At 33.3% G+C, this 72,089-nt stretch overlaps 4 protein-coding genes across 5 annotated transcripts in view; 1 reads left to right on the forward strand and 3 right to left on the reverse strand.

The window, feature by feature from the left end:
• The window catches only part of LOC101215354, an 8,568-nt gene extending 5,468 nt beyond the window's left edge, over nucleotides 1–3,100 (reverse strand). The window contains exons 1-2 of the mRNA XM_011660814.2: nucleotides 2,947–3,100; nucleotides 2,246–2,373 (exon numbers count right to left, since the gene is read on the reverse strand). Coding sequence (XP_011659116.1) covers nucleotides 2,246–2,318 — 73 coding nt within the window. The 5' untranslated portion in view covers nucleotides 2,319–2,373; nucleotides 2,947–3,100. The remainder of the gene's footprint in view (nucleotides 1–2,245; nucleotides 2,374–2,946) is intronic.
• Nucleotides 3,101–10,749: 7,649 nt separating this feature from the next.
• LOC105436140 (extensin-1) lies at nucleotides 10,750–12,748 on the reverse strand. The gene is given in 2 exon segments (XM_011660816.2): nucleotides 10,750–11,029; nucleotides 11,152–12,748. A coding segment is annotated over 1 exon segment (1,242 nt). The 5' UTR covers nucleotides 12,744–12,748; the 3' UTR covers nucleotides 10,750–11,029; nucleotides 11,152–11,501.
• Nucleotides 12,749–23,272: 10,524 nt separating this feature from the next.
• Nucleotides 23,273–52,717, forward strand: LOC101215110 (exocyst complex component SEC5A). Of its 2 annotated transcripts, none has more exons than XM_011660815.2 (21): nucleotides 23,273–23,907; nucleotides 24,264–24,415; nucleotides 26,982–27,076; nucleotides 27,627–27,821; nucleotides 28,138–28,265; nucleotides 28,351–28,509; nucleotides 29,578–29,682; nucleotides 30,069–30,143; nucleotides 33,448–33,589; nucleotides 33,700–33,884; nucleotides 34,064–34,207; nucleotides 34,792–34,918; nucleotides 34,998–35,208; nucleotides 36,053–36,168; nucleotides 36,265–36,496; nucleotides 36,779–36,875; nucleotides 50,072–50,149; nucleotides 50,301–50,357; nucleotides 50,629–50,778; nucleotides 51,127–51,336; nucleotides 52,222–52,717. In XM_011660815.2, the coding sequence occupies exons 1-21, from the start codon at nucleotides 23,506–23,508 to the stop codon at nucleotides 52,429–52,431; spliced, it is 3,270 nt and encodes a 1,089-aa protein (XP_011659117.1). In that variant the 5' UTR covers nucleotides 23,273–23,505; the 3' UTR covers nucleotides 52,432–52,717. The 2 variants fall into 2 exon arrangements, with proteins under 2 accessions (XP_011659117.1, XP_004139681.1); XM_004139633.3 differs by having other exon boundaries at nucleotides 33,448–33,585; nucleotides 33,696–33,884.
• A 3,472-nt stretch (nucleotides 52,718–56,189) lies between these two features.
• LOC105436260 (extensin-3-like) lies at nucleotides 56,190–57,177 on the reverse strand. Its single transcript, XM_011661452.2, has 2 exons — nucleotides 56,468–57,177; nucleotides 56,190–56,366 (listed from the first exon to the last, which is right to left on the reverse strand). Exon 1 carries the CDS (start codon nucleotides 57,121–57,123, stop codon nucleotides 56,509–56,511), a length of 615 nt encoding a protein of 204 aa, XP_011659754.2. The 5' UTR covers nucleotides 57,124–57,177; the 3' UTR covers nucleotides 56,190–56,366; nucleotides 56,468–56,508.
• Between the last annotated feature and the right edge of the window lie 14,912 nt (nucleotides 57,178–72,089).

Genomic DNA, 72,089 nt, shown 5'->3' on the forward strand with positions numbered 1-72,089 from the left:
GTGAGAGTCAAATTCAGAGCCACCAAAGATCTTAGGCAAGAGGATACCTTGCCTTCTTCTTTATCACTATGAATATGATGAATTTCTTAGGCAGTCTTACTTTGACATCAAACCATGATTTTATTAAAGGTTTCTTAGTGGGAATGACTCTCTCCTAACTAATCATCTTTTGTTTGTGGACTTTATTCACTTCCCTAATGATGATGAAGTTTTTATTGCAGAGTTGTTCCCCTTATAACATGTGATTCTGGTTTTATATTTTTTCAGGAAAAGATTATGAGTGAATTAATGCGCTTGAGCTTAAGGTAACTAAGTTAATTAGAAGCATTAGTTTTTGCTCTATTTTTTCTTCTTTGATACAATTATCTAAGAATTTTCAAGCTATTTTCATTAGTGAAATGTTAAATGAAAACAAAATGATGGTTTTTCAAATTATGTTTATCAAGTCCATCAGCTTAAAATGTTGTTATAATGAGTTCTAAGCTATACTTCATATAGTTTTAAAAACCATAATAACTAGTTCTAAGATAAAAGAGGCTGTTTATGAGAGTTTTATAAGCGAAACTTGGAATTTAAACATTCTTTTTAAACAATCTTTATTTTCACATCCAGAATATAATTTGGGGGGGGGGGGCTTCGGATATATACCAATTTTCAAATAATAGATATGGCCACTAAGTTGGTCATAAGGTGGGCACGATAGACCAAAAAAATCGATTTGACCGACCGATGAAGTCATTTAGAGAACGAGAAGGGTTGGTCAGTGACGGTTATAAATGGTCTCTACAAAAATATAAAACCAAAACCACATGTTATAAATGGTCTCTGGAAAGAGGGTAAGCAACACATCGTGCATTGTCCAATGGAACAAACCCAAGTTTAGATTGTATGACATGGACCTTGGCATTGTAGATAACAGAATTTGAAATTAAACTCTCCTTGCAACATGGTCTTGTTGCTTTAAGCTCAAAAAAGAATCCCTAAGGAGGAAGATCATCAAGGCTAAATATGGTTTGCAACATTTTGATCAAAAGCCATCCAAGAAGTGCAAAGTTTCTTCAAGAATCGCTTGTAGACCTTCTCAACCAAACGTGCCTCTTTTACAGCCACATCCATTGCTTGGTTGGAGAAGGAAAAACTACCGCTTTCTAGAATGCCCACTGGATTGGGGATGGTACCCTCAGTAGAAGTTATCCAAAACTTTATACCAGTGCTGAGACTAAAAAAATCCATCAAAAAGGCTTAGAATCGTGGAAACAGCTCTTGTATTCTAAACATTAGATAGAATCTAAAGATGAGGAGATTACAAGATGGGTTTCTTTCACGCAAACCAATAGCATCTTACTATAAACTCTTTGGTTTCTCATCTCAATCTGAGTGCCCCCACATCATCGGATCTTTATAAACAACTATAGAAGCTTTCTTTCCTGAAAAGAATTATGTTCCTTTCTTATAAAAACTATCCATTCTTGCCTAAACACAATGGAAACAAAAAATGCCCTTGGCTCTACATTTCTCCATTTTCGTGCTACCTTTGCAAAAGAAGCACCAAAGCACAAAACCATGTTTCATTCCACTATCAAATTTCAGCTGCAATTTGGGGTGACCATCTCTCTTCTTGCCCCCTCTTTGGACACTGTTGATTGGATCAAAATGTTGTTCGTTGATCACCCTTTCAAAACTATTAAGAAGCATCTACAGTCTATTTTGATCAGAGCAATTTTATGGAAGATTTGAGATCAGATACAACATAGTTTTTCATGACAAAGAAATAACTGCTGGGGATTTTCTTGAGTTAGCTATCTACCATGTTTATTATTGGTGTAAAAGCTTACAACCTCTTCAAGTCCATAGTTTAAATTTCCTTGTTGCAAGTTGGAGAAATACATTTTAACAAACCTATGTTTTCATGTATATATATACACACACACACTCCTTCTTAGTGGTGCCCTATACAATGTTCAACGTTCAAGCTTAGAAGCATTTGTCAGAATGTTCAAGCTTCATTGTCTCGTGTGCATAGACTACGTTTTATGATAAACCTTTGTTGTTCTCTGACAATTTCTTTTAGTTTACCTATACTTTGATTTACAATTTAATTGTCTATTTATTTAAGATTGTTGGAGAAAATCCTAGAAATCTATTATGAACTTGAGAAGGATTGTTGCAAGTTAAGACCATAGGAAAGAAGTGTAATACATAAGGTAAAGTAATTCTAAATTGCCAGCTAATAAAGTAACAAAACCTGATTTCTCCAACAATGGTTCTGAAGACTTCAGCAGCTTTGCACATGACTTCAATCCATTGGCCAAAGACATTTTCTCTGCTCACAGTTAGTTCCCCCTTTTCGGTAATTTGCTCAACCAACAGTTCCTTTAAAATAAAGAGAATTTAATCAACTCATACTCATACAATAAAAATAATTACTAATTTGAGTATTGAGACGAGGGCAGAAACACCACTATTTTATCAAGATTGCAATCCTATAAAAACTAATAAATAATCGAAAACTATAATATGTCGTAAGCAAATACAAAAAATAACCGACATGGAAACAAAACGGACATAGCAAACATTCCAGGGTTCTACAAATAATACTAGATGAGAAATATAACAAAATGGAACACAGTAATTCTTCAACTTTGTCATCTGCTTCATGTAAACACACATTAAACTTAAAGCAACCATCATATTCTTCATTTCAGACAATTACAAGATGCAAGAAAAAAACATCCCAACCAAATCCACAGATCTGAACGACACAGCAAGGAAACTACAAAAGTCCATCAAAAACGGATCCTGAAGATTAGTTTTCATTTAACTTGAAATCGATCATATCAGTAACAAAAAAAATGATAGAAAGAAAGGAAAAATCGAAGGCCTACCGGAAAATGAAAACAATCATGAAATGAGATAAACAAGAAAGAGAGAAAATAGATGGCTTACAGGGTGATCCCTCTTGCTTTCGCGGTGACGAAGATCGAAGGAAGACGAGCAGAGAAAACCTTCTGTTCTATACACACGTAATTAGGCCAACTTAGCCCAAGAAAAAACATACTATTAAGAAAAAAAAAGATTGATCATTAATTGAATATAAATTATGTTATATTTTATAAATATTAGTATAATAGATATCCATAATATCTTGTGTTCATTGAAGTGTTATTTACTTCTAATTCCAATTCCATTACATTGTTATTCGTTATTTTCCTCTGCATTCAACATTTTTATCAGGTCTCTTGAACAAAGATACATGTACTTCATCTAATAGTAGCATTCTGTGGGTTTTGTAAAACATGAAGGGATGTTTGGAGGAATGAGTGATTTATGATTGAGTTGGTGTTATGATAATCTTAATATTATAATAATGTAGTGTTATCGTATGTGTTTGAGGAAAGAATTATGGTAGATAGTGTTATAATAGTATGTGTTTGGGGAAAGAATTATGATTGGTAGTGTTATGATAGTATGCATTTAGGGAAAAGATTATGATAGTAGTATTATGATCATTTCTTTCTAATTTATAATGTAGATCCAATACATGAGATTCTATTAAATTTAAAAAATGTTAAATTAATATCTAAATAAATTATATTTAATTAATATCTCTCACATATCTGATAGTTTTAATTTAATCAAATTTAATTAAATAAAATTAAACTAAACTATTAATTTATTAATTACTAAATTAAATATCTTAAATTTGTTTATTTCAAATTTGAATCATATTCAAATATAAATTTTTCCATAACATATAGTTTTAATGTGTATTATATACGCATTAAACTTTAACCTATAGTTTTAATATGAATCAAATTCACATTAAATTAATATTTGAACTCATTCAAATATTTCATCTCTCATAAATTAATTTTGAATCATATCCAAAATTAAATTTATATAATAAAGCATATCCAAAATTAAATTTAAAAGTTTAATTAAAATATAAACTTTATACTATAATGCATCACCATACATTATACTAATTTCCAAAATAAATTTGAACATTTCAAATTACAACCAATATAAAAAATCTCATTACCCTTTACGAGTTAGGAAGGGGATCTAATGAACCTACAAATTAGAAACTACAACTATATGAGATTAATTGGCTAGACTCATTAATCACATTAATCAATGTTCATTAACTATGTGTATACTCCATTAAATACTCACAATTGAATTCTTCTCACTGTAGATATAATTTTGTGTCCACGGATATAGACTAGTAATAGTAAGTTAGTCCTTCACGCATGTTCATAACACCACTTTGGTCAAATTATTGTTTTACCTCTAGGTTACTTATAGTCCTTAAATACCAGTATTCCTTTAATGAACAACTTGTTTGTGTCAAACCAATAAACATAAACCCTTATCGTGCTATGTAGAGCGTAGGGTCGTTTGTTAAGTCCTGGATACACCATTTAAGGGAATACTCATATACTTACCCTAAAGTCAGGAATGAGTGAATTTCATCTTGTGTGATTATGTTTTTAGGTTCTCAATCGGTCTTGTCCTCAAAATGATAAGCATATTGAGTCAGCAATTTTGCCATTTTCACCCGTACAAGCAATTTGGCCACTTTCATCCGTACAAATCAAAGGACAATTCCTTCGAACAGGAGTTTCTAATACACTTAGGATTAAGACTAAGTTACCTAGGTCATCCTAATGAAATAGAAACCTTACTAGTTAACGGAGTTACATCTAGTGGTTACTATTTTGTGGTTTGGTCCTATGCAAACTCACTGTATAAGATACCCTCACTCGCACGTCACCTATACGAACACGTTGGATCATTGCGTTTGTATCAAATACAAAGTGGGTCGTATCTATAGTGTTACTAAGATAAGGTACCCAACCTTATCCCTATATTATAGATCCTTTAATCTGATCTCGAACATTGATCCATGTATGTCCCTATATACTGTTCAAGACTCATCAAACAACTTAAGATATTAGTTTGTTGGATTTAGGTTATTAAGACAAGGCTAATAATATGATCAATAACGCTTATTGAAATAATAATAATATAACAACATTTTATTAATAAATAACGTTCAATGAATTATATTTACTATCTACGAGTTTTAGGACATAAATCTCAATAGTTTCATTCCATAAATCTTACTTTTCTTGAAATATCGCAAAATTATCTCACCAAACTGCACAAACTCCCTTTAGATCACTCGGTTCTTGATGTTGTGCACTAGTATGTGCAGGAACATAGCGACCATCTCTTCAACATTGACAATTTCCATAACACTAATTGATAACATGTAGAAATACACGTTATTATAGATTCTTTTATTAGAATAACGAGGCCAAATTAAGAAGAAGTATATCAAAATACGTAGTTTGTATTGAAATTGCATAAATACTTGGAAATATACTTTACATAACTCCTGATGTCTGCTTTTACCCCATTTTCAGTGTCTCAACATAGGATTAATAAGAAGGAAGGAACTAGTGAATCGTAGAAGAGCTTGCGCAAGCGTTATGTGATCAGAACTCCATACAATTTCTCGACGAGAAACCATGTTATCACATGAGGAAGGTTCACTAGAAGATAACAATGGTAGCTAATTGGAGTTGATATGACTTTACAATGCAGCAACCAGAGTTGAAATGCTCGGAAAAATAGAACTTTCCCACCAAAAGATGCCTAAAAAGGACTCCACCTCCACCATAAGGAGAAGGCCTGAAAGGGGCCAACGAGAACGCTTGAAGGAGCCAAAATAATAATTAATATTGTAGAGAGAAGGGAAAAAAGGAACGTGATAAGTGAAACTACCTCAATCACGTTTTGAGAAATCCCCTTATTTTAGGTGAACCCCACAACAATAATAAGAATAACCCCGATTAAACAAATAACTAACAACCTCAAGAAAGCTAAACAAATTTTGGCTTGAAAAAGATTGATCAAAGATTAAGAAGAAAGGAGAATTTGTTCCTAACTTTAAGATTTCAAACTCTCCACGATCTAATTGATCAAGCTAAATTGAAAGTCCTAAACATGCATTCTAACACAAGAATACAAAGAAAAGCATAAAGCTTGAGAGATAACACTCTATCGAAATTTCATTCAAATTCAAGTTCTTCCCAAAATGTGGAAACTACAACCCTATTTATACTAATTAAAAATGTTATATGAAATGACACAACATTTAACTCGTGCCCTTTCAACGACCCTAATAAATGAAAGTACATATCATTTAATAAATAAATATTAAAGATGTAAATGAATCTAAAATGCATTAAATATGTGAATGAATCTAAAATGCATTAAAGATGTGAATGAATCTAGAAATGCATTGAATATGTGAATGAATATGAATTTCTAGATTCATTATGACCATTGGGTGCCCAAATGACTTTTGAAGTTCCCACTCTTCATTAAAAACCGAAAATCTAGCTTGTAAACAAGCATTTAATCATCTTGAAGTCTTTTAGCTCTAGCTTTTGTCATAGATGGTAAGTATCAAGGACATAGCTAGCGCGCACAAGGAAAAGTTTTCTCTTCCTTTGTGAGACAACTTCCATCATTTGTATCCCAAAAGGTGAACAAGTGTGGGTACTAGGCGCAAAGAGGTTGTTGTCCTTAATTGCGAAGTTCTATACTGAAAGAATTAAAGCTCTTAGCAGCGAAAGATTTTACAAAATCATTCCTCAAATTAATTTGGAAAATTCAAAATACCAGTACATTGACAATATTTAGAATCAAAATTCTAAATAAAAAACTTAGCGTGCTTTTAAATATTAAAAGATACAGAGAACTTACTCTTGTTGATGTCTTTGGATTCTACAATCCACCGAGTTGGGACACCATCGGTTAGAAACCTTCCTATCCTCTGGGATGGGATTGGTTTTTTAGAACCAATTGGAGTGGAAAAAGGTTTAGAAAGAAACTATGTTTCATAAAAGTAAAATTATTAGTTGAAGAAAAACTGTTTTATTCTGCGTATTTACAACTATATTTCCTTCATGGAGTAGGAGAATCATGAGATTCTATTAATTTAAAAAATATTAGATTAATAGAAATTTCAAATCAACTAATTGAATAAAAATTAATCAATTAATTAAATCATATTTTATTTAATGAACATCTCTCCAATATCTTATAGTTTTAAATTAATTTTGAATAATATTATGCATTTATCTGATATCTTCTCGTGTTGAATGAAATAACGAGTTATTTTTTGAAAAATCATGAATATTGTTAACTAAAGAACCAACATTTCCTAAAGTGAATGTTGTAAATTTTAATAATGGTGGATGAAAAATTATGAATCTTAACCAACTAGAACAATCTCATTCACTAAAGTGAATGTTGTGAATTTAACAATTTTAATAGAAGTTGTGACCGCATTAAAAGAAGAAATAATTATTTTTTTTGGTTGGTCGTTATAATCATCCAAATTTCAAAAGAACAACGTGAAATGATGGTCATAAAAGAAAAGTTTCACAATGAAAAGAGGAAAATGTGGAAGAAGATTTTGTATATATATGATTAATAATATATTTGACTCATCCAATAACACAAACTTGGATGTGGTAGAGTTTTAAATCTTCTAAAGAAAAAATTAACATAATTAGAAAAATAACAAGTATGTCTTTTGTGATTATATATTAATGTATTGTTATCTCTCATTTTTCCCATGTTCTAAGTTTTGTTTCTCTGATTGTAATTATTTTGTTTAATGAATAAGCATGGATGACTATTGACAGACAATGCAATTATGTCTACAATACTGACAAGTAAAAAATATTTTTCTCAAACTTACAATACTGGAAGTAAAAGTCAATACAATATCAAGTTCTACAACCTAATTGAAAGATTTGGAAAAGCAAATAAGATTTTGGAAATTGTTGAGTTTGGCAAGATGTGGGTTGTCCCACATGTGAAACCACGTTCTAATAAAGAGATTTCTTGTAAATTAAAATTTGAAGTTAGCAAAATTAAACTTGAGTAGGTGTTTTGAGATAGCACAAGGAAAGGGGCAAAGTGAAGGAATCAGACAACGCGTTGTGAAGAAAGGTAACGCGGTACAACAAGATAACACGAGAAAGGAATGTGGCAATGAACACTTAACCAATTATTAGGTGACGATCTAGGCGAGAAGGAGTCCGATTAATCATCTAAACACGTGTTAAGTTTAAGTTAAGCATAGTTTAAGAATGACATTAAACTAACAACATGTGTAATGCACTAAGTAGGAGCTGTCAAGATTAGAAGAAGTATAATGTTGACTAATCTGATTTGAGGAGAGTATAAAGGTTGAAGAAGGATTAATTCAAGTGTTTAGATAAGAGAAAGTTTTATCAAATAAGTAAAAGGTGAAGCTTGGTTGTTGGACCAAGCGACGAGAGGGAAGAATAGCTAGGCGATAAGAAGGAGAAAAATGGAAAAAGAAAGGTTTAGCTGAATGAGTGGCACTTCAAAAGAAAATCAAGCTTTTGAAAAATGTTTTTACCACCAAAGTCACATGTTGTTAGATATGATCGTGTTGTAATCTTATACATATAAAAGAACATGACCAATTTGAAGTATGTCTATGTTTGTGTAGTTGTATTATTGTGGTGCTTGTATGTATACAAAATGATTAGTCTTATTTATGATCAAAAGCTAGATTTTATGTGCACATAAGGGTAGAGGTTGTCATGCGCTAAGTGGTTCGCTTGATAGAAGGATGGTTGAATGCATTGAGTGGTTCGTGTTCAAGTTAATAGCGGGAGCAACAAGTATTGAATAAGAGTTCGTAATGATATTGATGGTGAAGTAGTAATCATCACAGTGGTCCTTGTATTGCGGAAGTTCAAGTACCAGACGTTAGGAATAAGTAGAAGCTAATGTGACTATTGTATTGTTTAACTAGTATTGAAGCGTTAAGACGTTTTTTAAAATAAGAAATCTTTTATTGTAAGCAATTGTATTCCACAAAACATATATCTAAATTCTTGTCACTCACTAAGTCATTAGCTTATGTTTTAAGTTTTTCCTTCCTAGGTTAAGTGAAGAAGTGGCATTAAGCAAGATAAGAGGAGGCCATTGTTGCCTCTCCTAAGTACTTAATGCGTCGTGTAGTAGTAGTTAGCTTAAGTTTTGTAATGCTTTAAATTGTAAGTTGTACGCTTGTGTTGTACCAAGTGGTTAACAAAATAATTATTAATTTTTTATAGCATCTAATGTCCTACTGCATAGCACAAACTTCTATAGTACAATCATGCCTAAGGTTTAAGTTAATTTTAAAGAAGTACCTAGGTGTTCTAGCGGTTCATCTTGCAAATGGATGCTTTTCGTGTGGGGGCGTGCCACCACATCGATTATTTTATAGGAAGGTGGATGGCTCCAAGGCTATAAAAGAAGCCCATGACCTGATCCTTTGTTTACAAATGTCTTGGTTAGAAGCACTTTGAGCTTTAATGTGCTAACTCTAATTAGATTCTTTTTGTATTCTAAACTTTGAGAGGGTATTCTTGTAATTGGGCTTGGGAGAGAGAAAGTTATTCTATGTGATTGTAGCAAATTTTCACATAGAGGATTTCACTTGGTTTTTCTTCAAGTTGGGAGTTTCCTACGCAAATTTTTGTGTTAATTTCCAGTTTTTATTGCTTTCTTAATTTTTATGTTATTGTTCTACTTATTACTACTATAGAATTGGAAGGTTTTGTCGCAACACTAATCATAAACTGAGTCCCACTCAAGCCAATGAGAAAAACCTCATTGTTCAAGTCTCAAATTCACCATTTAAGAGAAATACTCATTTAGTATTTATCCTATGTGGGAATAAGTGAATTTCATCTCATCTGAAAAATATGTCCCAACTCCCTATTTGATTGAGTTCTCAAAATGAGAGGTTTATTGAATCAACTAATAGGGTCATTTTCACTTTGGCAAGTTAAAAAACGAACTCACACAGATAGAAGTTCATAACCCACTCAAGATTAAGATCAAGATACATATACTCCTCCTATAAAATATTATTCTTTTCGATTGACAAAGTTATAAAGAGATATCAAACATTTTGTGATCTAGTCTTATACAAACTCATCATATAAGATACCCCCATTTATATGAATTTAGATTAGATTGTGATAGTTTAATCGCTTGGGGTATAGATTGTTCAAACCCGCTTATACTGTATTCAAGATCTATAATTGTCAAGAATGTATGACCTCTTGGGATATAGGTTGTTCAAACATACTATACATGCTTTTGGGTGTCAATTAATTTCTTTTAATTGTTTTAATATGATAATAATCCATTTGTTAAATGATTATTGAGCTTGAATAATGTTTTAGAAGTAAATACATACACTTTCAATTAATTAAAGTATTAGTACTTAAAAAGATATTAGCGGTGGAAAGTGCTCCTATAAATTAATTGTAACTCATTTGATTAAAATTTGCAATTGTTTTAATCACTTAACCCACTTGGAACGTTATTCCAATAGTTTGCCTTCACTCAGACCATTAAGAAGAATTTTCCTCTAGAAAAAACCTTCAATCAAATTTAGAAGCAATCTAGAAAGGAGAAAAACAACGACTCTCACAATCCCTCAAATTACTCAACAAAATTTATATTATAAATTAAATCACGTTCTATGTCATTTACAGGAACATATAGATTGTCCATGAAATTAGTTGAGATGTGCATAATTGATCTAGACATTTGATAATATTACAGAAAAAAAAAAAAACATCTAGACTATTTTTATTATTGTATTTATATTGTCCGAGTCATATATGAAATAAATTTACAGTTACTTATCCACTAAAAGTTAAAGCAATATATTTCATTCACATGTCTCACAGTACACAAATTTTGAATTTTGAATTTTTCTTTACCAAGAAGCACAGAAGCATTAACTTTATTGATCAATAAGACATGTTGCAACAACTAAAGATATATCATAGATGCTATCAACAAACAAATAAAAGAGCCTTTTTTGTATAACAATGATTGATGATCTTCATCGGGGCTATCCTTCTTGTTGATTTGAAAATTGTATATTCCTTCCTTGTTGTTCCTGTCAAATTAACCAAGTAAACTTGATTAAAATGTAAGTTGAAAGTCATGAATACATTTGAGTAATTTATCAACATTTGAAGCTCATCATAATGTAGTTGATAGTAAAGTATATAACTTAACCTAAAAGTATGAAGGTGGAGGAGGAGATGACTTTTACATATATTTTGTTGGTGCTGGAGAGTAGTATACTGGTGGAGGAAGATAGTAATGGACTAGAGGTGGAGGATATTTATAGATAGAGGGTGGAGGAGAAGGGTACACTAGTGGTAGGGGAGATTTATAAACCGAAGGTGGAGGAGAGGGGTAAACTAGTGGTGGAGGAGATTTATATATGGGAGGAGGAGGAGAGGGGTACACTAGTAGTGGAGGAGATTTGTAGACCAGGGGTGAAAGAGAGGGATAGACAAGTGGTGGAGGAGGAGAGTAGTACGCAGGAGGACGAAGAGAGATAAATAAGCGACAATGGAGATTTATAAATGAGATGGATAAACGTATGGTGGAGGTGAGTAGTAAATAGATAGTGAAGGAGAGTAGTAAACAGATGATGGAGGAAAGGGGTAGATGGGCAGTGGAGGAGAGTTGTAAACAGACAGTAGAGGCAAGGGGTAAATAGGTGGTGGAGGAGATTTATAAGTATAATTGAAGGTGGAGGAGATGAGTAATCTGGGGGAGAAGGAGGAGGAGTACATTGGCGGTGGAGGAGATTAATAAACAGGAGGTGGAGGAGATGAGTAGACTGGTGGAGGAGGAGAGTGGTACACCAGAGGTGGAGGAGAGGAATAAATAGGTAGTGGAGGAGATTTATAAACAGGAGGTGGAGGAGATGAGTAGACTAGTGGAGGGGGAAAGTGGCACATCAGAGGAGGTGGAGGAGGGGAATAAACAGGTGGTGGAGGAGATTTATAAATAGGAGGTGGAGGAGATGAGTAGACTGGTGGAGGAGGAGAGTGATCATGCACCGGAGGTGGAGGAGAGGAATAAATAGGTGGTGGAGGAGATTTATAAACAGGAGGTGGAGGAGATGAGTAGACTGGTGGAGGAGGAGAGTGATCATGCACCGGAGGTGGAGGAGAGGAATAAATAGGTGGTGGAGGAGATTTATAAACAGGAGGTGGAGGAGATGAGTAGACTGGTGGAGGAGGAGAGTGATCATGCACCGGAGGTGGAGGAGAGGAATAAATAGGTGGTGGAGGAGATTTATAAACAGGAGGTGGAGGAGATGAGTAGACTGGTGGAAGAGGAGAGTGGTACACCGGAGGTGGAGGAGAGAAATAAACAGGTGGTGGAGGAGATTTATAAACAGGAGGTGGAGGAGATGAGTAGATTGGTGGAGGAGGAGTGTGATACACAGGAGGTGAAGGAGAGGAATAAACAGGTGGTGGAGGAGATTTATAGACAGGGGGTGGTGGGGAGGGGTAGGTTGGTGGTGGAGGAGATTTATAAACCGAATATGGAGGATATGGATAAACTGGTGGTGGAGAAAATTTATATACAGGTGGAGGAGAAGATGGATATAGTAGTGGTGGAGGAGGAGAGTAAAAGGATAAAAGAGGGGGAGAAGATTTATAAATAGGTGGTAAAGGTGTATAGTAAATCAACAAAGGTGGTGGCTGTGGAGAGAAATAGTAACCATAGTCTCCAGAAATGGATGATGGGAAGGTTAGAAATACAATTAAGATTGCAACAAGAAGTGAGGCCATTGAAGAGCCCATTACAATTAGAGTTTTGGGGTTTTACTTCTAAAACCTATCCTCCTCCCTTATATACATAAAAGTTTCTTGCAAAACAAGTCATCGTAAATATCATCAACAAGACAATGAAGAAAAACAAGAATGTAGATGCAATTATAAGAAGTTGTTGAGTAGTTAAAGTTTAATATAGTTGACCAACTTGTTATGGTAATTATATAATAATGTTTTAATCTGATTACAAAACCACAAAATTTGAATCTAACTAATTTTATTTAATAGAACTATAAGAATTAATTGGATTTGGCCGATTAAGAGCATTTCAATTGATCAACCTTAGTTTAAGTTGGAATATTGAAAAATAATCCTTGGTTGATTTTCTTGACTAGTAATAAGTTCTCCATCAGCGTTGTAAAAATGAAGAAATTAAATACATGCAGCCTTTCATTACTGTTAGAAAAGTAATTAAACTTTGTTTTCTTTTTAATTTAATAAGTTCATCTTATATATTAATTTTACACTGTAATATATGTACTTAAAGAATTACTTTTTTAGAAGTTATTAAAATGAAGGAATCCAACCTCTTATATGCTCATTTTAACCTTTATTAATAATTATGATGTGAGAATATTTTTACAGTTTTTTTAGATTTGTGTACATAATATGAGATATACATTAGGTTTTCTCACAAAGAATTAGAAAAAAGATGGATATCTTGGTGGTTAATAATTAACTTCTAAACTCAAAAAAAAAAAAAAAAGAGAAGCTTCTAAAATGTTGTTGTCAATAAAAAAAATGTTGAACGTGTCGATTAAAATATCGACAAAATGTCACTGTCGACAAATATTTTACTCTTTTTAAATTACTTAGAAGACATGTTATTAATATTATATTTATATCAATGATATTTAACATACAATTTTCCAATTTACCATATTGACGTGGAACTTAAGAAATCGAAAAAATATTAATAAAAACAGAGGTATTATCAAATATAGTAAAATAAACTAAAATATTTACAAACTATAGTAAAATTTTGAATTTTATAAATGATAGGAAGTAACAAACTTTTATACTTTTATCACAGTATATCAATGTCAATTAATAGAAGCATATGGGTGACTATCAATATCTATTTTTTATAATTTTTCATAAAAATATTAGCATACAGTAGCCATTATATTCCTCTTATTTTTCTTGTTCCTCACTCCAAGGATGTCTCTAAGTCATTTCCTTAATATTTGTTTAGCACTATTAATTATATGGCAATATCTTTGACAATTTGTGCACCAATTGACTCATATTGTAGTTTAAAAGCAAGGGCATGACTAGCAATAATATACCAAGTCTATGAGGTTGAAACTGTGATATTTATTAATGTTAAAAATAACTATATTCAAACTAGCATATGGTTTTTTAAATTTTAATATTACTTTTTATTGAGGTTAGCAATATAATTGGACACTTTGTTTATAATTTTTAATAAATTTGGTTTAGAAGAGGTAGTAGTTTGGCTTACTTACATGAAAAAAAAGAGTGGTGGCAGTACGACTCTCTTATTGCAAAAGATCACATATTCCTAGACAAAAGAAAGGAAAATTATAAAAAAATTGACAAAATATTTAGGATGCATATAAAAATCAAGGATAATAAATTTTGTCTTTTGGTTTTGGTGGTTTTACTATAGGAAGTATAAATAGTTTGTTAATCACCCTACTCCAAAATACAAAAATTTAATATTATATACTTTTATTTTAGGAGCATTAAATATTAAATAAAAAATATGGTGATTCAATAGGCAAAGAAGAAAAAGAAAGTTAACATGTAACACATAATATTATATATGTTTATTTTAGGAGCATTTAGAAATACTATAAAATTTTGGCGTACGTTGCACATGTAAATATTATATATGTTGACTTTTTTATATTTAAATATTTCTAATTAAACAAAATAATATGTCACTAAAAGTAACTTTTTTGTAGTAATAATTGAGTATGGAGATACAAACTACGAACTTCATGGGTATATACTAATATACTTTGATGACAAATGAGCTACATTCTTTTTTAGCACTAAGAATAATTTAAAATGAAATTAAACAAAATAGTGCAATTTTAATTTATAAGTAAACATTAATATACAGTGAGTGAAAAATTACCTCTTCAATCATAACAATGGGTCTCAAAACATCTACTTTTTATTCGTTCTTAATAAATTGTAACAATTTTGTAAATAGTTTTAATTTCTTTGTTATTTACGACAATTCCTCCTTATTTCAATTATCATAAATTTTTAAAAATTACATAGCAAGACTTTTTTTTAGTAGTGTTATTTAAAAAGATTTGTCAAAAATAGTGTTGGCAGACAAGTATTGTAAAAAATATGGTAGTGAAGTCATGTACTTGGTACACAACTAGGTTTGTCCTAAGTCGGGTACCCGACTTGATATTGAAGTCATGGACCGGATACACAACTCAATATTGAAGTCATATATATACCTAGTATATGATTCAACTTAGTTGTTTGTCCTGTGTGGCAGTCAACGTTGCCATGTTGTCTGGCATGCACAAAGTCGCAAACCTAGTATACAACTTCAATGTCGAGTTTGGTCACTTAAATGTGGACTTACTTAGAGAGTCTAGTCAACCAAAAACTACACGAATCCATAATAAAATGATTAGAGGGAGTTTAGCCAATAAGTGGGATGCACGATGTAAAATTAGTTGATTTTGTTAATTTAATTTAAGCTTTTACTGGATTGGGTTGATTCATTGTATTTAAACTTTTTAGTGAATTTGCACAATGGATCATAAACCTGTCAATTGCTTGAGATCATGTTGATGAGTGTTGTTTGTGGTTGTGGTTTGTGTTTAGTTAACCAACGACGTCAAGCACTTGGTTGGGATGTTGCGTAAGTTAACTTAGAACTTAAAGGGTACAATTAACTCTATGCGACAAGTCATTGCTCATGATCAATGTATTTTTTTTAATATTCACTATGTACCTCATTATCGCGCAACCACTAAACCTTGTTGGATACAAGTTTTCCTATCGCTTAACCAAGTATAAGCGAAGCGATAGGTTTATCTGGGTGATCCAAAGTCGAACATAGGGAATTGATATCAAAGCTTAGTTCTAGAGTTTACTTATCAATCATGCGGTATAAAAGAATAAATTGAATAGTATAAAGAATGTAAGAATGAACTCTACTTCTATCTACGCCTAAAGATAAATCTGTAAAAGGGGGAGAAGATGAATTACGAGCAATGATACGAACTAACTTGTATGTGAAAAATGGATCGAAGGAAGGTCTACGCATTATTAGGCGATTAAGTAATGCGAGATCCTCGATGCGACATTACTTGCTTCACCAACTCATGGTTAAGGCGAGCTTCTCTCGAAGTCTTTAAACACCACACTTGCTTACCTCTTGGAATCCAAATGACTAAGCATACTAAGGTAAGCGATGTCTAGAAGTTTTTATTTTTAATGCTTGTAGAACTTCACTTTGAAGGACAACAACCTCTCTGTGCCTAGTGTCCACACTTGTTCATCTTTCAGGATACAATGATGGAAGTTATCTCACTAAGGAGGAGTTTGCCTTCAAACTCTTCCTTGTGCGCATTAGCCTTATCCTTGCTACTTGCCCCCTTAGGTAGTTGGTGATTTACGCTAGCCAAGCGATGAACATAGCTCAATTAATGCGACAAGAATCATAAACTCAACTTCTTATCAAAAGTCATCATAAACTTTAACTTCTAGTAACACGTCGGCGAATGGAGAGTCAAGACACGAAGGATTGGAAAGGTATAATCATGCAATATATTAAAGAATGTAGGCCTTTGGTCATTGTATAATATTAACACATATATTACAGAATATAAAAGTGGAAGACAAAGAACATGGAGAATATTACAAGTTAGGGTACAATAAAATGTGGGTTTTGTTGGAATGTATGTCATAAAACTCGTAGTTTGTATTCAAAATTTTGTTCAATAAAATCATCTTATTGATACTATAATTTGAAAGCCAATAAACTAATATTCTGAAGCTATTATGTTCGTAGTTTGTATTCAAAATTTTGTTCAATAAAATCATCTTATTGATACTATAATTTGAAAGCCAATAAACTAATGTTCTGAAGCTATTATGTAGACTTGAACTTTATGTACAGACATAAAAGTGGATCAAGTTTGAGTCATAGCTTAAATGGTCTATAGTATATGGATAAGGTTGGGCACCTTATTCGAGAGATACTATTGATGTGGCCTACTTTGTAGTTAATACAAACAATGTGATCCTAAATCGTTCATGTAGAGACATGGAAGTAGGGACATTCTATATAAAGAGTTAACATAAAACTGGAACCATGAAATAGTCACTTTTAATTTATAACACCGTTAACTTTGTAAAACTGACTATTTCGTTTATAGATATCTAATGTAACTTAATCTTAACCCTGAGCTAACTATAAACTTCTGTTCACACAAAATTATCCTTAGATCTGCATAGATGAAGGGCGCTAGCCCAATAAGCCTCCCATTTCAGGGGTAAGATCGAGTGGATAGCTAGGGACATAGGGTGCAAGACGAAATTCACTCATACCTACTCTAGGGTTAGTAGATAGGTTGTTCCTTAAGGACTGAATCCAGGTCTTGAACAAGGGGTCTCACCCTCTCATTGGCCTGAGAGGGATTCGGTTTAAAGGTTGGACCTTAAACCAATTATTTGATAGTGGATCAGTGGAACTTAAGGAGAAAAATATAATATTGAGGGTAAAATGATACTTTGGCCCAGTCGAGATTATAAACAACCTGTGAAGGATTAACTTACTTATCATGGTTATATCACATGGACACAAATTACTGAGGCGAAGTTTGACCTTTGTTTAAGTCCCGAAAACACTATTTAAGGGAAGAATCATCTACTTACCCTAAAGTAGGGAAATGTTGAATTTCATCTTATGTAATTATGTTCTCATCTCTCCATTCGATCTTGTCCCTAAAATGATAAGTATATTGAGTCGACAATCTGGCTACTCTTACCCGTACAAGTCAAAGAACAATCTCTCGCGAACAGGAGTTCATAATACACTAGAATTAAGACCAAGTTAACTAGATCATCCTAATGAAATAAAAATTTAACTAGTTAACGGAGGTACATCTAGTGGTTACTATTTCGTGGTCTGGTCTTATGCAAACTCATTGCATAGGATACCTTCACTCGCATGTCACCAACACGAACGTGTTGGATCATTGCATTTATATCAAATACAAAGTGAGTTGTATCAAGAGTCTTACCAGGATAAGGTACCCAATCTTATCTCTATACTATGGACCATTTAAGTTAGTCTCGAATATTGATCCTTATATGTCTCTCCATATTGTTCAAGATTCATCAAACAGCTTAGGATGTTAGTTGATTGGATTTGACTTATTAAGACAAAACTAATAATATAATAAATAATATTTATTGAAATTATAATAATAATATTTTATTAATAATGATCAATAGATTATATTTACAATCCACGAGTTTTATGACATAAATCCCAACAACATTTCCCATAAGGAATATGAAATGTGTGGATCTCAAGTCTCAAACAGTCCACTAAAATAGTAATGAGGTGTCAATCAAATTGGATAAATCTTACTTGAGAAACTATAAGAAATCTAGCAACCTCTACATGTAGTGCAATACGCTGATCAAATAGGATAGTACACTAGGATGTCCTCTCTCTCCTTCAACAACTCAAAACCACAGTAGAAGAAATATCTCATACAGATTCTAAGTGATGAGACGATTGTTGATACAACTACATAGGATTAATGATAACTTATAGAAATACAGGTTATTATAGCCTCTTTTATTAGAATAATGAGGTCAAAATAGAGAAGAAGTATGTCAAAACACGTAGTTTATATTGAAATTGCATAAATATTTAGATACGGGTTTTACATAAGCTTTCATGCCTCACTACAAAAAATAAGAGTTTTCTCGACGTAGCAATACGTCGCCGAAAACCCTTACCAACGTCGGGGAAGGTTACAACGACGTCGCGAACAACGTCGACGGGCACATAGGGGAAAACACGTCGGGGGATACTTTTCCCAACGTAACTCACGTCAACGACGAGGAAATTTTCCCCAACGCACGCAGCAACACGTCGCAGATGGCTTTCACGACGCTGTGTCACGTAAGGCTTTAAATATATTTTTTAATTAATTGTTTTATTTATATATGAAAAGAAACCCATTAAATTCTTCCATTATTTAGTCTATTTTCAAGCTATTAATCATTTTTAGAGAATGAAATTGGATAAAAAAAACAGATGGAGATTAGTGATTTAGAGAAGGGAAAGAGAAAAAGTACGACAAGGAATGTGAGAGGGAGATGACCGATTCAGAGAAGGAAAACATGGAGAAAATATAGGGAAGGAGAGATAGTGACTGTGGAATAGTAACAAAGGAGAAAGATGGGGACAACGACACTTCTGACGGCGACAACGGTGACGGCGAAGATGGACTGACGGCAGCATGAATCTCCTCCTCTCCTCCTATAAATTCTAAACTTCTGAAGTATCGTTGCAAAAACTAAATTATTTGTTTGATTAGGATTCTTTGATTGTTTATTTATTTATTTTTTTTGCTGAATTGATTGTATTATTTTGTGTAATGGGTTAAGACAAGACAAAGATAACTAATACAATCAATTGTTTGATATTTCAAAATGTCTTCTTCATTTATTTAATTCCTTAAAAATGAAAAATTAACTAGTGAAAATTATGCGATGTGGAAGTCAAACCTGAATATGATTTTTGTTAATGATGATCTACACTTCGTCTAATAGATGAATGTCCTCCTTCCCGTGCTCAAAATTGCTTGTTCGTTTAGACTTAATAATTTTATATGTATTTAACGTAATTACAATACGTCACTAAGTCAGATCATTATGTGTAATGCGCTTACCATGACTCTCTGTATAGCATGCTTTAGTTCTAGGCGTTGAGTCATGAGTCATGATCATAGCATGTAAGATACTTACTATGCTCCTATTCATCGCGTGATGCTCAAGTTCTCGTTGAGTACAAGTTTTTCTACTACTTGCCCAAGTGCAAGCAAAACAGTAGGTTTACCTGGGTGATCTAGGGTCGAACATAGGAAATTATTTATAGACGTTAGTTCTAGAATCCACTTATCATTTAGGTGAATTGGAAGAATTAAAGAATAACAAATGTAAGAATTGCTAATTACACAACGAGAGTCTGTAAAGTGAGGCTCGTAAGAAGGCGTGATGATGCAAACTAACTTGTCTCTAAGAAATGGATGGATGAATGTCCATGTATTGTTGTGCAACTAGATAAGGTGATAAGCTTATTGCGACGTAACTCATTAAACCATATTTATGATTCAAACATGCTTATTTCGAAGTTATTATATGCCACACATGGTCGCTTTTGGAGATCCATATAACTAAGTACAACTTTGTGAGCTATATCTAGAAGGATTTACTTATAACCTATATAGGCTTTCGCGATTAAGGATTGCTACCTCTCAGTACCATTGTCCACACTTGCTCTCCTTTTGGGATGCAAATGTCAGGAATAACCTTGCGAGGAGATATGGAAATCTTCCTCGCCCGTGGCAGTAGGTTCTAGCTACTTTTCCTTTTAGGTAGTTGGTAACTAACACTGATCCGGCGATGCAATTAGCTCAACTAACACGATATAGCTTATAAACAATACTTCATCCAAAACACCGTAAAAATTATTGTTTGCACTGCCTCCACTCCCTTCTCTGATTACCATGACTCCACTGTTTTGTGTTGTGCGTCGGAAATCAAATCGTACGCCACCAACAATGCATCCACTGTAAGAGCGGACATCTAGTGATGGGACCCATTGCGAGTGAAAATGAATCTTCAGAAATGTTTAAATTTTCACGCATTTTTGCCATAACCTGAAATTTGGTTTAACATAAAAGTACTTATATATGTATAAAATATGTATAAAGTAGAAATGCTCAAAGTCTTTCACTCGAAATACTTGAGCTTTGAACCAATCGACAAATGCTCGTTGGTGTCTTTTAAATAGTTCATAAAAGCTTTCACCTCGACGACGTATCAGAAGTAGATGTTTCCTAAAGTACACAATTGTGAGTTTGTGTGTCGATGAAGTATAAAACCCTAAAATATGTATAGAAATCTGTACCTCTGGTATTCGGCTGTTTCATCTACATTGTTGAGGATGTACCAATGAAAGAGTTGTTTCTCTTCTTGCGATAAACTTTGACGCTCCCAATGGTCGTACTTTCTGAATGAATACTTCATACTCACCAATGACCTTCTCTTCTTTAATGCTATCATCATTTCGATCATCTCTAGTGAATTGGGTCTCAATCCCCTTCAGATAGCGTGAACAGAAAGTACTTGATTCGTTCATATGCAATAGACCCCTCAGGATGTGCTTTATTACGAACATATTATTTTAGTGTGCGGAGACTTCTTTCAATGGGATGCATCTATTTGTAAGAAACCGGACCAAGTAGAGAAGAAGGTTGAAGAATTTGCGACGAGATGACTGCAGACGTTTTGAAAATAGTTAAACATTAGTTATTTGGTCAAAATGTTGTTGTTGAACATGACATTTTAGCCAATTAAATTAAGCCACGTCATCATAGCAAATATTGTGGTAATTATATTTTTATTAGGTTTTGATATTAAGTTTACTCAACCCAACCCAATTCAGGTCCAATAAACAAATGGGCTCAAGCTCAAGTCCAAGAAGCAAATGGGCTCAAGCCCAAGTCCAAGAAGCAAATGAATTCAAGTCCAAGTCCAAGAAGCAATTGAACCCAAGCCCAAACCCAACAAACAAATGTGCTCAAACCCAAGTCTAAGAAGCAAATGGGCCCAAGCTCAAGCCTATGAAATTTTTCTATAAATAGAGACGTTTGCCACTCATTTGGAAGGGGGGGGGGGGGGTCTTTGGTTGAAGGAAGAATTGAAGCTCTGAAGAATTGAAGATTAAAACTTCTACAAGCTCTCTAGACGTGCAAGTTCGTATCAACCTCGAGATCAACATCTTCTGAAAGATTGAAGACTTGGAAGATTGAACTTTCCTTGAATTTCAGAAGATCAAAATTTAAATCGACTTGTAACTACAACATCCTGAAGACTGAAGACCAATAAGTTCTAAAGTTTTTATCTTATATTCGAGAGAAAGCATCAAAAGAGTAAATACTAGAGATTGTATTCACAATATTCATCAATATATCAAAGTTCAATTCCACGAATTACATTTCTTCGAAATCTCGTGTGAACAGTTGTAATTATGTATCAAACGCCTGTTATTAATAAAGTATATGTTTTGATATGTATTTATTATACTTGTCGTTTAGGTTGATCACCGTTGCGTTTTGAGTTTTGTTGATAGTTTATAAGGAGTTGAGAATTAGATTATGCGATAAGAAAATTTCAAACTTGTAACAAACTCGCATCCTATTCCTACTACTTCGGAGTTATCGTTGCAATATAGTTTGGGGTGTGACATCGACTCCCTCTGAGCTTTTAATCTGCTGGTGCTTACAACTCCTATAACAATCACAGAATAGGCCATATTCTCAGTGTTACTAAAACAAGGCACGAAAAACCTTATCTATTTAGTACAAATGTTTTAGGTTATAACATAAATATGAACTACTAACATTTCTACCACATACCATTCAAGTGACATCGTATGACATTGAATATTAGTTTACTAGATTGAGTTAAAGTAATCTAAATGTTAAATACAATACTTTTTATTTTATTAAAAAAATAATTTGTTTTTACAAAGTACAAACTACATTGATGTATGAGATTTAAAACACCAAAACCAGCCATGTATACACACAATTACAACTTACTAAAAAATAAAAATTTAATGATAATACGTGAATTTAACTATTCTAATTTAATAACCTTAAAAAAAAACAATTCTAATATAATAAAATGGTGTTATTTAAATATATACTTTGTTTGAATCAACTCTGCATACTTAAAGTTTTGTGGTAAAGATGAATAGCAAAATGGTGCACATGACAACACCAATATATAAAAAAAGTTAAAAATACAATTTATTGAAATAAAATTAAAAAAAAAACTTATTAGGTTGTCTTTGGTGTACAAGTTCAAAATGAAATGATTGTTTGAATATTACAAATGCTTTTGGAAGTTTGAATTTTCATACACTTTTATTGGAAGGGGTAATTTTGAATTCATCCATTTAGTTAATTTGTTTAGATTTTTTTTTTACTAAATTAAATTTGTATAAATTTTTTAATTGATTTAGTTTAATTCACATTTAATTTCTTAATATATCGAGCTTAAAAGTGTATGGAATTTAGGTTAGAGAGGTCCAAAACAGTTATTTTAACTAAAAGGGGAATGTGTTATTTTGTAAGAGGAAAGGTAAAAAAGAACAAAGAGAAAAGAAAAGAAAAGAAAGGGAAGTTATTACCTTTGTATTGATTAAGCGTATTTGTGAGTATATACGTGTAAATAAGCCACGTGTCTCTCCGGTGAAAAGAAAGACGGCTTCTTCCTTCGTCTTCTTTTTCATTTGGGTTCTTCTTCGATTTCATAATCTCCTCTTGATCTTCTCTTCCATTTCTTTCTCACTTTCTCAGCTGCTGCACATATTCAATTCCCAATTTCCCAATTGATTAAAGACTTTCACCACTGATTTTCAGATCTACTCTCAATTCCCAATCTTCCATCTCCACATAATCAGAATCAGCCAAAAATGTCCAGCGACAGCGAGGACCTGGACGAGGATGAGCTGCTACAGATGGCTCTCAAGGAACAACAACAGCGAGATGTCAATTATCTCACTAATTCTCGCAAGCCCGTTGCTAACTACGTCCAACCCCCCTCTCAGTCCCGGAAATCGGCTTCTGCAGCTTCCGTTTCTAAAACCACTGGCTCTAGTGCCCAGTCTAAGGGTGCTAGGAGGGTTGTCGATGACGACGACGATTCTGAGGTCGAGATGTTGAGCATTTCCAGTGGCGATGAGGATTCTACCAGAGATCATCGAACGTCCGCCGCGACCCGCGGCGGTAGGGCGTCTAGGTCCACTGGCAAGGAAGATGATGCGGGATGGGATGGCGAGGAGCCTCATTGCTGGAAGCACGTTGATGAAGATGAGGTTCTTTTGAATAAACGTTACTTTTATTTCGCTTCTATATTTTTGAGTTGTCCAGCATTCACTTCAAGTTTTAAGCTGTTAGGGGAGTGTTTTAAAGTTCATCTTCCCTCCCTCTTGTTGTCGAAATAATCTGAGAAGTATAATTAGATGGCTTGTGTTTTGGAAATGGTGATTCAATAACCATGTTGTTTTACCCATTTGGATGGCTGCAATCAAGTTTTATCTGTCACGTTTTTGGGTTGAATTTCTTCGTCTTGTGGAACCTGCCCTCCGCAACTTAGGCGGGCAGAATGCTTTCTCATTAGCTATTTATTAATGAATTACCAGTTGACGATGAATACTATTTTCTTTCACAGCTTGCTAGAAGAGTACGTGAAATGCGGGAGACAAGAACAGCACCGGCTCCTCAGAAGTTTGATCGAAAGGTATCTGCAATTGGTAGACCGGGACTCAACCATTTGCAGTCCTTCCCTCGTGGCATGGAGTGTATAGATCCACTTGGATTGGGGTAAGTTTGTTTCTGGCTTGCATTTTGTGATTGCTTCATGATCTTATGATTATTTCTGCATAAACTTTATTTTTGCAATAACGTTTAGAACAAAATGACTTTTGGTGTTTTCTTGGCCACATTAGCAATTATCTACTTATGCGCCTTAAATTAACGCTTCATTGTAATTTATGCCTTGCACCATACTGTAATTGCCCATCTTTTAATTTATAATCTCCCAATAGTGATTTTGCAATTTGCTTTTTTGAACTTCCTGTACGTATCAGAAGCCTAGTTGAAATGTTCGGGTGCGTTCCCTGATCCCTAGGTCTCGTTTGTGTGTACTCTTAGTATATATATCTTGTACTTTGGGTTTGGTTTGATATAATAATGAGTCTGCACCCCTTTAAAAAAAAATTAAAAATATCAGAAGCCAGAATACAAGTTAAAGAGAACCTTTCTGGATTCATTCCGGTATCAATTGAAATCAATGATGAGAAGAGAGGAAATATTTTCTAGCAAAATCAAAGGGGATTTATTTGTTTATGATTTTTCAAACCTGGTTGATGTTGTTAGACTAAACCAAGTTTTGAAGGATGAAGAGGTTGATCGTGATCCGTTAAGCACTAAGGTTGAGTTCCTTATGACAGAAAAGATGCGTCCACAGTTTGTCAGAAATCCATATGTCAAATCAAAAAATTTCAACAAGTTAAAGTTTCAGAATCATCTGGAGAACATGTCATATTTAAAGAAGAGAGAGGAAAAGAAATTTAATCTTGGAGGGAACAAAGCCGAAGAAGTTGAGGAGGAGCATTTACCTTCTCAGTTCAATTTGCTCGGTTCAACAGGGAAGACAGTCCAATTGGAGAATGGCCCATCTTTTATCACTTGAAATTCATCCATTTGCAGGTCACCTCCCTTTGATTCTTCAAAGCCTTTAGCTCCAATTTACATTACCGATTCAATGCCCACTGAAATTCCCCCCAAAAGAGCTCCAAGCTCCAACCCTTCATCTGGTTCATTTCTTCTTCCTCCTTGTCTTCCTCGGCCATATCTGGGACAAGAGCCAAGTCTAAAAGACATCCAAAATCAAGGAATATCCCACACTTCTTTAAACCATTTCCAAAACATTTTTTTAGAAGAAAGAAGGTAAAGGAGGCCTCTAAAAAGAGAATTACAAAGGCAGAGTTGATTTCAGATCAAAATTCTGATCTTTTAGAGGCTGAGTGTGCCCAGATTCAAGCCCCTTTTCTTTCAAACGGATCAGATCCCAAGAGCATTAGCCATCCAAAACTAATTACTCTGTTTCTTCTTTACCTAATTCAAAGGTAAAATTCTTGAGAGGTTCTCCAAGCAAAACTCCGGTGCTTTCCTTTTCTTCGAGAAAGAAGTTTGTATCAGATTTTGATTCTCTATTTAGTATACGCAGTGAAGAAGATGATCAATTGATAAGGTCAGTTGAGGAGGAGGAAAATTTGTATCATATCCTTTGGCTTTGCGAGGTTGCTAGTTCTGTTTGGGTGCGTTTTGTTTAGACGTTTGGCTATTCGTTCGTTCGCAAGAGGGACATTAGTGCTATGATCAAGAAGTTCCTCTACAAGAATGGGAGAAGGGTCACTTTTTATGGTTAGATGGGATATGTGCGATCTTGTGGGTTTTGTGGGGTGAGTGGAATGGTAGGATCTTTAGAGGAATGGAAAAGGACCCTAGCAAGATTTGTCCCCTCGCTCGTTTCTATATTTCCTAGTGGGCTTCGGTTTTGAAGACCTTTCGGAACTATTCTAAAGGTGTTATCTTGCATTGTTGGAGCCCATTCTTGTAGGAGTGTTGCCTTTTTTACAGATTGAGTTTTTTTTGTATGTCCGTGTATTCTTTCATTCTTTCTTAATGAAAGTTGTTGTTTCTAAAAAAAAAAAAAAAAGACCTGACATCTCGAACAACCTGAATTGCCCAACCCAAACTAGAAGGGTTGGGTTGGGTTGGTTTGAAAATTTTCTACCTTTGTCGGTTTGGGTTTGGTTTGGTCTTTGGTTGTGTTTGTTGTTGTGGTTGTATTTTTTAATCCAAACCAACTCGAATTACATATATATTAATAAAAAATGTATGCTATATATTTCATTTAGAATTGATGAATTTGTGAATTTTAATGTTTTTCTTTTTCGAATGTTTTTCTTTGTTTAAAATTTAGTATAGATCATACCATAAATGTTTGGTATTTAACATTTGAGTTCTATGAGATTTTAGTTAATAGAAGTGCACTGTAGATAAATAAAAGCATTTTAAATTAATAAGAAAAAAAACAATAATCCAACAACCTGACCCAACCAGAATTGGGTTGAGTTGGGTTAAAAACCTTGATGCCAACCCAATTGACCCGAATTTTCAGGCTGTTCCAAAAAATCCCCATAATCCAACCCAACCCACATATACCCATAATGCTTTATTTTGGCTCTGTTGCAATTTTTTGTTGATTCTTCTTCTCACGCAGTTTGTATCAACAGAAGGCTTGTTTTTTGTGAAAGGAAAAACAGCTTATAAAAAATCACTCTTGCTAATGTGGTTTTGTGTTGCATACTTGCATTTTCAGAGTAATAGACAATAGATCATTAAGATTGATCACGGAGACATCTGAGAGTTCTCCTTCTAAATCCGAAAAAGAATTCATCGATGCTACCTTACGAGGTATGTCTTCTTTTTTGGTTTTGGTTTACAAATTCATTTCTCATTGTTATTGTTTCTTATAATTCAAAGAAGAGGATTGTTTCCATTTCAAAAAAAAAAAAACATTGTTATTGTTTCTGATGGGATGTGAACAAGTTGGTTATCCATGGTGATGCTCCAATGCTTGGTGTTCCGTTTAAGCTTCTTTTTTGGGCTTGAACTGTAGCCCTTGAAAAGGCCATTCTTCCGAGTTCAGAGTCATCTTAAGTTCTTTCAATTTTGCTCCTTCTGTTCGTTTAATGTGGATTGTATTCAATTTTGGGAGAGTATGTTGTCTATACTGCGATCCTTGGTTGCCCCTAGAATTTATATCTCTCTTTGCTCCAACTGGCTATGAAATGTTCTCTTGCTTTGTTTCTAACCAGTGATACATTATCTTATTGTAAGACAAGACCATAGTTTAGATTAAGATGTGGCTTGGCATCCGCACTTGATATTCTTGGTGATAAGTTAGGTACTTCAGGCTACCACTTGTTGTTGGTCCTGACATATTTTATATGCATGTTGGCAGAAAAGTTGCTGTATTTCTCCGAAAAATTTGATGCCAAGCTGTTCATTTCTCGGATACACCAAGACACAAGTGCAGGAGACTTGGATAAAGGCGCTTTTGCTTTAAAAACTGACCTTAAAGGACGAACACAGCAAAGAAAACAGCTAGTCAAAGACAACTTTGACTGCTTTGTATCATGCAAAACGACAATTGATGGTATGCAACAATCACTTGACATGTTTATCTTCAGTTGAATATGATTATTGGCTACAGTGATAACTGAATTGGAATTAGGAAGCCTAATGTGACATTCTAATTCTCAAACATTAAACCCCCCATGAAACCCTACTGTCCCATCATAGATGCAAAATGAAAAAAATACCCCTCCTTAATATGTTATAAAAAGGATAAAATTGGAAAATATTAAAATTACATCAAAATTATTGAACAAAAATAAAATAATAATTTGATGTGCTTGACGGTTCATATCACATCATAAATGGATCATGATGGTAATGTTTTTAATTCTTAGATATTGAGTCCAAGTTGAGACGAATTGAGGAAGACCCAGAAGGTTCTGGAACTTCACATTTATTTAATTGTATTCAAGGAGTAAGCAAGCAGGCCAATCGAGCTTTTCAGTCTCTGTTTGAGAGACAGGTCAGTATAGTTTCAAATCTGAGTAGGGGTATTGAAGCTTTGAATTATTGATTGGAAGTGGATCATAAAAAGTTTCTTTTGTTAGGCACAAGCTGAAAAGATCAGATCAGTCCAAGGAATGCTGCAAAGGTTCAGAACACTTTTTAACTTGCCAAGTACCATTCGGAGCAGCATCAGCAAGGGTGAATATGACCTGGCAGTTCGGGAGTACAAAAAAGCAAAGTCAATTGCTTTACCATCTCATGTAAACTTCAGTTTTATACCCTCTCATATTTGTTACATTATGTCTTAAACGGAGTAATTTTAATTTTTGGCCTGAAGCCACTCTTTATTTCTATCAACTGTCAAAAGAGGTGTTTTCTAAATCTGCTTTTGCAAGGAACCTTAGTGTTTGGTCCTCCAAAGCATTGAATATAACTTCCTCCATTCATTATGCTCTTGTCCAAGTCATGTCAAATTTGGCAAACATATTATGCCTCTCTGCAATAATGGTTTTCATGTTCAAAGCAGAATGAATATGGTTGATTAGTTTTAAGCTGTCTTTTGGATCTCTACTTCTGCTTTTCTTTAGCCAATTCAAATTGTGCTGTGATGTATATCTCATGTATTTATTTCTTGTGTATTTTCTACATTTATATAAATTGTAAGTTCTTTGTTTGAATGGAAAAATATATTGGTTTGCATCCTGCAATTTATTTTAACTATGACTGGCAAAATTAGTGGACTTGTTTATCCTTGGATTCTGTATCTTAATGTCCTTCTTATGTCTGGTAAATATTTGTACTGCATTTTAATAGAATGTTGCATATTATGTTAATGATAACTTATGGGAAGATTTCCAGTGAAAGGCGATCCAGGATATTGGAGACGTTATCTGTGGCATCCAAGCACATAAAAGTTTGAACTATCAAAGTATCAAATAAACAAAATGATAAACCCATGATGTTGAGATAGTTTTGCATTAGATCACGGCTTCCTGGAAATCAAAGATAAAACTGAAGAATGATATTTCCAACACAGTTTCATTCTCCTGAATTTTTTAGTTTGAGTATTAATTTTTCTGCACTATCCTGATGTCACTCCTGCAAAATTCTCTAGACATTATTGTCAGTCTGACTATGGGAATATACTAGGTTTTGTCCATGTGTCTTGATTGTTTTGCTCGGTCAATCTACTTCTTTGTTTCTAAGTATTATTTCATAAGATCTGATGCATAACGTTGTGTAGTTCCCAAGGTCTAAGACATATAGTTGAATATTGGTAACTTGTTGGATGACAGTTAAATTTTCTCATTGCTACGTGTTGGTTTCAGGTGGGAATTTTGAAAAAAGTTCTTGAAGAGGTTGAAAAAGTGATGCACGAGTTCAAAGGCACACTTTACAAATCAATGGAAGACCCACGAATAGATTTGACAAACGTGAGCTTTCTTTTAACCATTTTCGTTATTTTAACTTGATCCATTACTGGATACAGCGGATAGACACTTTTGAATATCTTCCTGATAGCTTGTGGCTATCACAAGCATCTTTATAGTCTATGCTGGGACTGGGAACAACACTTATTGTTCACAAATGAAAGAGTCAGCTCTTTTTGTAGTAATGGAAATATATTTCAGATAATTTCATATACTTGAAAATAAAAGATGTTTGCATCTCTGTCAGTTCTAGACTTTCCATCATGGCTTTATTTCAGTTAGACTGATTGCACCATATACATGGTTACTGAAGATGGTTTAATTTAATGTATTATTTATTTATTTTATCTTTTGGGGGTGGCTAATTATTCTTTTGATATTTCATATAGCTTGAAAACACTGTGAGATTACTCTTGGAGCTGGAGCCTGAATCAGATCCTGTGTGGCATTATTTAAACATACAGGTAAACATATATCCAATATTTGGTGTGAGATCAATATTATATTGGGCAGTCTTTTAAGGTAGATAGATTTTCTTTCTTTCTATTTTTAACAATTTAATAATATTTTTAAGAAACAAAGGTATGTGAATCACATCCCTTCTATTTTGAGAATATGTGAATGGAATATTGCTCTTTCCTTCCATGCTTAAAAAATGGTAGGCTGGTAAACCCTTTACTAGAGTTTCCTGGGTATGGCTTCATGCAGAAGCTAAAATTGTTCAAAGGGGTTATTGGAATGGAATAAATTAACCTTTGGCTGCTTGAACACATTAAAGAACCATCTTTTGTTTGAACTTGCTGGTTTGGTGGACAATCCACCAAAGAGGAGATATTATGGTGACGAAATGCAAAAGCAGGTGGGTAAAATATGGGGGTATAGACTCTAGCGATTTTCATCGTCTATGAATGCCAAGAAGTGTAGGGGCATAGCTTTGTTACAGAGGGTGAGTATCTGAATTTACCTTGCCTATTTCTTCCCAGCAGGCAAGCTCATTGGAATCCCCAGAGACAAATGGTGATTAAGGATCTTGGCACTAACAAATCTCCAGGTCCTGATGGTTTTACTGCCGAAGTTTTGGAAAAGTATTGGAACATCATAAAAAAGATTGATGCTTTTATGGTTAGTGACTATAGACCAATCAGCTCCATGCCCTGTTTATTCATGATTGTCGCTAGTCTTATTAGAACATCTCAGAAAGACACTTCCCTCCATCATTACCACTCCACTTTTGTGGAGGATTGGCAAATTCTTGACGAAAGAAACAAGATGTGGTGATTAAGCTTGGCAATGAGTAGGTGTTCGACAAAGTTGATTGGGAATTCCTCGATCTCGTACAAAGCATAGAATAGTGTTTAGTAAATAGCACAAGCAAATGCTACAATGTAAGTAAGCCGAGCAATCAATAGAGTTCAGTTGTACTTGAATTGTCTAAACTCATAGCAAGTCCGAAGGACTGACCATGTCGAAGACATATGTTTAGCGCTTTTGATCATCAGTACCTCTTGTGATAACGCTCCGTAAATCGACTAGAAGGGCATTTGTATGCCAGCTGACCACATCCCCCTCAATTATGGAAAATCATCAAAGGGTCCATGCAATCCCTACTCACATGGTCAAGTTGTTGGCAGTTCCTACACAAGGTCTCAGTAACCACTTGCACCAGCACCATCACGTTCACTGCCACCACCATTGCCAATGCCTTGGCCTCCGTAGTCTTTGAGGGGCCGTTTGGGAGAAGGAAAGGAATAAGGGGGAAAGGAATATGAAAAAGGGAGGATTATGAGAAGGAAAGGATTATGATCATCTTTGTTTGGGGGAAGGAATAAGTGGGAAGGATTGTGATAATCCTTATTTGGGGGAAGGAATAAGTGGGAAGGACTATGAGGGGATTATCATAATCCTTGTTTGAGGGAATGATTATGTGGGAAGGATTACAAGAAATTTATTTATTTATTTTTTTAATTCCGGCAAATGTATTATTTTTTAAAAAATTTGTATTGTAAATCCAATGCACAAATAGTTGTATTTTTAATTCACCGAATTTTGGAATTTCTATTGGGAAATATGTTCCATTTGTTATTGTAAATCCGATGTTTTTTAACGTTATTCACAGGCAGCTAACACAGGTCAGAGAGAGACAGTGCAAGACAAGGACAGAGAAAGAACAACTCATTTGATTTTATTTTGTACACACACAAAAGGGAAAAAAATAGACCGTCCACGGCCGCATTTCACACACAAAGAAGGAAGTAAAATTACATTTGTAAAGCTAAACAAAAAGTTTTGAAAAAAAACAAGAACACCACGATCGACAATGAGAAAAAATTAATGAGTACAAGACAGAAAAACATGTAAATAATAATTAACACTAGTCAACCAAAGCCCGGCCGGGGGGGGGGGGGGGGGGGGGGAAGAGATCGGAGGCCACATTTTTTTTTGCAAATGTGGGCAGTCAACGAAACCCACACCCACGGGGGACACCGGAGACTGAAGGAGAAGAGGGGAAAATATCGTATGGTTTAACAAAAATGGTGGAAGACAAATCAATGTAGATGTATGTACCGTAAAGAAGATGATGGTGAATGGTGGAGACAAACCTGGTGAGTGGAGAATATGGAAAAAAAATTGTGAGATTTGGGGAAGGAGATTGAGAGAAAAAGAGGAGGTGAGGCGGCCGGTGTTTGATGTGGAGGTTTGAAGGGAGGTTGAGAGGAAGTAATGAGATGAGCAGCCGGATGGAGAAGAAGAAAGAGATAGCACACAGATTGAGAGGGAAGGGAGGGATTGGTAGGAAGAAAAGAGGGATTGAGAGGAAGAAAGAGAAGAAATAAGAAGGATTAAGGGGGAATAAAGTTATTCCTCCCCCCATCCTTGCCCCAAACATGGAAAGGATAAGTCGTTTCCTTTCCTTTCTCTCTCCCAAACAGCCCTTGAGGATTTGAGGCTTTAGACACAGTACATTATTCAAGTTTCAAATAGGCTCATTTGGACAATTGCAACCAAAATGGCCTGTATTTTTGCCATGTCTTCTCAGCAGTACAGTCAGATCAGATGCTGTATGAACTTAGTTATAGCAATTATTGCGAAGCCTCAAGTTCCCAGGTGACAGTGGAGGAGCCAGGCCTGCTTGATGTCTTGTCTTACCTCAGGCGTGGTAGATGTCTTTTGCAGCCTCCTCTTTGATCATTTCAACATCTAAGACATCATGGACGGACAATGTTCCCAAATTGATTATGGGCGGTGGTCGAGAGATAGTCTATAGCTTTATTCTCCTTACCTGGGTTATATTAATCTCCAAATCATAACCGAGTAACTTTGAGATCCAGTGTCGATAAGTTGATGATAACTCTCGATTTTGATAGATGTTTTAAAGCTTCCTGATCCCTCTACACAATAAATTCTTACCCCACAAATAGGGTGCCAATGTTGCATGGCTTGGACTACAACCATCAATTCCCCTTTGTATATGGATTTAACCCAAGTTATGATGTACAAAATGTGACCAAAGAAGACCGCTTATTTGTATTACTTTGCTTTTTCTATCTGTTTCTTATCATAATAAAGGGAATAAAATGCTCCCCATTATTTTATTTGTTCAATGTAATGTTTCTTCTCTTAAAAAATAAAGGAAATAAAATACAATTTTCTGGTTTGTATATTTTCCTTCTTTTCATGCGTAAGTGAATGGATTACTTTGGAAGTTAAGGTTTTAGAACTAGTAAAGAACGATCAGCTCATTGAGCTATTTTTTGTTTTCTTTTACAGAATCACAAGATACGAGGTTTGCTTGAGAAGTGCACCTTAGATCACGAGTCGAGAATGGAAGCACTGAATAATAAAATGCGTGAAAGAGCTCTTGCTGATGCAAGATGGCGGCAGATTCAACATGATCTTGATCAATCTGTAGGTGAAATCTATGATTCTTACGATGATTTGAGCAAATTTGTTAATATGACCTTGTCCTTAGTTTATATTTTTGTTTTGTTTTTTATTTTTATTTTTATTGTTGTCAGTCAGATGTTGATCATTCTTCTTCTGTGGATGGACATCTTCCAGTGGGTGTGGAACCTGTGGAAGTACACAGTGAAGAAGTTGATGCTCTTAGAGCTAGATATATTAAGAGAATGACTGCTGTACTTATCCATCACATACCAGTGTTTTGGAAAACTGCTCATTCTGTTTTCAGTGGGAAATTTGCCAAGGTATTTTGACATGCTTTTTCCGTCAAAATGCCAGATCTGTTCACGATCTATACCAAGTTGTCTTGAATACACAAATCTGTTATTTTTAAATTACTTCTCTAATTCTTAGTGCTTGTCAGGATAAGATTAAGTTTTGCTTAATTTCTATTTATCTTGATGCTCAACTTTGATAATTTCAGTCTTCTCAAGTTTCTGCTGAATCAAACACTAACACCTCGGCTAGCAAAGCTGAGGACAAGGTTGGTGAAGGGAAGTACTCAAATCATTCTCTCGAGGAAGTTACGGGAATGATACGCAATACACTATCCGCATACGAAGTGAAGGTGAGAATGCAGTTGACGGTTATGCTTATATCTTGATAATTACTGCAATAGTGGTATTGGATTATTGGACGGTTTTGCCTCGGGTATAATTTTACTGATGTGCTATAAGTGTTTTGGTTATCACTATTGGCTCTGTTTTGAAGGACATTCTCCTATCACCCGTGAAGAGATGACTCTTCAAGACAGGGAGAGTGTCTCCCCAAGCAACCAAGGAGGGGCTATCATTCATGTAGTTGGCTTCTGTTACTGGAAAAATTTTAGTTACCTTTTATTTTATTTTTACATTACTAGCAGGGGATATATATATATTTTTTAATTTTACTTTTTATCTCTTTGACCTTGGGAGAATGAGTAACATCCTTTTTGTATCTTCTAATTAATACAATCGTTATTATGCCTCCTTTATACATAAATATATTCTCTACTGTGAGCTGGGTTTTAAGAATTCCACTTTTTGTTTTGGTTACTAAGATATATGAACTTAATTAGTCACTGTTGCATAATTAAGTCTACATTCATCACAATTGGTTCCTTCATGGTGTACATGCCCTTGGTAAATTTATGCAAAATACTTAACTTGTCAGGTTCATAGCACCTTTCGTGAGCTTGAAGAATCAAATATCCTTCAGCCGTATATGAGTGATGCCATAAGTGAAATATCTAACGCGTGTCAAGCTTTCGAAGTGAAGGAATCAGCTCCTCCAAGTGCTGGTATCTAGACATCATTTACAACTAAATTTTTTCTGCCAGCTGCATTATTCACATTTTTTTTTCTTTTTTGTGAACACAGTAATTGCACTACGTACACTCCAGTCAGAGGTGACAAAGATTTATATTTTAAGGCTTTGTTCCTGGATGCGAGCCTCCATTGTAAATATTTCAAAAGATGAAACATGGGTCCCTGTGTCGATTATTGAGAGGAATAAATCTCCATATACAATCTCTTTCTTGCCTCTAGCATTTCGATCTATCATGTCTTCAGCAATGGATCAAATAAATTTGTAAGTCTCCAGTGCTTTCTGTTATACACATTTTCAATATTTCTGTTCCCTGTACCACAAAGAAGATAATGAATAAAGCACAGGTCTTATTACAGGATTTCATCTATTGTGCTCTTTGACAACTGTTCTATATACATTAATTCCTTACAATGCCATAAAAAATTAGTTTCGGCTTGTGATATGAGATGTGTCATATAGGGGGTTTCATTTACATTTAAAATAACAGGAATTTCTAATTGCACTTCTTTGATGCGCTAAGGGTTTAAAACGTTTGTGACTACCATGCATAAACATTGAAGTCAAGTAGTCATGATGAAGAGAATTTGAAAGAAATAGAGAAGGGGAGATATGAAATGCCACCCATAACCTGATTTGATATTGATGTAGTTTCACTTTGGCGTAATAATGAAATGAAATACATTAGTGCTCTAATTAGTTATACCAGCTTTTGATAGATTCAGATATATGTGGTTTCATTTTTGTTCAAATAATCAAAATTCTCTAATTGAGTTGCTTCGATGTTCTTTATGTACATGCTATCATGCATTATGAAACACAAGTTATGTAGTCATTTGTGTGGATAAACTTAATGAGAAACGAGAACGGAAGATATTTTCCTGGTTCATAACTGACAAATTGGCATTTGGGCATAAAGTGCCATGACCTTTTCTCTTTACTAGAATGAAGTTTCAGTTATTTATTTGAGAAATTTAGACGTGCTCAACCGTTCTAGTAAAATGTCACTGCAAGATCTACTATTCTTTGGAGATCTAGACAAAAACGTCCTTTTGAAAGAACATTATTTATTTACTTTTAACTGATTCTCAGTTGCATTAAATTTCAGTATGGTTCAGTCTTTAACAAGTGAAGCTTCAAAATCGGAGGATATATTTCTGCTACTTCAAGAAATTGAGGAATCTGTTAGACTTGCATTTTTGAACTGTTTCCTTGATTTTGCAGGTAATATATGCTTCTAACTGTTTTTGCTATACTTGCATTGAAAGTTTTCTTAATCATAGCTATTGATGTACATCATTTTGTGCTTACCTTGTCAAGGTCATCTGGAGAATATTGGAAGTGGGCTTACCCACAAACAAAACAAAGACAGTCCACACTTACAGAATGGATTTTCTCATGAATTGCAAGAGAAGTTACTTTTAGATGTGCCTGGGAGTCTTGTGAATCCGCATCAACAATTGTTAATAGTCTTGAGCAACATCGGTTTTTGCAAAGATGAGCTTTCATGTGAATTGTATGGCAAGTACAAGCATATTTGGTCGCATTCTAGGTAGAGATTAAGGCTCACTTTCCCTAGCAGATATACTTTTATCCTTCAGGTTTCTAATAATACTTCCCTAGATGTGGTTTAAAATTTCATAGTTGACATGTGATGTAAAATATTTAACTGCAGTGCTTTATATGTTTTTAATTTTGATTTACCTTATTGCATCAATTTTTTATTTTTTATATTTTTTAATTTACTTCAAACTCATTGTGATTGAGACCATGGATGCTGAAAAAGTTCTATATGTTTGTGGGTTTTTCCACTAACGCCCTACCATCATTATAGGATAAAATCTGAAGAAGATACCAGTGATCTCCAAGATCTTGTTATGTCCTTTTCAGCACTTGAAGAAAAGGTCCTTGAACAGTATACATATGCAAAGGTATTGCCAAAATCCATTCTTAATCTAAGGAATTAACCAACTCGCGATACTGATTCCTGCTTTTTTTGTGTGAAGTATATTCTTATCATCTCTGAATCCCACCTTTCTTGCATATATTTTGAAAAGAGGAGTGAGTAATCCACATCTTCACAAACCTCTTAGTGTTGTGGGGTCCACATTTTTTCATTGAAAAAATGAAAAGGGACTAATACTCATGGACAAGTTACATAAAGGGGAAAATAAATTGGAAGAATGACTTGAAAATACAAACGATCCATAGAAAAACACAAGAGTAACAAGGACAATGCAAAGTAGCAAAGAGAGACCAGAACCAGTTTTAAAAAGCCCTCTCGGGCATGCCCCTAGACTCAAGATGTATGTTTGGCACCTTGCCTCAAGGCGAGGCTCACAAAATAAGGTGCGCCTTAGGCTCAAAGCCTTGGACCTCGGGGCTTTTTCATTATTTTTAAAAAATAGTAATAATTAATGGTTTTCCTTTATTAACTAAAAGAATCAAGTTGACATGCCTAAATGTCTAGTGTTTGTGGTCCTTTTTTTCTCTCCGTATTTCCCCTTCAACTATGCTTTTTCCTTTTAATATAATATCTTTTTAATGTAGTGTCACAAAAAAAATCCACGCCTTTTTGTGCGCAAAGCACCTACGCTCCAGAAGGCCATTACGCCTTAGTGCGTCTTGGGCATTTGAAAACATTAACCAAGGCATCAAAAACTATTTGCGACTTTACCATCGCTCCAAAACTTCATGAGACAAAAGATCCTTCCTACCGGCAGAACTACCAATGGAGGGGAAAACCTCCATCTCAAGATTTTTTGAACATTGACTGTGAGTGAAGCTTGGAAGCCCAAACAAACTCTCTTGGTGCTCAATCAAAAACACCTCCAGAAATAAAACCATCAATGCAGAAAATTCTAAACTGGCTATATCAGTGGGTAGAGTTCCACCATTGTTCAATGTCGGAGTCAGTGAAACAAAGTAAGCAAGAAGAGGTTAGCTTTTTCAAAGAGTTTCTTTTTCAAAGCTGGAAGACTTACAGTAGGTAAATCGGTATTGAATGACGTTCCCATGTATTATCTCTCCTTTTTTTGTGCCCCTACTTCAGTGTTTTTTTTTTTAAACGGAGACAAGAACTTCTTTATTAATAAGAACTCAAAGTACAAGAGAGTTATACAAAGAGAGCCAAAAAGAAGTAGTAATCAAGGGTGACCTAGATGGATCAGGAGGCGCACCCGGACATCTCAACTAGGTTGACACCCCCTTAGCGCCAAACATCATATCCCGAGCACTAGCAAATAAAACAAAAAAGAAACAATAATAAAAGCGATCATCTTAGTACAAAGGTCCAGAAAAACAGAAAAGGACCGGGAGAAAACAACAAGGAACACGAGGGGTAGTGGGGGGACGAAGGGAAAGAGAATATGGAGAAGCTCATGAGAGATTTTCGCTTGGAAGAGGTGGACGAAGGGAAAGGTTTTCGTTTGGTTAGGTATGAGGTGGTTAGGAGATCTGTAAGAGGAGGAGAGGTGGGTTTAACATGCTCTGTCGGTTCAATGGGTGTGTGAGCTTGAATCTTTGTCGTGTAAGATTATTGCTAATAAGCATTAGCATCCCATTGGATATTGACACATGGAAGTGAAAATTGGAGAGCTTTGATACATTTTCATTGAATTCAATGATCCAACACAGGATAAAAGAAGCTGGTCATTAGAATCTCATGGGGTCTTTAAAATAAAGTCACTTACAAAGCACGTAAGGCCCGTGGAGGGTGAATATAACCTATGGATTATGTTGTTCGGAAGTTTAAATTGTGCTTTAGTTATGCAAAATAAACTACCCACTCATTATATTTTGCCACACAGACATTCATTCTGTCTCGGATTTCACGAGGATCTACAACACATTTTGTTCAACCGTGTATGTTGAAGAAATTGGCACAAAAGAAAGAGACACTAACTCGGAAGAAAGTAACTTTTATTAAGAAATTTGCAAAGGATGAGCACTTGAGAGCACTCTTTTACTCTAAACACACTCACTTACTTTCACTCAAAGTTTCTCACTAACTCACTAACTCACTGTCTTTCTTTCTTCCTCTTTTTCTTTTCTTTCTTTTTCTTTGCTTGGTTTGCTTTCTTTGCTTTGTTCATAAATGAAGACACAGCTCCTATTTATAGGTGTGAGATTCTTGGATCCCAAGCCAAGGATTTCTCTATAATTCTAACTATTCTAGATATTCTTAGTCTCATCCTTGTCTATTGGAACTCTCTAGAATTCCTTAATCTAAATAAAATCTAGGATATTTCTAGATTTTTTCGTTTAGATATTTATGTACATCTTTCAACATAATTCTAGAGAAATCTAATTTACACACTAATGACAAATTATGGACACTTCAAGACTCTTCTAGACTAGTTGGTGTTGCTATATAGTTTAACACTCTCCCTCAACACTAACTATTCTAGGCTTCTAGCACTTTGCATGCTTGGATGCACTTAGCCTTCTAGCACTTTGTCCCAATGTCTATGTCTTCTCAACGCGTCCACTTCTTCCATGGCTTTTCTCCATTGGATATTTTGGGACGCTTCTTCATATGTTGTTGGTTCTTCAAACGTTGCATATATATATATCTAGAATTTGGTATTCTTTGTTTGGTTGACGGTGGTTTTTTATCATATACTCCACTTTGCCATGGACTGTGTCCTTAATTGTTTTTCGTCTTTGTCGTTTTCTTCTTCACCTTCTGTTGGATCATGTTATACTCGACTTATCTCATCTTTGGATCCTTCCTCAAAAGACCTCTCATCCTTAGGTGTCTTTTCTGAATCAAGTGCTTTCCATGATAATGCTTCATTAATCGTATGACATTGTTCATCAGTGGAATCAATGCACTCTGTCACTAAATGCCTTTGCATATCCATGTAGGCGTCTTCTGCTAACATGATATAGATGGAATCCATTTCTTGTCTTTCCATCAATAGCTTGCCACTGGCTTCCAAATCTTGGTAAACCTTAACACCATTTGGTCCAAACACGACAAATTTGCCTGCTGATGTCAATTGAGATATTGGCACAAATTTTTCTGCATTAAGGCACATAACGCATGCTTTCCAGTTCTACTTGATTGGAATTCGAATGAGGCATTATGAGAGTTTTGCCAATGTGGGGTATTGGCAACTTCGAGTTGTTTGCAGTTACAACAACTTGGCTTCCTTTGTACTTTGTTGTGTTTTATAGCTTCTGCTTATCTCTTGTCATATGGTTACAACATCCTGAATCAACAATCCAATCATTTTCATAATTTACCTCTTCTACATGGAGAGCCAACACTTTATTCTCCATCACATTGGATGCCGATTGGGGGTCGGGATCTGTTGTTGCATAGTATGGATCTGCATCCCATTCTTCACCACTAATGCTCTCAACCTAGGAGGTGACTGTGTTGCTTTCTGCTGTCATCTTTTTTTGGCGACATTCTCTGGTATAGTGACCTATCCTTCCATAATTGTAGCATTTGCCCTTCTTTCTATGGCCGTGTTGACGATCATTTTTGTTAGCTCCCCTTACTTGAGGGCATTTTGGAGTCTCTTCATCTCCTTTTCAACCTACTTTCTTTTAAAATTTTGAATGACCTTTTCTTTAGCAACTAAAGAGCGCTTCTTCATTGTTGCTCATTGCTCTTTATTGTGACCTCTGACATTTGCTTATCCAATGCTTCTTGACTGACAAACATATTTTATGGGTCAATCAAAGAAGGTCGGATTGCCCAACCTCGAATAGCATCAATAAAACTTATATATTCTGGTTTAAGACCATGAATAATATTTCTTCTCATTCTCAATTCTGAAATAGCTTAAGTAGGATTTAATTTAGAGATTTCATGGCATAGAGTTCTTACCTTAGTGAAATGGTTGATAGTCATCTCCCTTTGAGCGATTAACAGGAGCTCGTTTTCTAAAACCTGCAATCTTGCATCATTCTTCTTTGAGAAAAGTGAGGCAAATGTGTCCCATGCTTTCTTTGGTGTCTCCATAATACTAATGTGCTCCAATATTTCTTTTTCAACTGTAGTTTTAATTCCAAACATGGCCTTATCTGCCTTGATATTCCATTTCTTCACAGCAGCAACATCCTCAAGTGGATTAACTTCAGTGCCTCCTACAACATCCCACAAGTCTTGACCTTGGAGATAAGACTTCTGATAGACCACTAATATTATATCAGTACATTAGGAGAGAAAAAAAAAAACACGTGAGGGTAAGGCACGTGTGAGTGAAGTGAAGGGTAGCAATATAAATAAGATTTGTAGTGGGCGGGAAAGTTAGTTAGGATTTGAGTTTCTGGAATCTTTTCTGTTCTTCCTTGGAAGAGAGGGAAGCAGAGGAATTGTAGTTTTGTTATTTCTATCAATAATATCGAATACATTTTCTACCTACGAGTTCCATCAAATTGGTATCAAAGCGCGTGATTCCGGACAAGAAAAGCGAAGATGGTGTAGACGAGAATTGAAGAGAAGATGGAAACGTTTGATCAGGAAATTCAAGGAATCAAAAAAGAAATCGGAGAATTACCAGCGATAGAAAGAACGTTGAATGATTTGGCGAAAGGCATGGAAAGACAAAATCAAATGATGTTGCGATTCATGAAATCGGCGACACAAGAGAGATCGACGATGAATGAAAAGATTACCGAATTATCAATGCGGAGTACTCTAATGAAGAATAATAGCGAAGGCGAAGGATCATCAATTCGCAAAAGTGAACCGATGAATGTAGAGAAGAAAACGAATGAGGAAAATAAGTGCGATCAAAACAAGTTCAAGAAAGTAGAGATGCCAATCTTCAATGGAGATGATTCGGATTCGTGGCTATTTCGCGCCGAAAGGTACTTTCAAATCCATAAATTTACTGAATTCGAAAAAATGATTGTGGCGACTATAAGTTTCGAAGGACCGGCTTTAAATTGGTATCGGTCTCAAGAAGAGCAGGAGAAATTTACTGATTGGGCGAATTTAAAGGAGAGAGTATTAATCCGATTCCGATCGACGAGGGAGGGATCATTGTATGGTCGATTCTTGCGCATACAACAGACGACGACAGTGGAGGAGTATCGAATTTTTTTTGATAAATGGGTAGCACCTTTATCAAACTTGCCCGAGAAGGTGGTAGAAGAAACCTTTATGTCAGGATTGAAAACATGGATCCAAGCTGAAATGGATTTCTGTGAACCTAAAGGATTATCACAGATGATGAGAATTGCGCAGAAAGTAGAAAACAGAGAGGATATTAGAAGAGAAGCAAATCTTCCTGGATATTCAAGAGGGAAATTGAGCAATTCTGGAAGTGGTACCAAAGTTAATACGACTGTGAATTCTGGAGATAATAAGGGGAGTATGAACTGGCCGATGAGAACGATTACATTGAGAGGGACTTCAAGTGAAGAAGCACGAAAGGAAGGTCCCACGAAAAGGCTTTCTGATGCCGAGTTTCAATCGCGAAAGGAGAAGGGTCTATGTTTTCGATGCAAGGAGAAATATTCTCATGATCATAAGTGTAAAACTAAAGAGCATAGAGAATTGCGTATGCTGGTAGTAATGGGGGAGAATGGTAAATACGAAATCATTGAAGAAGATAATACTGAACAGGAGTTGAACACGATTGAGATTACATGAGAAGAACAAACAGTGGTGGAGTTATCGATAAACTCAGTGGTGGAGTTGTCGATAAACTCAGTGGTGGAGTTGTCGATAAACACAGTGGTGGGGCTATCCAATTTGGGAACAATGAAGGTGAAGGGAAAGATACAAGGAAGGGAAGTCATTGTATTGATAGATTGTGGAGCCACACACAATTTTATTTCAGAATGTTTAGTTAAGGAGCTGCAGATTAATACCAAGATTACCTCAAATTATGGGTCATTTTGGGTTCAGGAACAACTATTAAAGGAAAAGAAGTATGTGAAGCCATTGAAATAATGTTAGGAGAATGGAGAGTAGTTGATGAATTCTTGCCGTTGGAGTTAGGAGGGGTGAATGCAATATTGGGAATGCAATGGTTATACTCTCTAGGTATAACCGAAGTGTATTGGAAGAACTTGATCGTGACTTTTACACACCAAGGGAAGAAGGTTTTTACAAGGGGGGATCGAAGCCTAACAAAGGCAAGAGTCAGCTTAAAAAATCTCATGAAATTCTGGGGAGAAGAGGGGATTTTTAGTAGAATGTCGTGCGTTGGAAATGAGAGAGTCATGGGAAGAGGAAGATTTGATTGAGGAAGTGTTGACTATAGAGGAATCCGTGGCAGTGGTGTTGAAAAGATTTGAGGATGTCTTCGAGTGGCCCGAAACATTACTTCCACGAAGATTGATAGAACATCACATCCATCTTAAAAAAGGAACTGGCCCAGTAAATGTATGTCCTTATCGGTATGCATATCAACAAAAGACAGAAATGGAGAAATTAGTGGAAGAGATGCTAGCATCGGGGGTAATAAGGTCGAGTACGAGCCCATATTCCAGTCCGGTATTGCTGGTGAGAAAGAAGGACGGGAGCTGACGTTTTTGTGTAGATTAAGAGCTCTAAATAATGTAACTGTACCTGATAAGTTTCCAATACCAGTGATTGAGGAGTTGTTTGATGAATTAAATGGAGCTACTATGTTCACTAAGATAGATCTTAAGTCAGGGTATCATTAGATTAGGATGTGTGCAGATGATATTGAAAAGACAGCATTCAGAACCCATGAGGGCACTACGAATTTATGGTGATGCCATTTGGGCTGACAAACACACCGTCCACTTTTCAGTCGTTGACGAATACTATATTTAGGCCATATCTTCAGAAATTTGTCTTAGTGTTTTTTGATGATATTTTGATTTATAGCGAAGGGTTGGAAGATCACTTGAATCATATGAGAGTTGTGTTAGAAGTGTTGAGGAAGAATGGATTATATGCGAATAAGAAGAAATGCAGCTTTGCTCAGTTTCGAGTGGATTACTTAGGGCATATTATTTCAGGAAATGGAGTTGACGTGGATCCTGAGAAGATCAGGGCCATCAAGGAATGGCCAGTTCCAGCTAACGTGAGGGAGGTTCGAGGATTCCTTGGGTTGACTGGATATTATCGCAAATTTGTCCAAAATTATGAAACAATTGCGGCTTCTCTGACACAACTGTGGAAGATAGGGGGGTTTAAATGGACGGAGGAAACTCAAGGAGCCTTCAATAGGCTACAGCAAGCGATGATGTCTCTTCCTGTATTAGCTCTACATGATTTCAGTGTGCCATTTGAAATAGAAACCGATGCTTCAGGATATGGATTAGGAGCTGTATTGGTACAAAATAGACGGCCAATTGCTTATTATAGCCATACATTAGCAATGAGAGATAGCGCTAAACCTGTATACGAAAGGGAGTTGATGGCAATGGTCATGGCTGTACAAAGGTGGCGTCCATACTTATTGGGGAAGAAGTTCTTAGTCAAAAATGATCAATGGTCTCTAAAGTTTTTATTGGAGCAAAGGGTGATTTAGCCTCAGTATCAAAAATGGATATCCAAACTTCTCGGATACTCATTTGAAGTGGTTTATAAACCGGGGTTGGAAAATAAAGCAGCAGACGCATTATGTAGAGTACCATCAACAGTACATTTGAATTAGTTAACAATTCCAAATGTGATTGACATAGAAGTGATTAAAGCAGAGGTGGATCAAGATGAGAAGTTGAAGAATATTAAGTAGAGAATAAATGAGGCAGAAGAGAGAGAGAATGGTAAGTATTCGGTGAAACAGGAGATGTTGATGTATAAAGATCGAATGGTGTTGTCTAGAACATCCAAATTAATTCCAACAATCCTACATACTTATCATGATTCGGTATTCGATGGTCACTCGGGGTTCTTGCGGACTTATAAGAGGATGGCTGGAGAGTTGTATTGGGAAGGAATGAAATGGGAAGTGAAGAAATATTGTGAGGAGTGTATGATCTATCAACGCAATAAAACCTTGGCTCTTTCACCAGCTGGTTTATTAACTCCTCTAGAAGTGCCAAATAGAGTGTGGGAGGATATTTCAATGGATTTTGTGGAAGGATTACCTAAGGCAGGAGGTTATGAAGTGATATTTGTAGTGGTTGACCGATTTAGTTAATATGGGCATTTCATCCCTATGAAACATCCATATACAGCAAAAATCGTGTCTAAAATGTTTGTAAAGGAAAACGTACGTTTACATGGATATCCTAAATCCATAGTATCTGATAGAGACAAGGTGTTCTTGAGTCATTTTTGGAGAGAACTGTTTCGTCTGGCAGGAACAAAGTTGAACCATAGTATAGCGTATCATCCACAAATCGATGGGCAGACGAAGGTTGTTATCAGGGGAGTGGAAAGCTTCTTGCGCTGTTTTTGTGGGGAGAAGCCAAAGGAGTGGATTAAATGGATTCCTTGGGTAGAATACTGGTATAATACAACATATCAGCGTTCATTGGGAATCACACCATTTCAAGCTGTGTATGGGAGATTATCACCTCCTTTGATATTCTATGGGGAAAGAGATACTACTAATTCCACATTGGATGAACAATTGAAAGAAAGAGATGTGGTGTTAGGAGCCTTACGAGAACATTTTGAGAGTAGCACAAGACAAAATGAAGAAGTATGCAGATGTGAAGAGGAGAGAAGTTCATTACCAAGTTGGAGATTTGGTATTGCTGAAAATAAGGCCATTTCGGCAGATGTCCTTGAGAAGAAAAAAAAATGAAAAACTCTCACCGAAATTCTTCGAGCCATACAAAGTGATAGCTAAGATTGGGCCGGTAGCTTATAAGTTGGAGTTACCAGAGAATGCTACTATACATCCGGTATTCCATGTCTCTCAGTTAAAGAAAGTACTGGGAAAGCACGATGAGAACAGAAATGACATTTCCTGTTTAACTGAAAATCATGAATGGAAAGATGTTCTGGAGGAGGTTTATGGATATTTGAAAAACAAAGCGAGAAGTTGGGATGTGCTGGTGCAGTGGAAAGGCCTACTTCCACATGAGGCTACCTGGGAGTTATATGAGGATTTGAAGCAGCGATTTCCAGATTTTCACCTTGAGGACAAGGTGAATTTGGAGGAGAGTAATGATAGCCACCAATATTATATCAATACAGTAGGAGAGAAAAAAAGAAATAACACGTGAGGGTAAGACACGTGTGAGTGAAGGGAAGGGTAGCAATATAAATAAGATTTGTAGTGGGCGGGAAAGTTAGTTAGGATTTGAGTTTCTGGAATCTTTTCTGTTCTTCCTTGAAAGAGAGGGAAACAAAGGATTTGTAGTTCTTTTATTTCTATCAATAATATCAAATACATTTTCTACCTACGAGTTCCATCAACTTCATGCATGTCATGCATGTGGACCATGTTTTGTAATTCTGAGTGTTGAGCTTCTTGATTCTTCGAACTTGAAGGTCTACCATCATCTTGTATTGATGAATGCACTCCATGGTTAGCTGTGTCCCAGATAATAAATTTCACTGTCCCAGACTGTACTCGATCTTCAAGAGCTCCAATACCGCAAGCTAAGCTAGCTTGTCTTTGATACCACTTATTGGAGAAATTGGCACACTCACTTGAAAGAAAAACTTTTTTTAAGAAATTTACAAAGGATGAGCACTTTTAGTGAGAGAGCACTCTTTTACTCTAAAAACACTCACTCACTTTCACTCAAAGTTTCTCACCAACTCTCTTTCTTTTTCTCTTCCTCTTTTTTTTTGCTTTCTTTTCTTTACTTGGTTTGCTTTCTTTGCTTTGTTCACAAATGAAGACATAACCCCTATTTATAGGTGTGAGATTCTTGGAGCCCAAGCCAAGGATTTCTCTATAATTCTAACTAGTCTAGATATTTTTAGTCTCATCCTTATCTAAAGGAACTCTTTTATTTAGGATATTTGTAGATTTTTTCTTTTAGATATTTATTTACATCTATCAACATGATTCTAGAGAAATCTAATTTACAGACTTAATGACATATGATGGATACTTCAAGACTCTTCTAGATTAGCTAGTGTTGCTGTATATTTTAACAGTAGATGCTATCAAGTGTGGAGTAAACTCTTTCACACCTTTAATCTCTGCTGGGTTCTTGATAAGCAGTGCCATCTTAAGTGTGGACTACTACTTATTGGCTCAATTATGGAAAAAATGGTACCCTGGTTTGGTGCAATGCTGTCAAGGAAATTTTGGTGGAATTGTGGTTTGAGAGAAATCAACGGGTCTTTAACGATAAAGTCTCCTCTTGGATCAATAGATATGAGTTCGCACGGCTCAATGCCTCTTCATGGTGCTCTCTAAGTAAACAGTTTAAAAACTTCTCAAGCAAGATATCCTTCTAAATTGGCAGACCTTCATCCCTCCTCCTTGCTTGGTGTTTCAGCTTCGGCTCATAATCTTTGATGCTTCTTCCTTTTATAGCATTTGTCTTTGTTTGACTATATCTATATTGCTAGTCTTGTTCGAGTTTGTTTCTATGTTTTTTATTGAGATGTATTGGCTGTGGTTAGCCCTCTCTTGGACTTTAGTTGTTGCTTGGTCCTTTATTATGGAAGGATATGATGAGGGTGCTAAGAGAGTGTCAAAGTATATGAGGGGTATACAATGGGCAAAGAACCTCAGGATTAGTAGACGCACCAAAACATCTCAACTAGGTTGACACCATTTTAGCGTCCTCGTCATGTCTGAAAACAAATTACAAGAAAACTGATCACATCAAAATCACAAGGCCAAAGCATGCACGAGGTAAGTTCTCTCTATTCTCCCTCCTCCCTCCTTCCTCTGCCTCCCTTTTTAGTTCTCTCCTTTTCGGTAGCTCCACGATGGCTACATCCCAGACTATCAGTGTTTAGCCCTCCGGTAAAGACTAGTAAAGACTACCCTCAAACCAATCACTAAAGTTTTGGTGGTTGAGTTTTCGTTTTAATTGCACAAGGAAGTTTAGCATTGAGACTGCAGTGGAAGTGGTAAGTTGCAAAGTTCTTCAATCCTATTATCGCATTTGGTCAGAAGATGATAACTTCCTTGTTGAAGATGTGGAAGTTCAAAGATCTTTATCTATGTCTGAAGCTCAACTGAGCTGGTTCCTAGAAGCATTATCGGAGTTATTAAGAGATCTGAAAGTTATCGAAGTTCAGGGCAAAGAAGGGTTGGGTGTTATGTTGTGACCTTTGGCCATTGTCAGGTGGACACTCCATCATTCGAGTGAGTTTGGGAGAAAACAAATAAGTCACTCCATCATTCAATTACATTCCATTAAGGAAAGCTTCCCCTTTACTCCACTAGAAAAGAAAGACCTACCTCAAAAATTGCATTCCATATTGGAAGCCTGTGAAATCTCCTTAGCCTAATCTAAAGGCAGACAGGTCATTCAGTGGATATCCTTCAGGGTTGGAAAATGAAGATTAGCTATTGAATTACGTGAGGATTTGGACAAAAATCAATATGGATGATTCTTAAAAGTTTTCTAAAGAAATTAATCTAGACATCGTACATATTCAAGAATCTAGGAGAGACAGCTTCGATAAAGAAGTCATAAAAAGCATTTAGAGCTGAAAAGATTTTGGCTGGATTTTAGTTGGAAGCTTTAAGGAATTTTGGTGGCATTCTTACAAGATGGGGGAAGGTTTTTCCAGAGACTGACATTGCTAAAGTAGATTTCTCTTTGCCAACTGGAGTAAATACGCTGAAGGCAGTACTGGCAAGATTTTTGCGGAAGACTGCTTCGAGTTCCTTTAGGCAATGGATTGCATTGGAAATATAGTTTTGAGGCAGCTGTTTGCATCTTCCTGGCTTTCTCTTTCTCCTGTCATCTTGAAGATTTGGTTGTGCAAGATTTTAGATGTGAGTGAGCTAATTTTGAGGGAGAGTTTTAGTATTGCTTTGTATTTAGCTTTCTTCTGATGTGTTGTCTTTTGAGTGGTTTTGATTAGCTCGTTTCTCTTCTGTTTGGGTTTGTTTTTAGGTTTCCATCATATTTATGTTGCGCGAGTATAGTCTTTGTTTAAGTTTCAGCTTGTATTTTCTCTTAGTTCTTTTGCTCTTAGTATAATACTCTTGTATTTTGAGCTTTCATCTCATTATCATTAATAAAGAGGCTTATTTCTGTTTTAAAAAAAATCACCAGGCCAAAGTGAGCCTTTTCCTCATACGCTAAAAGATACATACTAACAATAGCAAAAGTAAACACTTTCTAGCGCTTGAGAATTTAAAGGAAAACACAGATTGGAAACATCTCTTTCTATCGGTTAGGAGATGAAGGCCTGCCAATTCAATAATATCTCTTGTAGGGAATAATCTTGGAAAGCTTTGGATAAAGAACACCATGATGAGGCAGAATTGGGTATACTCGAAATGATGGTTCCAGCTTGAACACTTGTCATAGAAAACTCGCTGATCGAATCACAACTCTACTAGTAATGCCTTGAGTCTTGACCGCATTGCACCATAATAGGAGAGCATTTTTCTTCATGAGTTGACCCGTCAGAATTTGCAGCACATTATTTCTGATATTATTGTCAAAAGCCCAACAAACACTGAATATTTGCAGCAGCCGGTTCCAGCATAAGGACAGTCAAAAGAGTTGCTGAAGATTTTCCTGGTAATTGAGACAGAGGGAGCGCATGTGGGGTGAAAGATAATGGGATTGGAGCTTTTTCTGTGATATTGAAGCACAGTTCAGACTACCATACAGCATTATCTACACTGAAATATTAACCCTCTTTGGTTTTTTAGTTATCCAAAGACTCCTTTCAGTGTATTGTCAATAGGTGAAGCCGAGGATAGATGAAATTATTGGTTCATTTGAAACTTATTTGTTGTTTTTATCTTGAATTTAATTATATATAAATATCTATAATTGTTATTTTCAAATATAGCAAAACGAACCAAAATATTTACAAAATTTAACAAAATTTTAGAATCATTGATAGATTATGATAGAAGTGTATTGGTATCTATCACGATACATTTTAAAAAAATCTATATTTAAAGCATTGAATATAAGTCTTACAACAATTTTTCTATTTTTACTTTAAATTATTTACTATTGTTGTTATTGTCAATAATATATATATATATATATATATATATTTTTTTTTTTTTTTCAATCATTATTTTATTCATTCACTAATTGTTGATTCTCCTTACATCAGGCAAACTTGATGAGAACAGCTGCAACGAACTATTTGTTGGATTCTGGAGTCCACTGGGGAGCTGCTCCTGCAGTTAAAGTAAGTATGCTCCACTCGAGTGTTCGCATGAGTGATCCTATTGATAGCACCACCTCTTATTTTCGTTATTTAATAATCAGCACCTAAAACGAGTGCACTTTGTTCTTTTCTTTTCTTTGCTCTTTTTTTTCTTTTTTTTTAATTTTTGCAGGGTGTGCGTGATGCAGCTGTAGAGCTACTCCACACTCTTGTGTCTGTCCATGCTGAGGTAATCTTATCATCAATTTAGGATAATACCAAAGCTATGTGCAAGAAGCGAACAATTGCATTCTCATTGTTCAGATTTTCTTCCGTATGTTATAACTATTTTAAGTATGTGCTCTTTCTAATTCTTTTATGCTATCCTGATGGTGTTATTTCCCTTGTCAAAAGGCTCCCACACTTTTCTTGTTCTCATTCCATTTAGGTCTTTCCTTCGTTCTAATTAGTACTTCTGGCTTGTTGACTCCTATAGTCTCAATTTTAATACATTGTTTCAGGTTTTTGCTGGTTGTAAGCCCCTTTTGGACAAGACACTAGGCATTCTTGTTGAAGGTTTAATTGATACTTTTCTCAGTATCTTTGATGAAAATGGAACAAACGAGCTACGGTCACTGGATACAAACGGTTTCTGTCAACTCATGCTTGAGGTAAAAGTAATGTTTAACACTAGGGGAGGGAAATCTGCGTTAGCGTACAAATCTGGTCAAATGTAGGATGTTTTTCATGTATTTATATTTCAGTTACGGTAGACGGTAGTGGAAAGAAAAAACGAACTGTTGGTCTGTATCAACCGCAACCAAATAAATAAATTGTCCATCCTCCAATTCCAACAGGAAAAATATGGTAAAATAACAAGTAGCTGAAGGAAAAATGCCCTGTACCTTACGTCCCTTTTTCGTTCAATAGGGCATTTATGATAGTTAATGTGCATTGGAGCAGTTTCATTTAGAAGGTTAACCTGTAATGGTATTTGATGCTTTGTGTTCCTTTCGCAGCTTGAGTACTTTGAGACTATATTAAATCCTTATTTCACATCCGACGCTAGAGAGTCTTTGAAGTCTTTGCAAGGAGTGCTTTTGGAGAAAGCTACTGAAAGTGTGGCAGAAGCAGCTGATAATCCAGGCCATAATCGTCGGCCAACTCGTGGGAGTGAGGAAGCTATAGATGAACGACAACAAGGAGCAACTGCCCCAGATGAACTCATTGTAAGGATCATCTTTTTACATTACATTCTTGTACCATGTTAAACTTCAAAAAAAAAAAAAAATCTCGATACCTCTTTATCATTTTAGATTTGGGAGAATTTTTTCATTTTAGTCTCTTTTCAACATGTAGCACTTCCCTGGGTGCATGTTATATTTGGTCAATGGTAACTTATATGATATGATATTTGGCGATATGATATACGGTATCAAAGCCAATACTCTAGAAACAAACATTTGGTCCAAACACAAAATTGGGATTAGACACGAGTTGTGAACCCAAAGAGGTAAGCATCTTCAGTGGACATGTTGAGGATCTCACATTGGAAAAATCAAGGGACCTCACAATCTTAATAAGATAGATTAAAGATAGATGAACTCCTTCTCTCATTGTCAATTGATTGTGAGATGGAATTATCTAATGTTAAAAGATTCAAAGGAATTAGAAGCTTATCGTTTGCTCATTTTAAAATTTACTCATGTACTACCATGAGGTTAACCTAGTGGTAAATAGGGGAATGACCTTAATGGTAATGAGTTCAATCAATAGTGGCCACCTATGTAGGATTTAATATCCTACCAGTTTTCTTGGCACTTTAATGTTCTAGGGTCAGACAACTTGTCCTTTAAAAGAAACAGAATACTGGGAGCTTAAAAAAAAAATTAGGTGTAAAAGACTAGATTGAAAGAACAAAAAAAGAAGGCTTGGTCATTTCTCTAATTTATAGTGAAATGGTTTGAAAAGTAGGAGTGGGAGGTACATCAACGTCTAGAATTAATATCATTTTACCAATTGCGAGATGGTAGTTGGTTCATGTCAACCATGTCTTTTCTTTTACAACAGATCTGTGCATTTGGCTATAGTCGAATATCTTTTCCATGTTACAGGCACTGGCGCAGCAGTACAGCACAGAATTGCTTCAACAAGAGCTTGAGAGAACACGAATAAACACTGCTTGCTTCGCAGAGTCAATTCCATTGGATTCAGTTCCTGAACCTGCCAAGGCAGCTTACACTTCATTTAATGCCACTTATAGAGGAAGCACAACTCCCACTGGGTCTCCAAGTTTCTCATCCCGTAGCAGGCGTCGCTTGTAGCGTTATTCTTGTTTGTTTGATGGATTTTCCATGTCAATGCACGACTACTTTTTGGTTTCCTTCATTCTTGTAAGTAATTAAATCTTCATTGGTAATCCTAGTATAATTTTTTCCATGGTCAGTCTTTGCTGTATGATTTGTTTATTATTTTTTTCCAGTGATGTGGCAGTGTTCATATTTTTGTCCTGAGTTTTATGCAACTTTTTTCAACAAATATTTGTGTTAACAATATGTTTGATTTCCTCGGTTATATGCAGTTATTGCTGCCTACTTTCCATCTTAGAAATATCCAATCTTAGACTGCCTTAAATTTTGAAAATTTGCTGGCTTGTCATCGATAATTTTTCAAAAATGATTCATGGTTTAGTTTTCTTTCATTTAATCTATGGTGTGCTGAAACACTGAATGGGTAAACCATCCTGAACTCGTTGAGGGTTCGGATGTGAGCCAAAGTTTGGTGTCTTTATAGTTTATACTAACCAGAATCTTTGGTCTGATTGATATTAATAAAATTGAATATGACCAACACATGCAACTCATAATGTTTTATTGCCAATACATAGGACTTGAAAAATGAAAATAATTACTTTGATCTTATTTTGAAGGCTTTGTAGAGCTAAATTGCAAGTAAAGTTAAAAGCTATTAAAGAAATTGAAGCACATGGCTATATTTTTACCCTCTAATGAAATTCTGCTCAAAGTTTCTAATATTTCTATAAGGAATAGATTCTCTGTATTTTACCAAATTTGCCCCTTTTTTTTCCTCAAAGTATTCCTAGATTTTTGGGGCCAATTCCTGTGAGATTTTGTCAAGGATTGGCAATTACTTCTTCCTTATAGTTGGAGATTTAAATTCCTATTCTAGGGGTCAAGCTATATACCTAGTAATGTAATGTTTTGGGACAAGACTTGATGACAATTTAATAACAAAACTGCCAACATATTGCAAAATGTGATTATCTAAACATCAATAAATGTCTATTAGTGTGTACTAATAAATAGTAGTATTTTGTTATATTTGTAAATATTTTGATTTATTATTTGATTATATTTGAAAATTACATCATTTGAATTAATTATTAATTATTGAGAATTGAGATAAAGATGTTTTAGAGTTTTATCGTCTTTAAACTAATAAAAAAATTTATGACATTTGAAACGTATCTATCTTGCTTAGCTTAATTTGGACCATTCTAATGTATTATATTATGTTAATTGGATGAAGTTGTAAGTTTGAATGACTGCAGATATAGAATGAAGCAGTAAAGTGAAAAACGGGTGTAAACTGCCCCTAACTCAGCAACCAATGGAATTGAAAGAAGAGGGAAAATGACTAAAATTTCTTTAGGATACACATTGACATTACAATGCACAAACACAACATGCAAGCCATATGCTGCGTTCGAGCGTTAAGCTTATTGATGCAACGCTGCTCAATTGGAGTCTTTGGGATAACATTATTGCAATGCAATGCTATTATTCACCTACATAGTCTCTTTCCTTTTTAAGTCATCTATCTTTCAATTCCATTTGCATCAACTCTCTTTGGCATTTGGGAACTGTATTATCCACTTTGGAGCTTCAATTAGGATTAGTTAAAATCCCCATTGTTTATTGTGAGGGATTGCTTAATTTCTGAATAAATTCCTTGTGTTCTGTTTTTGTTTCTATGCTGTTATGTTTGGCTTCATCATTATAATTGCATATTTACTTTTGCTTTGCTAAAGATTAACCCATATAGTTGGTCACAATTAGCTATATATGTGTTTGATCACATAGATCGATGGGTGCTTAATTATTTGAAACGTCATTTAGATAATCGGTTGGATTAAGAATGAAATTAGTTAGTAAGCTTAGGTATAACCACTCTAGGTAGAAGATTCAAAACCATTCTTGATCGACCAAGTCTTATTGTTATAAATAATACTATTCTTAGATTGATTGTTCTGTAAATTATTGTAGTTGGTTGTAAGAATCCTCGACAAGTTCTTGCTATCAGAATTCATACATTTAACAATTATTAGGAGCAATTCAAACCGTCACTTATTTTCAGAAAAGATTTTCATCCATTAAGATTATGTGTCTTTCACCATTAAAAGGATAATATACACAAATCTCTTCATGAAGAGTAGTAGTGGTAGGTAGAGATATTTGGTAAGACAGATTTAATTTTACTTCAAATTGTTAGAATCACTTTTAAAGACACTCTAATTTTACTTGTACTTTAAACCAGAATCATACGAGCTTTTAAATTCTCTTAAAATCAAGTACAAACTTTTTATTAACGTTTATTTTTCAATGAAAATGAGATTTATTTATTTTAAGTATTTATCTATTTCTCATCTAATTAATTAAATCTACTTTGTATTTTAAAGCTTCTACCACTCCAGCATAAGGGTGCAAGCAATTTTTAAAACGAAAAGCTTTCTAAAAATATTTTCTCTCCAACGTTTTACCAATTTTAAAATAATACTTTTATAGCTAATAATTAGGAGTTTTTTAAAAAATATAGTAAACCGAAAAAATATTTACACTGTATAGAACAATTTTAAAAACACAAAAAGTCTACAGGCTCACAATGAAAAATACAAAAAGTTCACAAGTCAACGTGCGATTAATTTGACCACACGCGCATGTGTAATTCTTTTTTCTAAATGATTAGGATACGCAATTGTTTAGGAAATGATACATGATCATATAGGTAGTATCAACATGATTGTGTAGTTTTTTAGTGATAGAAAAAATGGTTCAAATCTAAACGATCATGTTGGCTATGATAAACAATTGTTTATATCATATCAATACGATTGTGTAGTTTTTTTTAAACAATGAGAAAAGATGACTTCAAATCTAAGCAATCATGTTGACAAAACTAAACAATCGTGTTGATCTTATTGACTAGTTAAGTAAGTGATCGTTTAGATCATAATCAAAGTGATATTTAAACGATCTTGATATTCTGGAAGATGAGCTAGAAGAAAGAAAGAGAAGATGAAAAAAGAAATAAAAAGAAGATGAATAAAAATATAAGAAAGAAAATCTAGAAGAAATGACGAAGAAATCTGGAAGAGAAGATGAATAAATCATAATGAAGAAGAAAAATGAGAAGTGATGAATTGTTCGAAATATCAAGAGCAAATATGAAATTTATGAAAATATTTTATCGACTTCATGGAATTTTCGTTTTTGTTACACGATCCTAAATATTTTGGTGTTTTGTTACATTTATGAAAATTAACCTAATAATTAAGTATTTAAAAACATTTCTTAGTATGTGAGTAAAAAATGGGAGTATGGCGGTTAGGTGTAGGCAAACTACACCAACTCAATGTTTAAAATGTCTAGACGAAAATATTGAGGTTTTAATTTCAAGAAATATCGATTTTGATGGATATTACTAGAAAAATTACGAAAACAAAAACTTTAATAAAATAATTTTAAATTAGGTAACTAAGCATTTTTTTTTTAATTTCACAAGTAATATGTCTATTCCTTATTATTTATATTATATTTATATCAAATTGGATATTGATTATTTTTTCTTTATTTTGTGGATTTTTTATATAATATAATGAAAATATCGAAATCTATTTGGCTCTTAGGTCAATGTCAAACGAAAATATTGACATTTTGACAAAAATTTAATATTATGAATACATCTATTTATTGGTGATAAAATTATACAATATTTTGTATTTAATTTGTCATGTGTGGTAGCATAAGAAAATGGAAGAGTTGAGGGTTTATTTTTCCCGAAATAAGCACACGAAAGTAAGATTGAGTTTTATTTAATCAACGGAAAACTAAACACACAATTGTAGAAAACACGTAGGATCGTAGGTAGCAAATAGATGAAAACAACCTTCTTTTAGCACTTTAAGTTGTTTTCTTTAATTGATCTAAATACATACTTCTTCGTTTCTTTATTCTTTTTCCTGCAAAAGAAACACAAAACTTTACGTAAGATATTGCATGTTGAGATGTATGCATATGTTTCAGTAATGAATTTACTTATTGTGTATCATTAATATATCACCTTATATCTTGGTTTATAGTTGATGGGAATCCCTTATTGACCTAATTAATCGTGAGGGGATCGTGGTGGAGGGCTGACTTGTCCTTATGCTTCTTTGGCGGTGGTGGTGGAGGAGAGGAGTACTCATGTTCGTCTTTCTTTGGTGGCGGTGGAGGAGAGTAGTACTCATGCTCGTCTTTCTTTGGTGGCGGTGGAGGAGAGGAGTACTCATGCTCGTCTTTCTTTGGTGGCGGTGGAGGTGGTGACTTGTTATCCTGCTTTTTTGGTGGTGGTGGTGGAGACTTTTTTGGCGGTGGTGGAGGAGACTTTTTTGGCGGTGGTGGAGGAGACTTTTTTGGTGGTGGAGGTGGTGGAGGTGAGAGATATTCGTCTCTCTTTGGTGGTGGTGGAGGGGGGGATTTCCGTTTGTATGGAGGTGGGGGTGGAGACTTGTAATGGTGATGATCGTGATCGTGATCGTGATCGTGGTCGTGGTCGTGGTCGTGGTCGTGGTCGTGGTCGTGATCGTGGTCATGATCGTGATCGTTGAAAGTAAGTGTTGAAGAGTAGGAATCCCGGTGGGCTTGAGCAGTTGTTGTATACGATAGGCTTAGAGCCACCACCAAAACTGCAATAACAAGAGATAGCATTACAGGAGGACCCATTTTTCCTTGCATCCAACTCTTAGGTTTTCCTAATTCTGATTTTGATTTGAACCCTTCTTTGCCTTTTAGATATATATAGATTTAGCTTTGAGCCTCCTTCTTCGTTACCCCTTTTAGCATTTAAAAGCAAAGCATGTCATTATAAATTGTAATTTATTTCAAAACGTTACTTTAATATTTACTTCTGACCAAATGTGTGGAATTGCAAAAAGCATTAACACAGAGCCTAATTTGTAATATAGATTATCTATTAAAAGTGAAAGAAAATTACTTAAGTACTTAAGCATCACTTCTTTATCTCTATCTATGTGTATCCATCAAATTATCTAATCTAACTTGTCATATGAAAATTTATTTTAATTAACATTTTAAAAAATATTTAAATATTTTTTAATATGAGCCATAAGAATAACAAATATGGGTGCATGTGAAATATTACTCAAAAGATCAAAACCTTTAGCCAAACTTGTGCCTTTTTAACATTAAAGAAAAGTTAAAATAACAAAAATATTAGTAGATTATGAAATTGGTTTCAGTTATGCCTCAATATTGAAGTAATCTACACAAGTTAAACTATAGAAAGAAACTAATATTTTGAAGGTTTGATTTTAATTATAGTTTATTTCAAAACAACCCTAACACAGGCTTTGTGCTGTTAAATTCATAGGTTGAAAAATTTTGTATATACAATATGGTAAGTAAATCATAAAGCACAAGTGAAAAGAAAACATACATAAAGAGACAAAGGACACATTTGTAAACTATATTGGCCTTATACGTTGTTGTTCTTCAGTAAATCCTACTGTTATAGCTTTCCTCCTTTCGACCCAACCCTTTCATTATCTCTTCTTCTTTTGTTTCTTTGTTTGTGATTTTTGGCCCATCCAAACCTTCATATGATCTTCATATGATTCGCTTAGTGTATGTGTTTAATTTTATACGTAAACAACATATAAAGCTGAGCGGAATACAAATCCTTAAAGGGTTGTTCGGATTGAGGGAATTGAGATGAGAATAACAATGTTTGAAATTGATGAATGTTTGGGAATAAGATTACTAGAAATTAAGGATGTTCGTGTTTGGTTGTGCATGAAAATGGTATTAAGAATGTACGAGAATATATCTTTTGTATTTTATTTATAAAGTTAATCGTGAAAACTTTATAAAATTTAATACATTAAAATTAAGATGTACAATAAACCTAATTCAAAATTTTGAGAAATTGATTATTTGGCAATCAAATAATAATATTACATAAATTATTAATTATTAGTATTTGTAAAATGAGTAATTTGATAGAGTAAATTTGATGAAGGTATATAATTATGATGAGCTGATTAATAAAATAATTAATCAATGATAATTTAATTATAAAATTATTAAGAAATAAGTTCATATTATATTAATCATAATGATCATTAACTAATTGTGAGCTTATATTATTGATTTAAGGACTATCTCACGGCTTGTTCGGTCAAGATGAAAGACAAAATGTTTAAGGAGATGAGAACTCGGGCAATCTCGAGACCAAGCTTGGCCAAGATTGGACGTATATAGAGAAGCAAGCCTAAAGGAGATCTTAGACCATTTGGAAGACGATTCTGAATGAGACTGAAGGCCAAATGAGGAAATAAGGGCTCTCAGAACAATTCCAGAGTTGCGTTTGACCGAGACTGGAGACAGAGAATGTTTTAATTTGCTGAGGTTATCGAGGTGATCTCAGGCCAATTTCGGTCAGAATCACAAGAGTTAAGTGTTCGACGAGTTGAATTCCAGGTGTATAGTTATGCAAACCCATCATTTTGGATATGAGTATAGTTCATAGACATAAATGATGCATGTGAATAGTTTATTCTCATGCCTAAACTACAAAACCTTGAACCAAACAAGGGCATGTTTAATCCATATCCAATCTCATTCCTATTCCTATTCCAATTCTAAAGAAATTTTTCTAAACTTGGAAGGGTTAAAATGAAACTGAAACCAATTCCTACACACATATATATAGTCGAATGATATTCTTTTATAAGGTTTGAATAGTGCTTTGGTCATTATATTTCTAGTTTTGATATATTTATTTTGGTTTTTGTACTTTCAAAAATATTCATTTTAGTCCAATACATACATGCACTTCTAATCTTGGTTCGTTATAGTAATTAGATTTCAAAATATTTATTTTAGTAATTATACTTTAAAATCTAAATTAGCATTTTTGATAATTTTACTACTTTTATTTTTATTTCATTCTAAGGAAATAGACTCTCTTCAAAGATCAAGATAAAAAATCCAAAATGAAAAGTTAAAGAATACATGGAACAAAATTTATGATGGGGATTTATTATAAAATAAACATATAGGATGGGGACAATGTCAACCTTTCAAACGTCCGCATGTATGTATGATATTGTCGACTTTGAACATAAAAATTTTCATAGCTTTATTTTTTGTTTCACTCTTAAAAGATCTCTCACACGTATAAAGATGGTTTTATTCTAACTTAATATACTCATAATCATCCTCTCATCTAACAGATGTGAGACTTTGATCACATTCCCAACATAATAGTTAATATTTCACTCCTCTTGATTTTAGTAAGTGTAAAATTAAGGTTCATTGCCAACATGAGCTTAGCGTATTTAAACACACTTGAGATCCTCCTCACTCTAAACATTCACTAACGGATGCTTGAAGGACAGTATGTGTTAAAATGACTTTGGATCCTAATCAAAATTGGTTTAAGAAGATATGTTTAATTAATTATAGAATTGTTTTCTTTTTTGCTTCGAGTTTAGATAAATGTGTTGTATAAACACTCTAACACACGAGGCATATTTTTCATTCCGTAAATTTTGAACACAACTAACACATCGTTAATGAACCACATAATTTTGTAAGCGATTCATTCTATTATATATTATACGTTCCTTTGTATTCTTTAATTCTCGATTTCGTAATAGTGTGAATGATTATCACATTTATTAGCATATTTAAACCATGACAAATACGACCGTCACATCCTTGGTTAATTTTTAAGACACGGGACTAACGATATCATCTAAACTTTACAATATACGATACGATAATTTATCCTTTTTATGACATAGAATAAAATTATAAATGCAAACATAGGGAGGAGAGAGAAAAGTAGTCCTAAAATCCAAATTCACAAATTCTTTTGTTTTTTTTTTTAAGTAAACCATTAATGTTAGAAAAGGAAGAGACGCGATTTTGATTTTGACGAGAAAAGATGAACAATTTCAAAATTTTCAACTATATATTGATGTTTTGTTAATTTTGTGCTACCACAATTTATGATTGCAACTAATCATTATGAAAGAGGGAAAATTCTTTGGTCATTAAATTGAAAAAACAATTTAATTATATGAACCAAAGTTGACTTAGTTTAGGATTGTTGTAATTTTAAAAATAGTTGCTAGTAGCTATGGTTTTCAAAAGAAAAAATTGTAATAGAGAAACAAATAAGTGTTGGGGTAATTTTAAATTTAGACCTGAACTTGAATGACATACCATGTATGTAATTTTTGTGATGATTTAAACATTATTGACAATGTGAATTCTATATAAGTTTTTTATCAATATAAAGGCATATAGATAGAAAAAAGTCAACTTTTGAGTCATTTATTGACAAAAGATAACTTGTCATCAAATTTATTGCCATAACAAACAATAAATGACAAGAAAAATATTTGTTGTTAAGTGCTTTGATAAGTGGGGTGTAATCGAGTTGAGTTAGGTTGGGTTGAGGGATATTCTCAACCCAACCCATATTTTTAGGTTGGGTCGAGAAGATGATCGTTGGAATCTGAGGAGGCGGAGACGAGGAGACGAAAGACAAGGAGAGAGAGGACACTGATGGGGAAGACGAATGACGAAAGTCAGATGAACGATGAGATGCGATGGAGAAGAGAGGAAGAAGACGAATTGAGACAGTGAGATTTCAAATGAGACACGATGGAGATGAGAGGAACGAGACAAATTGAGATAGTGAAATTTCATATGAGAAACGATGAAGTGGAGAAGAAAACATGAAATGGAGAAAGATGAATCAAGAAAGGGAAAGTGGAAAGGAACCACGCTCTACTCCTTTTTTAACCTAGTTGTTTCTAAATATTAAATAAAATTAAATAATTAAATAATATATTATTAATTCGGATTAGGTTGGGTTGAATCGAATTTTTCAGCCCTTCCAATCCGAGACGAGACCCAACCCAACCCACATTTTAACCTAACACAACACAACCAGTAGTCTGGGTTATTCGAGTCCAACTCATATTCTTACACTCCTCTGGAAAAGTTGTTGAAATGTATGCTATCAATAATGATAAATTTTAGATGTGTAAAAAAAAAAAAAGTCAAGAAATATGTTTTATTATTATTATTTTTGTAAACTAATTTTGTAGAGGCTCAATTTTAGACAACTGCTTATGAATGTGCACTTGCACTGAACTTGAACTTGAACTTGAGATGGAGTGTGAGTTCTTACAACCTTCAATGGTAATAAATTGATGCCTTTCCCATATTTATATATAATCTAACATTCTTAAAAGAATCATTAAAATGGAGTTGATTTTACAAAAGAGAAATTAGCTAGGTCTTTGTTTTTTGGGAGGGTCTTAGTTGAAGCTGTAATATCATACTTAATTGGAACTTTAAAGGCTATAGTTATTTTCACAATTGTAATAGCTAAGTTTTAAGTATAATATGACCAATAGGAGATGATGAACCTTCACAACAAGCAAAGAAATAAATAGTTTGTAAAGATAACAATGTTGCCAACGTAATTCACTTTCCTAACCTATGCCATCTACCTATATGCCCATACCTAATTAAAATTAACTCACAATAAGGTTTCTTACACACAAAAAAAGAAAAAGAAAAAGAAAAAGAAAAAGAAATTGACTGAAAGCAAGCAAAAATATTAAATTACAGTAGAGAATTAGAAGGACGAAAGGTAACCCTATGGATATAAATATGATATAAAACAGCTATCTAGACCTTATGCCTATAACGATTATTACATTTGCTAGTGTGACAAATTTAGTTGAGCTCAAAATTTTTAACGATGGCAGATCTTATGATTTTAAAAGTCTTTCGCTCTCTATTAATATATATCATTGGTAAAATTTAAAATTTTACTAACTTTATAAATACTTTCAATATTTTTGTATTTAAACAATAAAGTAATTCTTATAAATAGCAAAATAATAATAATAATAAATAAAAAACTATTTATAAAATAGAGCAAAACAAAGACAATTTAATAGATTTTTTTTTTGTTATAATTAGAAAATGTCTCTTTACAATAGTTATATATATATAGATATATAGAAAAATAATGTTAAATATTATTGTATATCAATTTTTAAATAGTCAACATGAGTTTAGCTCAACTACGCCAATATGTATTTGAGAATGAGAAGACTTGGATTAAAATCTTTCACCTCAAGTTATACTAAAAAAAGATAATTTTAAAATCAAATAATACAATATAATGACAATATAGCTAAAAAAAATATTGTATAGAACGTCTCTGTAAAAATTATTTTAAAAAACATGCTAGGATAAACCCGAGTTGTTTTGTAAAAAATAAAAAAGTGACACTAAGTTTTCTTTATATTTTTTATTTGGGCTGTCAAGAAAAATAGCAAATTATGAGTTTTACTTTAAGAAAATAGCAAAAGTAATTTTAAATTAAAATTAGAAAAATAAAAAAATAAAACAATATCTTAAATGCTCCTACTCAATCTGAAAAATACAACTGTTCATCTAAACCTCAAATACAATATAATTGAAATAACATATGTTACATAAAAAAAATTTCCCAAAAGCATAAAGATTATAAAACTTGCAATTAATGGAAATCTCCACCTAATGTCTGCAAAATTTAAAATTCATGCAAGTGATTATTTCTTATCTTGAACTACGTCCGCTCACCTCCTTCTTTCATTAACTCTAAAGAAAACCATTTGAAAACTTTCATCTTCTTACATATCACTTATGGGTATTCCAAATCTTTTCCTCTTTTATTCCAATACTTTTTTTTTCATCTTCTTAAAATCTTTGTAAGTGATTTTTCATCATTCCCTACACACAACTGACTCTCGAACCTAAATCTCACAAATTTACGTAGACCATATTTTTTTATTTTTTCTTCGAGTGACCAACCACATCTTAATATGGTTGGTGGAGACTCCAAAATTATTTATTTATTGAAATTAAATAAACGATTGAGGTTGGCTCCTTTGCGTAGCGATCACGTCGCGACAATTATGTTAAATTAATTATTTATGGAATAATTGTTACATGCATAATTATAAGGATGATACAATATTAATATGAAGTTGTATTAGATGCAGAATTTTAGGGAATGAGAAATTTTAAATTCAAATTTTGAAGATTTTTCGACTAAACATTTAAAATCAAATGATAAAATAAATATTTATTACTATATATAATCTAAAAACAATGAAAAATAAATATGAGAATTTGTGTATTTGTTTGATATAATAAAATGTTACTAAAAGTTGACCAAACCTTAAGACACATAGAATCAATAAATTATATTATCAATCACTATATGAAAAATTACGTATTTTTATATGATATATTAAAATATTACTAAGAATTAACTAAAACTCATGAAACGTAGTGAAGAAATTATATTATCAATAATTTTATGGATAGCAAAAAGAGTATGCACTAAATAGCTATTATTATATATGTATGTTAATAAAAATAAATTGTTAATTATTTGATTTGAAACTTACAAATTCGAAAATCTGGTGTAATTTGAAGGTATAAATTCAGCTAGTTAAGATCAATTAGAAACTAAATATTTATTTAATATTCATGATTTTTAGTTATATTGCATTATTTTACTATTCACACACTGTATTTGAGAAAATTGAGTTTCAATTTATGAAAGGTGTAAAATCGGTTGACAAGTTGTAAAAAAATATCTACTTCAAGCAATTTTACTAAAAATCAAAATATTTTTTGGATTTGTTATCTATTATTTTGTCATTCTTACTATTATCTCTTTATCTCTTTCATTTAGAGTGTTATACAAAAAAGTTTACTATGTATTAACTTAGCTCAACTTATAGGAGTGTTAATTTAGTATTTAAACAAATCTTAGCATATACATTAAATTCTTCTAAATTAAATTTATATAATTACTCAAACTATTTCTACTCGTATTTACTAAATGCATATATAAATGGTGTACATTATTTATTATTATTATCATTTTAACTAAAATATTTATCAATTATTAGATTACTTTCATCAATCATTTATAATTTATGAAAAATTTTAGCACACATTAATAAGTTTTTACCAACTTAAATTTGTACAATTTTATATTTAATTTTTAGGACTATAATTTACAAAAGTTAATACCCAAATATAAAAGTGAGATTCATACATCCAAATAATAAAACTATGGGAAAAAAGGGTACAATATGATAACATTATAATAAAAAGTATATTATTAATTATAGAGTTGGTAGATCGATCGAACCATTAAACTAAAGAAAGGTTATATCATTTCCCATTAACTTACGCTTACTTTTTCTATTTTTGGCTTTCAAGTTTGTTGTTTTCTTCATCTCGTGGCTTTGCTAATTTTATGTTCATTATATGTTTCATCCAATATTCATAATCCTTTTTATTCATCAGTAGATGGAAAAATGAAAATAAATAAATTATACAGGCAAAGTGTAGGAAAAATAAACGAAATGAGTTTAGTTTTTATTTAGTCTTTAGATTTTAGAACATTATATTTTTTTCGTTAAATTTTGGTTAAATTTTCATTTGATTTTTATGGTTTCGAGATGTTATACTTTTTATTTTCGATGAAAATATCGTTTGTATGCATTAGTTTTGTTTCTCTATGATATTAATGGTATACAACTAGTTTAAGGTTGACGTTGTTCTTCATAAAATAGATTTTTTTAGTAGAATAAATCAAGGAAGGGTTCGTTTTACCACATTTACATAGTGGGTAGGTTTGAATTTTTTCCATACATTTATATTGTAATAATACCTACAAAAATGCAACTTATAAAATAACCATAGGCTTATTATTATTATTATTATTATTACTATTTATTATATATACACATGTATATATTTTCTTTTATTATAAAAAAAAAAAAAGAAGTAAGGATAGGAGGTTGAACCTTTAACTTTGGATACACCAACTATTGTTGAGTTAAACTAGCTTTTTTTTCTCCTTTGAACGAACTCATATTTGTGATTAATTGTAATAGTGAAATCTATTTTTTCTTTTACAGAAAAAAAACAAGTTTAAATAATAGAGATATATGTAGAAATAGCAAAATTACGTAGATAACAACTTAATTGAAAAATGACAAACCACGAAACAAATAAGAAAAATAGCAAAATCGTCGCCCGCTCTTTTTAAAAAAATTATATTAAACTCAAATCTACCTAAGTTCATATATTCCAAGTAGAGTGTATTTGAATGGCTCAAATGGAGCAGAATGTTGCTGATTTCATAAAGACAATGTATTTTGCAAACAACATTCAAATTCGGTAAATTCTAACTAAATCTGCTATTTTGTTACTAGACAAGATTTCAGCAACCTCCCATGTGTTATTTTCTTATAAGATTCTAAATTCATAAAATGTGTATCTTTTAAGTTTGTAAATGTTATGTGTTTTTTGTTTAACAATTTTTGTCGATTAATTTCATTCTTTACGATACATCCTTTAGCATTAGTTTTTTCGAAGACCATAATAAGATCATAAGATCATAATAAGATCATAACAATTTTTTGTTATGACTTTACAATGAGTAAAGATTGTTTTAGGTGGTAGATGGTAGATGGATTGAATCTTCCCGGTATCTTGATTATCATGTTGTTGAGGTATACGTTCTATTTTTATCTTCCTTTTAAGGATTTGTAGAATGCATTCAATATAGACTTTTTCCATCTTCATATTTTTCTGTGTCTCGTTTCACTATTTATTGAGATGGCTACAACAATTCAAACCTCATTTGGATTGTTGAGGATAAGGATGTGTATTGACTTATGTTAGTTTTGTCAAAATTTTCTAATAATGATTTACTTGTGGTTGTTGATTCTATATTGGCTCGTGCGGTTAGAAATACCTCGTATTTGAACAGTGAAGTACCCAAATCTCAAGATTCACATCATAACACGAAGATTATTGACGTTGATGCATTTAAATTGTCACATGCTAGAATACATATTGGTAACCCTAGTTATAGGATAATTTATATATTCTAAGTACAATGTATTTTAATGGCTCCAAGATGAGGTTGGATATCGCAGATTTCACAAAGTCAATGTATTTTGTAAACAACTCTCAAATTTGGTAAATCTTAACTAAATCTGGTATTTTATTGTTGGACAAGATTGCACCAACCTCCATCTATAATAATGCAAAATGTATCTACAATATTTTTGTGTTTCTTATATTTAAAATAATTTATTAACAATATCGATAATTATTATTAAATAATACATAATATATATTTTTAATAACAATTTAAAATTATATTTTACATTAAATTCCTTAATTTGTACGTTTATCATTTTTTTATTGCCATTTATTTTTTTAAAACAAATATTTGGGTGGTAGTGCAAATTAGGTTTTGACGAAGAAGCTACTCGATAAGAAGAAAATCCTTCACTTTATGTTGAATGTATGAAGACTTTAAAGGGAACGAAGCTGAAAGCTCCGATCGTTTCTGCAATTACTTGAAGACTTTGAAGAAAACTTTGAAGGTTTGAGCGGGACAAAGGGGGAAAATTTTGATGGTGATGATTTTCTAAAATTAGGATTTTGATAGTTGTTAATTGATTTCAGCGCAAATTATGATTGTTCATATTTTTTTATTGATTTTTATTTTAAAAAATTATGTTTTGGTGGCAGCACAAATTACGTTGAAGTGGCTACCTGTCAAGAAGAAAATCATTTGCTTTGCGTTGAATGTATGAAGACTTTGAAGGGTTTGAAGTTGCGATGATTTTCGACTTTTGGAGGGAAAGTAGGATTTTGATAGGTGTTAATAGATTTGATTGTCTTCATAGGAAAAAAATATGAGATAAATGTAATCATTATTTTCTTGGGAGTTTAAATTACGAGGTATTTGTAGTTAGTTGAATAATTTTATTTGGGATGCAAGATTTTCATTAGGTAGGAGCATTTAAGACATTGTTGCAGTAATTTTTTTTTCTTGATATTTTTCAATTTTGCTACTTTATCAATTTTAATTTGAATTTACCATTTATCCAAAGCAAACTTTCAATTTTGTCATTCTTCTAGTCAACCCTAAATAATAAGTGTCCTTGTTAGTTGGATTGATGAACTTTTTAGACGGAACAAAATTGTTTGGATGGTAAGTTTCTTTGACTCTCTAGTTAAAAAATTAACTCAAACATAATCCAACTATCAAACGATTTGGGTTGAGTTGGTTTGGAGTTAATCAAGTCATTTATTTAAGTTTGTGTTAAAACATAGTTTAAATGCTAATATGTAAAAATTTGATTAAATTATTTCATTTGGATGAATTAACGTTAATAACTCAATTTCTCTTTACATAATCAATTTTTCTTCTCAAAGTGTTAAAAAAAGCTATTTTAAAGAGTCGTCGGAAATAAATATTAAAAAATAAAGAAAATAAAGAGAAATTCTTATGATAAAAAAATTTGAAACTATTTACAAAATATAGCAAAACTTACATGGATTATAGAGAATTTGATAGATTTTGTAAATAATTTTATTTTTCTTCTGCTATATTTAAAAAATTTCTTAAAAAATATATATTTTAAAGTTAGTAATAAATTTAAATTGGTCGGAGTTATTTTAGATGAATTTATTAGACGAACCCAATTCACAAAAGTTGAGTTGCATCAGTTGTTTGGATTTTTCATCAGATTTTTTGAATGCATACAACAAACACATAACTCCACTCTATTTCCTTTGCTAAATTTTATTTTTTGAGTTATTTTGGATTATGATTTTTTACAAAAAAAAAAAAATTGGCTTCTTTGTATCGATTTATTATTTAATTTGTGCTATATATGATTCTTGTATTTAGAATGTGGTATATATAATTTAATTTCAAAAGTGAAATGTATGAGTTTCGTTGACTCATACATCGAAGTTGCTTCCAAGAAGTTCAACTTTGATTTAGAAAATGATGCACAAAATTATCTCTCTTTAACATTTGATTTAACTTTTAATTTCTTACATCATTTAGTTTAAGAGTTTTTTTCTTCTTCTTATTTGTATCATCTTCCTTCCTTCCTTCCTTTATTTATTTTGTGATTCTTAGATTTATAACGTGACATATATAATTTGATTTGGAAAGTGAAAATGTATGAATTTGATTGAAGTTGGTTTGAATAGTTCAAAGTTTGGATTTAAAAAGTGATGTCCTAAAATAGAAATACTTTCAAGAGATTAGGCACAAGATTGTATCACTTAAGTACTAAGTATTATGTAGCCTTAAATTCGATTGAATTTTTTATAAGTGTTTTTCTTTCCTATAAGCATCTATGAACCTATAATTAGTAACCACAATCCATAAGTGAAATGCACTCTATAGATACAATAAAAATTTGACTAAAAGAGTAGTTGCAAAATGGACATATGATCGATATATGCCATCAGTCTCGATTTAAACACTTTCTTAAAAATGAGTTTAAAATTTAAACACTTGCATGTTTGATTAGATTTTTTTATATGCGTTTGTATGTGAATTTCGTTTGGTTTGCCATATACCAAAAATGTTTATACATAACTCAAATTACTGTAAAGGAGTATGATCTAATTTCATAAAGAAATACATATATTTTGATTTTTTTAAAAAAAATATATACTTCGAGATTATTTGTACAACAACTTGAAATTAATTGTTTTAAAATTTTGAAATTGGTAGAGTTAAAACAAACATTACATTTGTTCGTATTAAATTTTTTTTAGATAACTTTATTATTTTAGAAGTAGAAGTACTTGATATTTAAATTCATAATCATAAAAACTATAATTGATCTCCAACAACAAAACATAATAATAATAATATTTTTAAAAATAATATAATATCAACTAGACATGAGAAGCTGTGGAATTTGATCATGTTCTTCGTGCATCTCCATATCTATTTACTAAAACTTCAATAAAAATAAAGCAGAGGAGACAACCAAAATCAAGAAATAAAGTTGTTGACAAAAGGAAAAAAAATTCATAACCAAAATATAACTACATATAAAAATTATAGTATTCATCCTATGGCTAGAAAGGAAAAAAAAAGAACTTAACAACCAGAGCAATAATAGAATTGGTCTTTAATCTTTAGATCTAATTTTCAAGTAGTTTTTAATTAATAAATATTATTATCAACAAAAAGAAGTGAGTATTTGGTGAAATAAAATTTGAAACCTAAAGGACTAAATAAGATAAAACCTAAAACTCAACCGTGAAAATGTAAGATTTTGAAACTTAAAACCAAATAGAATTTAAATTCAAAATTTTACAGGTGAAATATAATATTTGAAAATCTAAAAATGAAAGCAAAATAGTCGTAAGATGCCAAAAGAAACCGTATTTATTTTCTAGCTACTATTCATTTGAGTCGATAATCATCAACTAGTGAACCCCAAATTTGTTTGTTTGTTTTAATTTTACTAATTTGATTAATGTTATAATAAGCTAAAAATGGAGAATTAAATATATTTGTTTTGAAATTAAGGAATACAATTGAACCATTCAGTTTTATTGGTCTCCTTTGCTGGTTGAGTCAAATGACGCAGTCAACCATAGGCTGCCCGGATTATGAGAGTAAAGGTTATTGAGACACACGCAACGCACCAATTAGTATAAGGGCATTTTCGTAATTTTAATATTAGATGAAAAAAATTGTAAATTCCTAATCAAACATTTCAGAATTCATTTTCATATTTTTAATGATTTCTCCGAATTAGGGTTCGTTTGGATAGAATTAAGAATAAAATGTTTTTCAATAATACATTTTCTTTTAAACATTTTTTTTACAAATGAGTTTAAAATTTAAACACTTAATATTTGGTTAAACTTTTTTTATTAGTGTTTATTCGTGAATTTGGTTTTTAAAGATTTTTTCAAAATAGATTATATAAATGAATTTTTTAAAAATGCATTATTTTAATTTGCCAAACACTATCATTTTTTTCAAAATAGATTTTTGGCAAAATTAAACACTTTATAATCTAAACCAAACACACCCTTAGTTTATAAATCAATTTCTAAAAATTGCATTATTTGAATTTGCCAAACACGGTCATTTTTTTTTAAAAAAAAGAAAATTTGAAAAATTAAATACTTCAAAATTCCAACCAAACACACTCATAGTGCTCGTATGTTTATATTTTAGGAAATCGAGCAAGGTAAATTTCACAATGTTAAGGTGAGTTGAAGTCGATATGAAGCTTTTGGAAGCTCATTTAGCAACTATGATGAAGGGCTAAAAGTTTTGTATGCCTCCCATTAATCACATTTATGGAATAACATTCTAAGAACGGTTTTTTAAAAAAATTTGCCACTCATTGAGTTTTAGCTCACGTTTTTAATGTTTTCTCGCTCCCCTCCAGACAGCGGCAAAGGACTAAGCGTCGGTTGAATACCCATCATTGATTGTAAATCTTCATTTTGTATGAATACAATCAGTTTTGTGTTTGTATCATGGGGTGATTAGATGTAACAAGAGTGACGCTAGGGACTTGTATTTTGAAAGATTCCTCATTAGATTGTAATCGTTTCGTATGTAATATCTAGTTTGAGTCTTAAACTCTACTTGCACTATGAAATTGTCTGGATGTGTGTGGTGAGACTCTGAAGTCTAGTTATATTCGAAGTGAAGATATCTCTGAAGTCTAGTTATATACGTTTAGAAATAAAGATATCTCCCTTTTCAGGTTTTGCTACCCCGTATTTTAGGGGAGGTGCTGCTGAAATTTACATATATTCACATCACAATCTAGGTTAGAGAGAACCTAGAAATGAGTGTGACAATTACACAAGTAACAACTTTTCTATGTTCCACTTTATTTGGACATATATAGATTAGACGGTTAAGTTTGCAACGTGAAAGCTTAAGATGTAAAGAAATAGAATTTCAATTGTGCAAACAAATCAAATTCAAAGATATGTTCAAAAGATGACAACATTGTCTCTTTACTAAATAAATTCATATTTCACTTATTACAATGTGAATATAAAAGGGATATAAATATGGAGGTATTGAAATGACCGTCCAATTTTATAGAATTAAGTTAAAACTATAATTTTTTCATGTCTAATTTTCACGTACATCACACGCGTTGTTTACTAGTTTTAAATAAAAAGATATTTATTTGTTTTATTGATAATGACCATAACTTTGTATTAAGAGTTGAGTCTTTATATTATTATTTTTAAATAATTGTACGAAGGTTAAATTGTCCTAAAATATCATGATTTCTTAGTTAAGATAATAATTGAAAAGTTAGAACACTTGTGAAATATCATAGGAAAAAAAAAAAAGGTGATTTCTCTAAATCTTTCTTTTTCTTGTAAATAGGCCCTTTCAACTCATTTGATTTGTTGGTTTTTTTTTTTTTTTTTTTTGCCTCTTTAAAGAAATTGATCTTCCTAAATTTATTAAAAAAAAAAATTCCAAAGCCCAACTACTATTTATTTCCATCTTTTTCTCTCTTCCGAATCTTTCATCCAATAGGTCCTATAACCTGGTTCTGTATCTGGAGGATAGTAGGTAAACCTTAGTGGTTGTTCGAACAAAAAATCGGAGCTTCAAATGTAAGTATTCTCAAAACCCTAATTTCAATTTATTTTTGGTGTAAGGTTTACCTGTTAATTAAGTGCAACTAGGGTAGAATTTTGATCCAGTTTCCACCGTGCATGTCTAATTTCTTTCACTTCTATAT

Source organism: Cucumis sativus, chromosome 7, assembly GCF_000004075.3.
Source record: "Cucumis sativus cultivar 9930 chromosome 7, Cucumber_9930_V3, whole genome shotgun sequence".
Taxonomy (NCBI): Eukaryota; Viridiplantae; Streptophyta; class Magnoliopsida; order Cucurbitales; family Cucurbitaceae; genus Cucumis; species Cucumis sativus.

Coding starts and splice junctions, on each gene's coding strand:
- LOC105436260 (XM_011661452.2), bottom strand. CDS start 57,123: ATGCAAGGAAAAATGGGTCCTCCTGTAATGCTATCTCTTGTTATTGCA.
- LOC101215110 (XM_011660815.2), top strand. CDS start 23,506: ATGTCCAGCGACAGCGAGGACCTGGACGAGGATGAGCTGCTACAGATG. Junction 30,144..33,447: donor GGCATTATTTAAACATACAG/GTAAACATATAT, acceptor TTTCTTTTACAG/AATCACAAGATACGAGGTTT. Junction 51,337..52,221: donor CTGCCCCAGATGAACTCATT/GTAAGGATCATC, acceptor TCCATGTTACAG/GCACTGGCGCAGCAGTACAG.